Source organism: Eretmochelys imbricata, chromosome 14 (assembly GCF_965152235.1).
Source record: "Eretmochelys imbricata isolate rEreImb1 chromosome 14, rEreImb1.hap1, whole genome shotgun sequence".
Taxonomy (NCBI): domain Eukaryota; kingdom Metazoa; phylum Chordata; order Testudines; family Cheloniidae; genus Eretmochelys; species Eretmochelys imbricata.
This window is the reverse complement of record NC_135585.1, coordinates 42,948,967-43,020,734: the sequence shown is the minus strand read 5'-3', so window position 1 is coordinate 43,020,734 and position 71,768 is coordinate 42,948,967. Positions and strand designations below refer to the sequence as shown.

Here is a 71,768-nt window from a genome sequence, read left to right as displayed (position 1 = left end):
GCTACCAGATAAATGGGCTTTTATAGTAATCACTGATATCCGTGTCGAACACCCTCTTCCCCATCAGAGCAATGTTCTGTCCTCAGACTCAGTTTCCTGGCACTTGGCTCTGAAATCTAAACTTAGCCTTAAAATTTCAGCCTGTAACCAGGAGAGGGAGGGATTTTCTGAATATTTATGGAATTAATTCACGAGATTTGATTAACTTTTAACTCTGTGTCCTTCCAATTCAGTCGCACAGATTTATTGTTCCTAGACACAACCAATGGCAGACTGCAGAAACCAAACAGCCATCACTGAATTCTTCCTCCTGGGATTCGGGGATCTCCCTGACCTGCAAATTCTTCTCTTCCTGATGTTCCTAGTGGTCTACATGGCAACCGTGGTTGGGAACACCCTCATTGTGGTGCTCGTTGTGGCTGACCAGCATCTTCACAGCCCCATGTACTTTTTCCTGGGGAATTTGTCCTGTGTAGAGATTTGCTACACCTCAGCCATCCTGCCCCGGATGCTGGCCAGTCTCCTGACTGGGGACAAAACCATCTCAGTCAGTGGCTGCATAACACAACTGTATTTCTTTGGGTCTCTGGCAGGTACAGAATGCTATCTCCTAGCAGCGATGTCCTATGATCGGTATTTAGCGATATGTAAACCCCTCCACTATTCAACTCTTATGAATATCAGGTTTTCCTTCCAGTTGGCTGCTGGCTCCTGGTTAAATGGTCTTTGGGCTATTACCGTCTTGGTCTTATTCCTATCACAGTTAATATTCTGTGGCCCAAATGAAATTGACCATTTCTATTGTGATGCCATTCCACTGATAGAGCTCTCCTGCAGTGACACCCACCAGGTCATACTGGCGGATTTCATACTAGCCTGTGTATTCACCCTGCCTCCATTCCTACTAACCCTGATATCCTACATGTGCATCATCGCTACCATCCTGAGAATCCCTTCCACCACCGGGAGGCAAAAGGCCTTTTCCACGTGCTCCTCTCACCTCATTGTGGTGACAATTTTCTATGGAACCCTAATGATTGTCTACATGCTACCGAAACGTGATACACTGAGAGACCTAATCAAAGTGGTCTCTCTTTGCTACACGGTCCTGACTCCCCTGGTAAACCCCCTCATCTACAGCCTGAGAAACAGAGAGGTCAAGGAAGCTTTGAGGAAAGCAGTCAGCAAATGTGGCTTTCGCAAAAACGTGCAGAGACTATGAGATAATAACTTAGCTTTGAAAACCTCAGGCTGTCTGGATGATTTCAGCAATCATCCCCCATTAAAATTAAGTTGAAAAGTCCTAGTGAAAATCTCAGCACTCAGTGTTGTCCTTCTCAGTGGAAGGACCAGGGAGGGAGGTGGCCATAACCATGTTTCCATCATGGAGTTATGGGCACTAGGCAAAATGGAGACAAAATTGTAACCAATTGTTTAGATCTTTAGAAAAGCCATTCTTGATCAAAATAAATGTTTGGACAATAAAACTAGTAACTCCTTGTGCAGCAGAGATGGGAACGTAAGCCTGGGAAATCTGCCACCCCTGAAATTGTGCATATTACCGTCATAACCCTCTGCAAACCAACCATCTTCACTGAACTCACAGAGGCCGGAGGCAAACAACCAGGCCCCAGCAGTGACCTCTGGACACTTCACCAGGAACAGCGTTATAGCTTTTATCTGGACTACACCCGGCTGTGACCAGCTCTGGGAAAGCAACAGCTCCAGGCTCACCGGGCCCTTGGAGGCAGGGAGGTTAGGCAAACAAAGAGGTAGACTCACACACGTCAGGTCCACTGGGACTGTCCAGGCCCAGCTGGGGGTTTGCCAGGGCACCCGTAGAATGGAGGCCGTTCCGGGGCTCGGGTCTGTCAAACGGTCACTGACAAGGGACTCTGCTCATGGCCCTGCAGGGCACCAGCTGCTCTGCTTCCACCAGCTGCACAGAGCAGTTCAAAGGGAGGGGACCTGTTACAATGAGCGTCCCCAAAACTAACTGCAACAAGCCCAATGTCCAACAGGGCTAGTTCTGAGGGTACAGTGTCTAGTCAGCCCCAGGTACCCCAGGCAGCTCTGCTCCACACAGGGCCCTTTCCTCAGGGGGTGAGGCAACATATGGTGAGAGAAAGCGGCAACCACCTACCAACGGGCAGAACTCCTGCAATGCCAAACACGGCAGTGCTGGCTCAGTCACTGGGAGCACGTCAGGGCTTGGCCAGAGGCCGGGGAGCTGGGCACCAGTGAGAATTGTAGGGCTCCGACTCTGTGGAAGGGATTTCCCAAGGGACATAACAGAGTTAGTCACCCAAATCCCTTTGAAATGGGAGATGGATGCACATCACCTTACACGCCTCTGAGAATCTCAGCCTGGAGAGCCACTGGGAATCTGTCATGGTAGCTTCAATCTGTGCAGTTCCATTGGACTCAGAGCCCACATCAACAGAAAGGCACTGGATGGATGGGAAACCCCTGCTAAGCCTTTGAGAGCTGCTGCCACTGTATGCGCTCTTGTAGCCACTAATGTTGCAATCATTTTTTGTACGATTTTGTTCCCAGTGGCTTTAGTTTGAAACAGCACCCACCTAGCAGTAGGTAAGAAATGAGGAGAGATGCAGTTATGCTGTCTAGGGCCCCAAGAGGGCAGAGAGGACAGGTGCAGCTGTGCTGTCCGATGAACAGCAGCCAAAGTGGAGGGGCAAGAAAGGAGAAGTTATGTTGCCAAAGGACCAATGGAAAGGGAGGTGAAGCTGTATAACGGTGTGTACGTGCTGAGTAGAGAGCACTGAAGAGAAGAGGACCTCTGTGCTGCATAGTGAAAGGTGGATAATAGCAGATGTTATGGAGTGAGTTATGGGCTGTTATATTAAACAAAGGGCCACCACGTGACATGAGAGTCAAGAACAGGAAAGAGGCAGCTATAGAGAGAAGAATCCACTAGAGGAGAGAAGAGCAACAGGCTGTCATGCTGAGAAATCAACACTAGATGGCAGCAGAGTAGAGGAAATGGGGCTGGTGGGAGTGTCAGAAATACTGACTAGTGACCAGCAGAGTTCAGTAGCCAATACAATAATGGGAAAAAGAACAGGAGGACTTGTGGCACCTTAGAGACTAACGAATTTATTAGAGCATAAGCTTTTGTGGGCTACAGCTCACTTCATCGGATGCATAGAATGGAACATATAGTAAGAGATAGATATACATACAGATAAGTTGGAAGTTACCATACAAACTGTGAGAGGCTAATTAGTTAAGATGAGCTATTACCAGCAGGAGAAAAAAAACTTTTGTGATATTCAAGATGGCCCATTTAGACAGTTGACAAGAAGGTGTGAGGCTACTTAACATGGGGAAATAGATTCAATATGTGTAATGACCCAGCCACTCCCAGTCTCTTTTCAAACCCAAGTTAATGGTATCTAGTTTGCATATGAATTCAAGCTCAGCAGTCTCTCCTTGGAGTCTGTTTTTGAAGCTTTTTTGTTGCAAAATTGCCACCCTTAGATCTTTTACTGAGTGGCCACAGAAGTTGAAGTGTTCTCCTACTGGTTTCTGAATGTTATGATTCCTGATGTCAGGTTTGTGTCCATTTATTCTTTGGCGTAGAGACTGTCCGGTTTGACCAATGTATATGGCAGAGGGGCATTGCTGGAACATGATGGCATATATCACATTTGCAGATGTGCAGGTGAACGAGCCCCTGATGGCGTGGCTGATGGGATTAGGTCCTATGATGGTGTCACTTAAATAAGTATGTGGACAGAGTTGGCATTGGGCTTTGTTGCAAAGACACACATAGTTTGATTCACATCATCTCATATCTCTTCTCATGACAAAGTTTGTCCAAATGTGGGATACCATTACTGAGAAAGTCTTCAGCCAAATCAATCAATCAATAAATCTGATATGATGGCATATATCACATTGGTAGATGTGCAGGTGAACGAGCCCTTGATGGCTCACCACCCGATCCATTATCTACAGCCAAGCTCTAAGATACAACTGCATTTGCTCCAATCCCTCAGACAGAGACAAACACCTACAAGATCTCCATCAAGCATTCTTAAAACTACAATACCCACCTGCTGAAGTGAAAAAACAGATTGACAGAGCCAGAAGAGTACCCAGAAGTCCCCTACTACAGGACAGGCCCAACAAAGAAAATAACAGAACGCCACTAGCCATCACCTTCAGCCCCCAACTAAAACCTCTCCAGCGCATCAGAGATTTACAACCTATCCTGAAAAATGATCCCTCACTCTCACAGATCTTGGGAGACAGACCAGTCCTCGCTTACAGACAGCCCTGCAACCTGAAGCCAACAACCACACACCAAAAACACTAACCCAGGAACCTATCTTTGCAACAAAGCCCGATGCCAACTCTGTCCACATATTTATTCAAGTGACACCATCATAGGACCTAATCCCATTAGCCACACCATCAGGGGCTCGTTCACCTGCACATCTACCAATGTGATATATGCCATCATGTGCCAGCAGCTGAAGCAGAAAATGGGGCTCGGAGTCCAGAATAAGGGTTTCCACATGGGGAGTTTTGCCAGTATTGTGACAGTGGTGTATTTGTACTGACATTATCCCCTGTATAGACGAGCCTGTAGGGTCCCCAGCTGAAGCTGGCTTATGGTGGAAGATCCTTGCTCCGTGCACCTGGTCTTGTCCCAGTAAATCGCTGGTGGACTAGATGACTGGGCTGCCCTAGGAGTGAATGCACCAGGAGGCCCAGGCTGCGATTACCGTTTGGGCTAGAAGACTCTCCCCGAGAGGAGAGAACTTTGGGCCAAGCCGGCTGATTTCACCAGCCCTGGTGTTTGTGCCGTCTGTGTCGCAAACCCAGCGGCAGCTCCCCGCACTCGGTGGCGGGAAATGCCCCTCAAAAGTAGCATCAGGGGAGACACAACCTTCTCCCTCAGAGGATACAAATCTGAGGAGGCGAGCGTGCTCTGTCAATGGAGAGAGGAGACCATTCTCCAAGGGAGATCTCAGCAACTGCTTGTCTCTTCAGGGCCACGTGGGTCTCTTTACTGAGAGAACCCAATTTCTGGAGAGAAGTGAGAGAGAAGAACCTGACTCCTGGTCATCAACACTGAGAGATCCAAGCTCATCTACTGGAGGCTGAACATCCTGGGGTCTCAGGTGAGCGCTATCCCTCATCCTGCTGCTGCTGCCAGGCACCGAGACTGAACCTGTCTGTCAGGGGATACCACTAAAGAGTTAATAGGGATACTGCCTGCCTGCTCAGCTGGGACTGATCAGTGGCCTCCCCACAGCTGCAGAGAGCTGCTCAGCCACTAGGTAAGTTAGCTGCTAGAGAGACTGAAGGACTGCTGAGAGGAGTCCCCTTTGCTTCAGCAACAGATTGGCAAGAAGCTACCTAGGCAATCAGGTTGCTCTTTCTCTCTCTCTGCTAAATGATCACTAGTATTGATTGGAAAATGGAAAACCAGTTTCATTAAAAATGTTGACATTTGAAAGTTACTTCCATTAATCAGGAAGAAGTTAGCATTTTTTTTAAACTTCTGGTGATTTTGTTTTTAAACTGTGGTGTGCTAGAAAATAAATAGTGTCACTTCCCCTTGCTCTTTTCCATCTTTTTTTCCTTTTTGTCACTTGGTAACTTTCTGTCAAGGTTCCTCCCCCACTCTGAACTCTAGGGTACAGATGTGGGGACCTGCATGAAAACCTCCTAAGCTTACTGTTACCAGCTTAGGTTAAAACTTCCCCAAGGTACAAACTATTTTACCCTTGGACTTCCCCGGCCACCACCAAACATTTATCTGGGTTTATTTTACTAGGAAAGCATTGTTTGGAAACATCTTTCCCTCCCAAAAGCCTCCCAACCTTTGCACCCCACTTCCTAGGGAAGGTTTGGTAAAAATCCTCACCAATTTGCATAGGTGACCACAGACCCAAACCCTTGGATCTTAGAACAATGGAAAAAAAAGCATTCAGTTTTTGAAAAGAAGAATTTTAATAGAAGTAACAATAAAAAGAATCACCTCTGTAAAATCAGGATGGTAGATACCTTACAGGGTAATTAGATTCAAAACATAGAGAATCCCTCTAGGCAAAACCTTAAGTTACGAAAAGACACACGGACAGGAATTTCCATTCTATTCAGCACAGCTATTTTCTCAGCCATTTAAAGAAATCATAATCTAACACATCCCTAGCTAGATTACTTACTAAGTTCTAAGACTCCATTCCTGTTCTGTCCCCAGCAAAAACATCATACAGACAGACACAAACCCTTTGTGTTTCTCCCTCCTCCCAGCTTTTGAAAGTATCTTGTCTCCTCATTGGTCATTTTGGTCAGGTGCCAGCGAGGTTACCTTTAGCTTCTTAACCCTTTACAGGTGAAAGGATTTTTCCTCTGGCTGGGAGGGATTTTAAAGTTGTTTACCCTTCCCTTTATATTTATGACACTTTTTGAAACTTCCTCAAACTTTGAAAAATTATCATGTGGCAAAGTAACAGGCTTTCATTTTTCCTTTTCTCTCTGTAAATCTTTCAAAATTATGGGAGGAAGAACAAGGAATTGTGAACAAACTTTAGACATGATAGTTAGCATGTTTTCTAAATCCTGTAAGCTTCTATCCCTTGTAAACGTATAAGTTTGCTAGTGGAGATTTTAATGGATATTTTTATCATGCCATTTCAGAATCTCACTAAGCAGTTTGAATCAACAATATCTATTGGTAGAGAATTTGAAAAGTTAATCCCTGATTGTGGCAACCAGGGTTCAGACACCTCAAGGGGAGAATAGAAAGTTTCAAAACAAGCAGTTAAACCAACTGATTGTATATTGTGGTATTGTACATAAAAATATGTTGAGTAAGGTTGTTGATAAAATCTTGTAATGCTCTAAACTTAATCACTGAGATATGTATACAGACTGTGGTTATGAGTATGCATATAGGTTCTGAGCACAGGTTATTACAATTTCAGCTCCACCTCGCAGTGGCCATTCTGGTAGAGAGGGGCTGCCCGCCCCTCCCCAGATGTGACTAGCTCAAAGCACCTGGCATTGTACAACCCAGAAAAAGACAAATGGTGGACCCTTACACTTAAGGGGAAAACACTGAGACATCCTGGTGATCAAGTACAGGGCATTTCCCCTGCTCTGACTAACCATGAGCCACCCTAGTCTGAGACCAAGCCATGGGGGGAACAATCTGAAAATCTTGTTGAAGGGGTTTCATGTGAAATCTCTCCAGTAACTGAGGGACAGCCGCTTGGTGGGTGCTGTCTGTGACATGCTGAATCCCCCTACAGTTAGGGAATATGCTGGGAAAGGCTTTTATTAGAAAAGGGATTTTTATCTAATTTGAAATTTTAAAGGTTGATGTTGCATCTCTGTTTTTTCTGCATGGCTTGTATGGGTTTGTTTCCCTTGCTATTTCATCTATGTGTAATCAGAGTCAGGATGAGCTCCACCCTGACATCTGGTGGTGAGATGTGGCAAGTTGTGGAGAAGAACTTTAGGGGCTGATCTCCTTTGCATAGGGACACCCACCCCTCCTAGAATGAGGCCATAGCTGCCCAAATGGTCACTTTGGTTGCTGTGGGATCCCCAGTTTCTCTGTTATTGGGGCAGGAAAAATAAATTGTTGTTACCCTGATTATGGGAATCAAGGACAGTGGAACTGTACTTGGCCTTTTGTTATGATGGGGGGACTCACCATCAACTAAGCAGCACTCTCTAGGCAAGGGTCATGGGTTCCAAAACCCAGTGAATAACAAGAGGTTGGGGACAGGTATTAATACTTAGTAGTATGGTCCCCCTGGTGAGGGCCTTAAATGCTAATTGTACTTTCTCCACTGTGGAATATCAGAGCTAATTTTGATTCTATTAGGAGTCTAGTTACAAGCTGATGAGCTGAATTCATTTTGGGCTAATGGTGTACTAGCACTGAGGTTCCCCTACTACAAGCTGAAATCACAAAAGAGCTAAACTGACTAAGAGCTGAAATCACTGAGTGTTGTGTTAAGTAGTGGGGGAGCCTGAAGATGTATTCTAGAGCAGTTTGTAGGATGGGTGGAGTGGCTTGTGGACCGGCTGGTGGAGCAGTTCATGGGATGGCAGGAGTTGCTTGTGGGAAGTGGAGCAGTTCGTGGGGCAGCTGGTGGAGCGGAGGGGAGTGGCTCGTGGAGCGGAGCAGAGTTAAGCCATATGGAGCTGCAGGGTAGTCAGCTTCAGATCACGTAAGGTGCCCCTTACCTCTTCCCCACCCCCAACTCCACCCAGGTTGGGAGGTAAAATTCTGCAGATAAACTTTTGAACTCTGGGGCTGCCCTGACCAGGGACAGAGACTTCTGGGTCGTTGGACTTTTTGGACTTTTGGTGATTTGGGGTTGCTGGACTCAAGAACCAAAGGGAAAGGACATGCCCCAATTTGCTTGGGGTGGGTTTTTTGCTCATGGGTTGTGTTATGAATCCTGTTGGTGGTGTTTCCCCAACATAATGCCACATTGTTTCTCTCTGTTATTAAAAGGCTTTTTGCTACACTCAGACTCTGTGCTTGCAAGAAGGGAAGTATTGCCTCTTGGAGGCGCCCAGTGGGGGTGGTATATATTTGTCCCAGGTCACTGGGTGGGGGCTCGAGCCGGTTTGCATTGTGTTATTGGAATGGAACCCCTAGATACTGAACCCGGCCCTTGTTCCTGCCAACTCTGGCAGGCAGAAGGGTTACATATGAATCCACACTTTTTCTATGAAATAAATCTCCTGTTTATTTTTACCCCAGCAGGGGTCTCTGTTGTGCGAATTGAGGAAAGCTTAGCTGTTAAGAAGGGGGAAAGGTACCCCTTAATCTCTGGGTTTGCGGGTGTCATTTGAGGGGGCTCACCCCACAAGCTGATGGTAGCCAGGGCAAGAGCTTTATTCTTATGGGCTGGCTACTGGGGTCAGGGCTCTACCAGAGCTGGCAAAGCATTAAGGCACCCAAGGTTGCAGGGCAGGCAGGGACAGAACCCCTGACTGGTCTGCGTGATCCGCAGAGTGTCACCATGATGCTCACATAACAGCATAAAAACTGATCTGCATGGTACAGCACAAATGAAATCGAACAAATGCCTGCCTAAAAAGGCTTTGGCGTTCCAGTTTTGGACTGGAAAAAACAGTCAAGGAGGCTGGTTTCTGCTGGGGACGAGTCCAAAACAAACCAATGTTCAGCTGTTTGTCCCTTCTGGCCTTGGAGTCTGACTTCAACTTGGCTCTCCCACATCCTAGAGAGGCTATAGAGTCACATTCATACTCCATTCCCGGCCCAATGACTATCTGTTGCCATTCATAATGGCGATTCATAGTCAGTCATGATGACAATGAATACTCATCGGGCTAGGAAAACTGGGTGAGAATAACTCTACGGCCTCCTACTTCATCATTAGCCTACATTGTATGAATCCCACCACCTCAGCCTGGGTCCTCAATGCAGCATTTGGGCTGTGACCTCAAGGAGAGGAAGCATTTGAATCAATAGATTAAAGTTTAACAAACGTCATTTTCATTGTACTGTAGAGTTTATCGCTTCCCCCAGATACATCCTATGGCAGACACGGAACAGGGAAATCAAACGTCCATCACAGAATTCATCCTCATGGGATTTGGGAATATCCCCAAACTGCAGGTTTTTCTCTTCTTGCTGTTTCTAGCAATCTACTTTGTGATCATGGCCGGGAACATCCTCCTCGTTGTGCTGGTTGTGGCTGATCAGCACCTTCACACCCCCATGTACTTCTTCCTGGGGAATCTGTCCTGCCTGAAGACCTGCTACACCTCCACCATCCTGCCCCGGATGCTGGCCCGTTTCCTGACTGAGGACAGAACCATTTTTGTCAGTGGTTGCCTCACAATATTATTTGTTTGGTTTCTTTGGAGCAACAGAATGTTCTCTCTTATGATTGGTATTTAGTAATATGCAAACCACTGCATTATGCAGCCCTTATGAATGGCAGTTTATGCCTCCAGCTAGCAGCTGGTTCTTGGATGTGTGGATTTTTGACTATTCCCATAATAGTATTTCTTGTGTTAGAATTTACTTTCTGTGGTCCCAATGAAATTGATAACTTTTTCTGTGAATCTGCACAAATAATAAATCCCTGCTGCAATGACACCTACCAGATGGAGCTTGTTGTTACCATCCTGGCAGCTTTATTCACTCTGCCCTCCTTTGCATTAACCCTGACATCCTACATGTGCATCATCTCCACCACCCTGCGAATCCCTTCCACCACTGGGAGGCAAAAGGCATTTTCTACCTGCTCCTCTCACCTCATCATGTTGACCATTCACTGTGTATCTGCTACCAAAAACCAACACACTGAGAGACCTGAACAAAGTGTTCTTTGTCTGCTACACAATTCTGACTCCTATGGCCAATCCCTTCATATACAGCCTGATTAACCATGAGGTCAAGGAAGCCCTGAAAAAACTGTCAGTAAGTGTCTAGATTTTATGAGAATTCAGAAACTTTAATCCCTTAAGGCAAGATGGTGTAATACTCATGCTATGTGGACCTTATTTCTCACTCCATTTTTGGTGATATGCGCTTATAACATTTTGAGGATGTGCAAAGTTTTGAAAGTATAAGAGGAATCAATACCAGGACTGTTGGAATAAAATTGAGCTGTATTTTACTTGCTGAATGTGGGTAGATATCTCGATTAATTCCATACACTAGAATGACTTAGGGCTAGATCTACGAAGGGACTTTGGTGTTGCAATGAGCAAGTTTTAGTGCCATGCCAGCCAGTGGGAACCTCAGCCCTGAGTTCGCAGCCAGGCTCCCTATACGGTGCATGGGGAGAAGTAGGCAGCTAAGAAAGGGATCCCCAGAGATCAGCATGCGGAGCAAGGAGCTGCCTCACCTAGCCAAGAGGAAAAATCAGTTAGAGTGTTGCCTAAGCCCCATCTCTCCCATGGAGTTCGACACTGCCTCTGCTTGGGATTTTCAGCTGGGAACCCCAAGGGGGGAGGGGTGAACTCACCAGGCTGTTGGAGACTCAGGTTCAGTCCCCCCGACTAATACAGAGCAGGGATATGACTGTGGGTTCCCCCACCCCAGGCGAGTGTCCTAGCCACTGGACTGCAGAGTCCTCCTCTGGCCCAATGCATGTTTAATTAGTTTTACACAGTGGAACAATGTCCTCAGGAGACTCTGAGGGAGCCCCAGACCTGATTGCCCTCCATGCCAATGCACGGGGAACTCACCCGAGAAGAAGGAAACCCAAGTTTAAATGGCTCCTCTTTGGGGGGGGTGGGAGGGAATTGGACCTGTCTCCCCCACGTCCTGGCTGAATGCCCTAGCCACGGGGATCAGGGCTATAATGGAGGCTTCATGCTCCCCAGCCACTTTGGTTGGGGATAGGCTTGTTGGGAGCATGCCTACCGGATGGAGCCCTGCGGGTGAGACAGGCAGGGCCACGTCTAGCTTGAGGCTCCTGTGGGGGTGAGGTCTGAGACGAGTGCCTAGACTGAGGGGGCCTTGCGTATGTTCACTGGCAGAGACTGGCTCCTACAGGCCTTTAGTGGCAGAGATTTAGCCACCTATGACATCAGGTGTCAGCTGAGCCGGTGTTTTGAGGCTCTCAGTGGTGCCTAAATGCTGGCCCTAGGCACCTGAGTCCCTTTGTGGACCTAGCTCTGAAAACCCAACTTCCGAAGTGACGGATGCTCTGAGGCCCATGGCCTCTCAATGAGATTTGTGTTCCTGTGTCGCCAAGGTCGCTTGAGGCCAGATGTACTTAAAGGTATTGAGGTGCCTAGAGGGATTTTCGAAAGCATCCAGGTGCAGAACATGCCAAAAATGGGTTTAGGCCCCAAGATGCTGCTGAAAGTCCTATTGGCGTCTAAATACATTTTAAAATGTATCAGAGAAATCCTTGCTGATCCTAAGCACAAAAAAGAATCTTACAAGAAGTGGAAGATTAGACAAATGACCAGGGAAGATTATAAAAATATTGCTTGGGCATGTAGGAGTGAAATCAGGAAGGCGAAATCACACCTGGAGTTGCAGCTAGCAGGAGATGTTAAGAGTAACAAGAAGGGTTTCTTCAGGTATGTTAGCAAGAAGAAGAAAGTCAAGGAAAGTGTGGGCCCCTTACTGAATGAGGGAGGCAACCTAGTGACAGAGGATGTGGAAGAAGCTAATGTACTCAATGCTTTTTTTGCCTCTGTCTTCACGAACAAGGTCAGCTCCCAGACTACTGCACTGGGCAGTACAGCATGGAGAAGAGGTGACCAGCCCTCTGTGAAGAAAGAGGTGGTTCGGGACTATTTAGAAAAGCTGGATGTGCACAAGTCCATGGGGCCGGATGCGTTGCATCCGAGAGTGCTAAAGGAGTTGGCGGATGTGATTGCAGAGCCATGGCGATCAGGGGAAGTCCCGGACGACTGGAAGAAGGCTAATCTATGCCCATCTTTAAAAAAGGGAAGGAGGAGGATCCGGGGTACTACAGGCCAGTCAGCCTCACCTCAGTCCCTGGAAAAATCATGGAGCAGGTCCTCAAGGAATCAATTCTGAAGCACTTAGAGGAGAGGAAAGTGATCAGGAACAGTCAGCATGGATTCACCAAGGGCAAGTCATGCCTGACTAATGTAATTGCCTTCTATGACAAGATAACTGGTTCTGTGGATGAAGGGAAAGCAGTGGATGTGTTCCTTGACTTTAGCAAAGCTTTTGACACTGTCTCCCACAGTATTCTTGCCAGCAAGTTAAAGAAGTATGGGCTGGATGAATGGACTATAAGGTGGGTAGAAAGTTGGCTAGATTGTCGGGCTCAACGGGTAGTGATGAATGGCTCCATGTCTAGTTGGCAGCTGGTATTAAGTGGAGTGCCCCAAGGGTCGGTCCTGGGTCAGGTTTTGTTCAATATCTTCATAAATGATCTCAAGGATGGCATGGATTGCACCCTCTGCAAGTTTGCAGATGACACTAAACTGAGAGGAGAGGTAGATACACTGGAGGGTAAGGCCAGGATACAGAGGGACCTAGACAAATTGGAGCATTGGGCCAAAAGAAATCTGATGAGGTTCAACAGGGACAAGTGCAGAGTCCTGCACTTAGGACGGAAGAATCCCATACACCGCTACAGACTAAGCACCGAATGGGTAGGCAGCAGTTCTGCAGAAAAGGACCTAGGGGTTAGAGTGGACGAGAAGCTGGATATGAGTCAACAGTGTGCGCTTGTTGCCAAGAAGGCCAATGGCATTTTGGGCTGTATAAGTAGGGGCATTGCCAGCAGATTGAGGGACGTGATCGTTCCCCTCTATTCGACATTGGTGAGGCCTCATCTGGAGTAGTGTGTCCAGATTTGGGCCCCACACTACAAGAAGGTTGTGGAAAAACTGGAAAGAGTCCAGCGGAGGGCAACAAAAATGATTAGGGGGCTGGAACACATGACTTATGAGGAGAGGCTGAGGGAACTGGGATTGTTTAGTCTATGGAAAAGAAGAATGAGGGGGGATTTGATAGCTGCTTTCAACTACCTGAAAGGGGGTTCCAAGGAGGATGGACCTAGACTGTTCTCAGTGGTAGCAGATGACAGAACAAGGAGTAATGGTCTCAAGTTGCAGTGGGGAAGGTTTAGGTTGGATATTAGGAAAAACTTTTTCACTAGGAGGGTGGTGAAACACTGGAATGCGTTACCTAGGGAGGTGGTGGAATCTCCTTCCTTAGAAGTTTTTAAGGTCAGGCTTGACAAAGCCCTGGCTGGGATGATTTGATCAGGGATTGGTCCTGCTTTGAGCAGGGGGTTGGACTAGATGATCTGCTAAGGTCTCTTCCAACCCTGATATTCTATGATTCTATGAAAATCTGGCTCTTGGGCACTTCTGAAAATTTTACTCCTGGTCTTTAACCTCTCTGATGAGAGCGGAGGGAATCATTACGTTTACAGCTTGGTGGCCCATATGAGACCGGGACCTCTGCCAACTGGCCAAGGGCACAGAGTGTGCATAGTTTCATAGGGATCCCCTGGGTTGGATATCTGCACAAGAGCTCACCAGAGGGTGGCAAGTGAGCTCTGTACTGAGAGCCAATATCACACGGATTGTCATAACTCCTTAAGAATTACTGAGCCAAACATTTCACAAGGATTATGTATCTATACTGAAAATACCATCTTGGGGTTGAGTCAGGTCACCAGGAGGTGACACACCTCCAGAAATACTTCCTAACTGTAAGAACAGTGGGACAACGGAACAGACGCCTAGGGAGGTTGTGGAAGCTCCTTTACTGGAGGTTTTCAAAAGGAGGCTGGATAGCCAGCTGTCTTGAATAGTTTAGACAAAACAAATCCTGCATCTTGGCAGGGGGTTAGACTAGATGACCCCTGTGGTCCCTTCTAACCCTATAGTTTTATACCTCCTGAGATAACAGGATGCTTTTCTCCCTGTCTGGCCATTTGTATATTGTAGGCCTCACCATGGAGGCCTCTTTACAGAACGAGCCTGGTGCAAGTTAAGAGATTGCAAAATCGGAGAGAAACAAAACAGCAGGGGGTGTTGAGAGTCCTTCACCTAGGAGACAAGTTAACAGTGTTTGTCTTATGAAAGGAGGGTCACCACTAGCCTGGCTATAAAGCACAGCAAGGATTTTAGGGGAGCAATACTCTACAAGACACATGTATCTTTTCAACTAAGTTTGGGATCTAGAATACATGTTATGATTTTATTTTATTATAGGTAACCATTTGTTTCCAGTACTTGCTACTACTGGAATCTCTAAGCTTTGCTAAATAAACTTCTATTTGTTTTCACTAGAAACATATGTAAGTGCTGTGTGTTAAGCAGAGCAGTGATCCGAGATGGAATGGTTAAGCTAAGGTTTTCTGGTTCTTTGGAAGCAGCAGATCTGTGAATATGGCAAGTGTCCAGTGGACCAGAGGCTGGTCATTCCAGAGGGATGCTCTGAGGCCTTGAGCATTGGTATGTGCCTAACGCTAACTGTAAAGTAACAGCAGGGCCTGCAGAGGCCTAGAGAGGAGTGCTTGTGTCGCCCAGGGCTGGTGGAATTGGGGAGCTGACCCCCGGTGAGGGCAGGCGGTGGCGAGGTGCTTCACAGCACTGGGTATTACAGGAAGTGTCACAGCAAAACTGATCAAATTAGTGAGTTTTTTTGTTTTTAACCAAAATGAGTCTCTCACTGACATGAACGGCTGAAAAAAATTTATTCAAGTTGAATGAAATTTTTTCAATGTGAATTTAAAACATTTCAAGACATTCCCAATTTTTTCCCCCCAAAACTCTTCACGAAATTCAACCTGAATTTCTGAATAGTTTCACTGCCCTGAAAAATGCATTTTTTTTTGTGTGGCAAATTTACCATTCACTGAAAAAATGTCTCCATGTTCTACCTGTGGGCCATGAGTGACTCTATCTGGGTGATTGTCTACCTGAACTCTGTGGGAGAGGGGATGCATAGAACATTTGCTCCCCACTCTCGTGGATTGCGTTGGATACAGGCTGAGTGTAGTGCTGCACAGTGGGATATTTGTGGGAACTCCCAGATTGTGAACTTGGGAACCACTTGAGAGACGAGGACCCTGGGTGGAGGAATGCGCAGAGAGGTAAGGATGCTGGTGCTCCTTGTCCCAGGTGCTTTATAGCTCAGGCCCCAGGTTTCAATGGCATGGCACAGGCTGATGGGTGTTGGGAAAGCAATGAAAATGTTGATATGTTGAATAATGACTCCCTGAGAGGGCTCCGGATTGACATCCCTTCGCTAAGTGGCTGCATTGTGTAACAATCACTAGGTAGCAACATTGCAACTTTTATACTATTTATGCTGCTACAGCGTCTAATGGACCTAAGATGGCAAAGCAGTGTCCCAAAGGAGTGGGGCATCTCTGCTACTGGGACGAGGTGAGAGCTGAGAGTAATGCAAGAGAAAAGGGCACCTATCGCTAGGCTTGGCAGAAGTCGGTTTTTATTTGTTTCAATAGATAATATTGATTTAATCCATAAAAATAAAAAATACTTAAATACATTTTTAGTTGCAGAAAATTATGGGGGATCAGACCGTGGGTGGGTCAGTCAATAGTTATTTAATTACAGTACTTGTTGAGATTCAAAAAGTTAAAGCTTTAAACTGTTAAAATACAAATTTTTAACATCCCGTGTCAAAATATACCAAGTAAATATCCTTAAATCAAACTCTAAGTTCTCAAGCAGCATTTTTCGTTCTTTGCCGATCTGTAAATTTCAATGGTCATCAATGGAAATTTTTTTCATCAGTTTGTGTTGGGTGAAATCAACATTTACCAAGAAAAATCTAATTCTTCGAAGCTGAAATATAGTTGATCTTTTCCTCCTGTTTATCCTCTACAGAATCCTCCTGGCTCTCACTGCTGGCTTCTTATGTCTCGCTCGCGATCTATATTTTCCACAATAGACTCCCCCATGTGTATCCCTTACCCTGTGCCGCCACCTAGTGCACAGTATATTGTCTTTATCGTTGGTGCTGCCTGGCTATCTAGCAGCCACAGCACCGCGGCTGAGAACGCTTTTCTGTAGGTGTCCTTTTCTCTTGGCTCTCAGTGGGTGCCAGTAACACAACACGGCGCGGTCCTTTTTCTCTGCTGCCACCCAGTGGCAGCAAATGTAGAGTGCAGCTGCCCCTTTCCATTGTCCTTATCTTCCACTCTCCTCTAGCAGTCATTACACTGTATAACAGCCTGTCCCCTCTTCCTTATCTCCAGTCCTCTAGGGGTATTCCCAGAGTAAAATGGTCCTTTCTCCTTTCATTACCCTCTGCTGCTACCCAGTAGCCCCACTGTATAATACAGTTGTGTCTCTGGCCAGGTCTACACAGAAACGTTTCCCAGTACAGTAATGTTGGTTAGGCTTTTTAATGACACTTCTTCCCCAGCAAAATCCCTAGCGTAGACCTGGGTATACCAACCAAAAAATGTGCTCTTACTAATACAGCTTATTTCTTTCAGGGAACCCATCTGTATAAGCTCTACAAGCAAAATCACTTTTTGGCTGGTAAAAGCCATGTCTGAGGTCGGAAGACTTTCAGGGAGAGCTCTGCCCACCAACCTTCTTCTAGTTTGTCCTAGATTTCATACCAGTATAACTTTGTCTATTAGGGGTGTGATTTTTTTTTTAACCAATATAATTACACTGGCACAAGCCCTTATACCTGGCAGTTACAGCAACGCAAAGATTCCTTATACCAGGAGAGCTCTGGCTACAATTCACCAAAATATCATTATCCAAATTCAGCAGGTAAACTACAGTTCAAGTTGATTCTGACTGTAATGATCCCAGTACGGACTCCTCTTACCTGTTTAAATCTTTGCACATCCGCAAATGTTATGTAACCCTTCTGCCCGTCAGAGTTGGCAGCAACAAGGGCCGGGTTCAATATCTAGGGGATCCATTCCAATAACACAATGCAAACCGGCTCGAGCCCCCACCCAGTGACCTGGGACAAATATATACCACCCCCACTGGGCGCCTCCAAGAGGCAATACTTCCCCTCTCGCAAGCACATAGCCTGAGTGTAGCAAAAGCCTTTTAATAACAGAGAGAAACAATGTGGCATTATGTTGGGGAAACACCACCACCAGGATTCATAACACAACCCATGAGCAAAAAAAACCCACCCCAGGCAAATTGGGGCATGCCCTTTTCCCTTTGGTTCTTGAGTCCAGCAACCCCAAATCACCCAAGGTCCCAAAAGTCCAATGCCCCAAAAGTCTCTGTCCCTGGTCAGGGCAGCCCCAGAGTTCGAAAGTTTATCTGCGGAGCTTTACCTCCCAACCTGGGTGGAAGTGGGACGGGGGTAAGAGGCACCTTACATGATCGGAAGCTGACCGCCCCACAGCTCCATAGCAGCGCTCCGCTCCGCCAGCCGCCCCACAAACTCCTTCGCTCCGCTGCGCTCCGCTCCGCCAGCCGCCCCACGAACTCCTTCGCTCCGCTCCGCTCCGCCAGCCGCCCCACGAACTCCTTCGCTCAGCTGCGCTCCGCTCCGCCAGCTGCCCCACGAACTCCTTCGCTCAGCTCCACGACCCACAAGCAGCTCCTGCCATCCACACACTGCTCCGCGTTGAACTGCTCCACAATATATCTTCAGGCTCCCCCACTACTTAACACAACACTCAGTGATTTCAGCTCTTAGGTGAATTCAGCTTGTAGTAGGGGAGCCCCAGTGCTGGTGCACTGTCAGCCCAAAGTGAGCTCAGCAGCCTATAACTAGACTTCTAATGAAATCAAAATTAGCTCTGATATTCCACAGTGGAGAGAGGAGGAAGTGCAATTAGCATGGAAGGCCCTCACCAAGGGGCCCATGCCACCAAGTATTAATACTTGTCCCCAGCCTCTCTCCATTCACACAGTTTTGGAACCCATGACCCTTGCCTAGCAAGTGCTACTTAGTTGATGATGAATCCCTCCATCATAACAAAAGGCCACGTACAGTTCCAAGCACAGTTCCCATAATCAGGGTAATAACAATTTATTCTTCCTGCCCCAATAACAGAGACGCTGGGGATCCCACAGCAGCCAAAGTGACCATTTGAGCAGCTATGGTCTCATTCTAGGCGTGGTGGGTGTGCCTATGCAAATGACATCGGCCCCTGAAGTTCTTTTCCACAACTTGCCACACCTCACCACCAGATGTCAGGGTGGAGCTCATCCTGACACTGCTTACAGTTATAAGCACACGTGACCAAAGACTGAGCGAGAAGAAAGGGCTACACAGCATCTGAGTATCAAACAGCAAAGCAGCTCCGCTCGTCACCATTTCGTCTTTATTTTTTAAAGTGAGATTTCTGAATTCTCAGACAATCTGGACCAGGGTTTCTCAACCTGTGGGCCGAGACCAGAAATTGTCACCAGAATGTTTCAAAGGTGGCATGGCAGCTCCTGTCCCACAGGGCTGGCTGGGCTCGTCCCCCTGCTCCAGGCACTGCAAGCTCTGGGGCAGAGGTGGTGCCAGCCCATTGGGGGCCCTAAGCAGGAATATTTGGGGGGACCCCCCCACAGCACACATACTAATAACTAATAGGGGGCCCCCTTGAGCTGCTCAGGGCCCTAAGCGATTGCTTAGTCTGCTAACGCCTAGTATCAGCTCTGCTCTGGGGTCCCAGCACCACTCAGGTTTGGCCCAGCCATCATGATGGCAGGAGTCCGGGTAGGCCAAATCCGAGTGAGTGGCACTGCACCCCCATGAGCCAGGTCACACCTCCATACACACAAATTTGGTCCAGTCAGGGGGGCAAACCTGAGCGGCGCTGCAACCCCGGAGGTGGCAATGCCCAGAGCGGAGAGCCCAGCCCAGCCCAGCCAGCCCTGCAGCGCAGGAGCTGTCAGATTGGGCCCTGCCCAGTTCTCGCCCCAACTCCCCTGGGGGGCAGGACCCAGCCAAAACCACCCCAGGGCCTCCCCCGCAGCCTGTTTACTGGGTCGCGACAGGCCATAAATATTTACAAATGGGTCCGGAGCCCGAAAAGGTTGAGAACCACTGATCTGCACGCTTACTGACCATTTTTCTCAGGGTTTCCTTCATCTTTGTTTCTCAGGCTGTACATGAAGGGATTGGCCATGGGAGTCTGAATTGTGTAGCAGACAGAGAACACTTTGCTCAGGTCTCTCAGTGTGTTGGGTTTTGGAAGCCGATACAGTGATTATGGTCTCACGATGAGGTGAGCGGAGCAGGTAGAGCAGCCTTTTGCCTCCCAGTGGTGGAAGGGATTCTCAGGATGGTGGAGATGATTCACACGTAGGATGCCAGGGTTAATGCAAATGGGGGCAGAGTGATTAAAGCAGCCAGGATGGTGGTTACAAGCTCTAGCTGGTAGGTGTCACTGCAGCAGAGATTTATTATTTTTGTAGATTCACAGGAAAAAAATGTTGTTTTTTATTGGGGCCACAAAGATAATTGTGATGTGAAGGACATTGGTGTGGTGCCAGCCAGAAGCCCACTTATCTAAGACCCACTTGCTAGCTGTTGGCATAAACTGCCATTCTTACGGGCTGCATAGTGCACTGGTTTGCATATTGCTAAATACCGATCATAAGACATAGCAGCTAAGAGAACTAAGACATAAGAGATCATAAGACATAGCCTTCTGTAGCCCCAAAGAAACTAACAAAATAAAATTGTCATACAGCCTCTGACAGAAATGGTTCTGTCCCCAGTCAGGAGACTGGCCAGCATCCTCGGCAGGAGGACAGAGGTGTAGCAGGTCTCCAAGCAGGACAAGTTCCCCAGGAAGAAGTACATGGGGGTGTGTGAAGATGCTGATCAGCCACAGCTAGCACAACAATGAAGATGTTCCCAGCCACAGTCACTATGTAGATTGCTAGAAATAGCAGGAAGAGAAGGATCTGCAGCTCTGGGAGATTCCTGAGTCCCAGGAGGATGAATCCTGTGGTGGATGTTTGATTTCCCCCTTCTGTGTCTGCCATGGTCTGTATCTGGGGGAGATAAAACAAACTCTCCAAGATAATGAGAATACAACATTTGTTAAACTTTAATAACTATGAATTTAAAAAGAAAAGGAGTACTTGTGGCACCTTAGAGACTAACCAATTTATTTGAGCATGAGCTGGAAATGGCCCAACTTGATGATCACTTTAGATAAGCTATTACCAGCAGGACAGTGGGGTGGGAGGAGGTATTGTTTCATGATCTCTGTGTGTATATAATGTCTGCTGCACTTTCCACGGTATGCATCCGATGAAGTGAGCTGTAGCTCACGAAAGCTCATGCTCAAATAAATTGGTTAGTCTCTAAGGTGCCACAAGTCCTCCTTTTCTTTTTGCGAAGACAGACTAACACGGCTGTTACTCTGAAACCTATGAATTTAAAAGAATTTATATTCAAATGCCCCCATCGCCTTCTGGCTACCAGCCCAGACACTGGCTCAAGAACACAAACTGGGGCAGTGGCTTTCATCCAGTGGAGGTTGATGCTGAACTACCAGGCTGCAGAATCGTTCTAAGGCCACATCTACACTGGAATTGCTCCGCTGTAGCTGTGCTGCTGTTGTGTAGACACTTACTACAGCGACGGAAGGGGTTCTTCTGTCCCCCCTCCCCACCACTGTTACTCACACCTTCTTGTCAACTGTTCGAAATTGGTCACCCTGATTACCCTTACAAAAGTGATTTTTCCTCCTGCTGATAATAGCCCACTTAATTGAATTGTCCCATTAGAATTTGTAAGGCAACCCCCATCTTTTTATGTACTCTCTATATATTTCTTCCTACTGTATTTTCCACTCCATGCATCTGATGAAGTGGGTTTTAGCCCACAAAAATTTATATCCAAATAAATGTGTTAGTCTCTAAGGTGCCACAAGAACTCCTCATTGATTTTTCTCTTCCTCCTGCTTCTCATCATCTACATTGTGACCATGGCTGGGAACGTCCTCATCGTTCCGCTAGTTGTGGCTGATCAGCAACTTCACGCCCCCATGTACTTCTTCCTGGCGAATTGTCCTGCTTGGAGACCGGCTACACCCTGGGCAGGAGGGTTGAGATGCTGGCCAGTCTCCTGACTGGGGACAGGACCATTTCTGTTAGCGGCTGCCTCACACAATATTATTTCTTTGGTTTCCTGGCAGTTGCAGAGTGTTCTCTCCTAGCAGTGATGTCCTATGATTGGTATTCAGCGATATGCAAACCACAGCATTATGAAGCCCTTATGAATAGCAGGTCCTGCCTCCAGCTAGCAGCTGGCACTTGGATAAGTCATTCTCTGGCTGCTGACATTAACTTTATGCGGCCCTAATGAAATTGACCATTTCTTCTGTGACTTCATCCCAGGAATAAAACTCTCCTGCAGTGACACACGTATGATGGAGCTTGTCACTACCATGCTGGCTGCTATATGCACTCTCTCGCCATTTCTATGAAGGCTGGCAACACACATCTGTATCCTCACCACCATTCTGTGAATGCCTTCCACTACTGGGTGGCAAAAGGCCTTTTCCACCTGCTCCTCTCATCTTATCGTGGTGTCAATTTTCTATGGGACCATAATGATTGTCTACATGCTACCAAAAACTGATACACTGAGAGACCTGAACAAAGTGTTCTCCGTTTTCTACACAGTCCTGACTCCCATGGTCAACCTCCTCATATAGAGCCTGAGGAATAGAGAGGTCAAAGAGATCCTGGGAAAAGTTGTCACTAAATTCTCTTCTGTCAAAAGGGTTCAGATCGTCCTACCGTAGCTTGTTCAGTGCCTGTGAAAGGGAAATAAGCTGGTTTGCTGTAATGAGTCTGAGTCACTTCTCTCATTGGCTATCTGGCTTTTTAGGTGAGGTCAGCGGCTGCTATAGCTTGCACTCAATATTGGGACAGATACTTCTGCTGTTTTGGCTTAGGGATGCAGGTCTTTGTGGTTTGATTAGTCTGATATTTATCACTGCTGTTGTGGGTTGCTCTAAAACACCTCATCAATGAGACACCAAGGTAGAGAGATGCCATTCTCTGTGTCTCCATTACGATACTCTGTAATTACGTGAGCACACGCTGTGTTTTGTACCAGGCCCCTTTACCGTGGATTGCATCAGATACTCAATATTTCTTTTCGTCTAACTCCTTCAATGTGCAATGGTAATGTAAGATGTGAATCAGGTCTCAGGGCCCATTAACTCTGTAAGAACGGGAGCCCTGAGGTGGGACAGTGAAGAAGAAAGGTCAGTACTGTGATAGCGGCACAGAGACACCGGACTTCTATTCCCTGTTTTGTTTCTGGCCGACTTCACCTCTCTGGATCTGTTTCCTCATTTGTACAATGGCGTTTCTTGGGACCGCTGTGTGAATGGCTGCTTTGATCCCTTATTGCTTGGGGTACCCTTGTTTTGCAGATTTCCAAATACCAGCACTCTGAAGTCTGATTTCTCAATTATAGAAAGCAGAGAAAGCATATAGTGTCCACTCCTACAGGGTGCTGGGCGTTTCCTGTGAAATGCTGAGTGCCCATTGGAACAGGTGCTGGACTCTCCATGGAGATGCTCGGAGGGCTCAAGGGTTGGAGTGTGCCTATCGCTAACCAGTAGATTGACAGCAGGGCCTGCATAGGCCTAGAAGGAGTGCTTATATTAACCATGGCCGGCGGAGTTGGGAAGCTGACTCCCAGTAGACAGACGAGACTTCCTCTCAAGGCAGGTGGTGACGGGGGTGCTGCACTGCCCTGGGTACCCCCGGGAAGCATCACTGCTATTGAGGGTTAAGTTAGGAACTCCAGGTCAGTGCAGCAGTAAAGCAGGCCCAAGAGAGTGAAATACGCATGGGCAGCAAGACGAAGGGTCTGTTGACAGCCAGACGTTTGTGGGCAGTCTGCTGTCCCAGGAAGCTGATGGCTGAAGGTGACACATGATGATTGTTGAACCAAAGTTACAGCCACACACTGAGTTTGAGAACTGCCAAGGACAACAGGGCTCAGAGAATGGGCACCTGCATTTTGAAGGGTTCCTTCAGGAAGTTCTGCCCTGAAACCAAAATTTCTGGTTTTACAGGATGATTTCAAAGAGCTCTAGAATCCACATGCAGCCTCTGATTTTACTTTAGCAGCACTGTCAAGTATGTTAGCCTTAATTTAAACAGATGGAAATTGAATAACTTTATTAACCAGTTAGTAATTCAACCGTGCTGAGCATTGGAACCGAGTGTAAACTGACAAACCAGTTGCAGGGTCATTTGGTGAAGGGGTTTCTGACATACTCTGCCTCTAAGGTGAGCTGCTCTTTGCATTTCAAGGTCCTTATTTTGGGTGCAGAGCTAGGAAATATGGGAGGGCAAAGAATGAGGGTGAATATGTGGTGGGAGGGGAAATAGGAGATTGGTTTGGGGCTGTGGCAAGGGGAGGGGGAATGAGGGAGATAATGTTGTGCCAATGGTCTAAAAAGGCAAGCAGAGTGACTGAGTAACTATAGGCCGGTTGTCCTGACATCAATCCCGAACAAAACATTAGAAAAGTTGTTACGGGGTTCAACTGCTAAAGAATGAAAGGATAGGAATATAATTAATGCCAGTCAACCTGGTTTTATGGAAAACAGATCCTGTCAAACTGAGCTGATTTCATTCCTTGAGATTACAAGTTTGGTTGGTAAAGGTAACTGCATAGACGTGATCTACTTAGACTTGTGCAAGGCGTTTGATTTTAGTACCGAGTGACATTCTGATTAAACCAAAAAGAACGCTAGTCAATATCAGTGAAGGCTGCCGAGAATGGCAGAACAAGAACCAATGGCTGGAAGTTGAAGCCAGAGAAATTCAAAGTAGAAATAAGGCCCACATGTTTTTAACAGTGGGGGGTAATTTACCATTAGAACAAAATCCCCAAGACAGTGTGGGATTCTCCATCTCTTGATGTCTTCAGACCCAGCCTGGCTGCCATTCTGAAAGCTGTATTAGCCAGACATGAGTGATTGGGTTCAAAACACAGGTAACTGGGTGAAATGTAAGGGCTATGCAGGAGTCAGACTGGAGGACCTGATGGTCTCCTCTGTCCTTAAACTCTATGAATTGCTGATAAATGGGGATGCGTGGTAGGGGAGAGGATTGAGGGTGGGGAGTGTCAGGCCAAGGGGAGGGGAGAAACACTGAAAGGGGATCATGGGTATGGATGGAAGGGGGAGTGGGGGCTAAGGAGGCAGGGATTGTCAGCTCCACATTCCCCTATCTCGTTTGAAGCCACTACCCCTTTCCCCCCCTCCCCACTACCACGCAGGCTAGACAGGAGTACGGGAGGGGAAGGGAAAGAAAGATGCCTCTTATTCACAGCCCCATTGCTCAGGGCAATGGCTGGGAGACAGAGAGGGGCACACCTCAGACAAAGGTGGGAAGGGGGTGTCAGCAGCCCCAGCCTCAGTCAGGGACCCTGCTCCTCTGGGGGTTTTTCTGCACCCCCATGCATGAGCCTGGTCCGCACACTTCCACTGACGCCACCGACAGGACTCGGTGCTGAAATGCGGTGTCCTTGATCTCTTAAAGTGCGGCTGCACCTATCCTTCTATCACAGCGACAGCTCTGATCAAACTGTTCCAGCTAATCCCCCACCATAAACAGAGGTGGATCAGATTGCGAGTTTAGTACTTTAAAAAAAAAATCTGTAGGGGTATTATTTAAATTAGAAATGGAGAGAAAGCTGGCAGGGAGAGAAGTCAATCAATGACACGTTAGAAAGGGTGAAGATAGCTGATAAGTGGCTGAGCTGCTAACAAAATATATAGTCTATATTGCACTATATGTCTGGAGAGGAGCAAACAGAGACAGCTGCTTGGGAATTTTTCCATCAAAATGTTTTTTTGACAGAAAATGCAGTTTTGTCAGAATCAATTTTTTACAGGAGTTTCAGCCAAACATTTTCAATTTTTTTCCTGATGGAAAATTGGAATGAAATATTTTGTCCTGGATCAGGATGATTTGAAATGAAAATATCAGTTTGTCAAATCCAGTCAAAACATTCAATTTCAGGGCAGTTGGATGCACCCAACTGAGCAGCCATGATACTTCGTGGGAGCTGTGGGCTGGACTACATCTCCCTTGATGCACTGAGGACTCCCTTCTGCTTGAACCATTCAAAAATTCATAGATTTGAAGGCCAGAAGGGACCACTAATCCTCTAGTCTGACCTCCTGTATAACACAGGCCATAAAACTTCCCCAAAATAATTCCTATTTGAATTAGAGCAGATCTTTTAAATAAAAATACCAATCTTGATTTAAAAATGTCAGTGATGGAGAATCCAGCATGATGCTTGATTACTTGTTCCAATGGTTAATTACCCTCACTGTTAAAAATGTATGCCTTATTTCCAGTCTGAATTTGTTCAGCTTCAGTTTTCAGCCATTGGATCTTGTTATACCTTTCTCTGCTAGGTTGAAGAGTCCATTATCAAATATTTGTTCCCAATGTAGGTACTCAGACTGTAATCAAGTCACCCATTAACCTTCGTTGTTACGCTAAATAGATTGAGCTCTTTGAGTCTACCATTATAAGACGTGTTTTCTAATCCTTTGGTCATTCTTGTGTCTCTTCTCTGAGCCCTCTCTAATTTATCAACATCCTTCATGAATTGTGGTCACCAGAACTGGACACAGGATTCCAGCAGCGGATGCACCAGTTCCAAATATAGAGGTAAATAACCCCTCTATGTCTAGTCGATATTCCCCTGTTTATACCTCCATTGCAGTCCATCAGATGAGATGTAATCCAGCCAGGGAGTCCAGCTCAGAGAGGAAAACAGGACCATGAAGCACCCACACTGCAACGCCCATGGATCGCTGAAGCAGCTCAGGGGGAGAGAGTTTGACTAACCTACCCCAAATGAAATGTTTCAGTTTGATACATTTTGGTTTTTGCTTTTAACCAATCTGAGAATGTTTATCATTGGGAAAAACAGGTCGGCACATGCCTGTGGAGGAGAACCTAGATCTTCTGTCTCCCACTCCTTTGCCTTAACACTAAGGCCATCCATCATTCCCATGCATAGAATTTCACATAATGAAATCGCTTTTATTTAACCTCATGCAGGAGAGCTCCTCTTCAAGCAGAGAAATGGACAATGGAATGATGGTGACTGAATTCATACTTACAGGACTTTCCAATTGCCCAGCCATTTGCTTATCCCTTTTTGTTGCCTTTCTGTTGGTCTACTTGATAACCCTCGCTGCCAATGGCCTCATCTTCATAGCCACATGGACTGAGGCTAAGCTGCACAACCCCATGTACTTCTCCCTCAGCAACCTCTCCTTGTTAGACATCTGCTGCCCCACTGCTACAATGCCCAAGATGCTGGAAAACCTCTTGTCAGAGAGCAACACAATTTCCTTCACTGGCTGCATGTTGCAGCTCTACTTCCTGGTGGCTCTAGCAGGGACAGAGGTTTTCCTCTTGGCAATGATAGGCTAGATGGTCATGGCCTAGATGGCCTGGAGGATGGTGTGGATTGCACCCTCAGCAAATTTTCAGATGACACTAAACTGGGAGGAGTGGTAGATAGGATACAGCGGGATCTAGACAAATTAGAGGGTTGAACCTCCTAAAGTTCAGGTTGGATATTGGGAAAAACTTTTTCACTAGGAGGGTGGTGAAGCACTGGACTGGGTTACCTAGGGAGGTGGTGGAATCTCCATCCTCAGGGGTTTTTAAGGCCTGGCTTGACACCTTAGTGGGTGTTGGTCCTGCTTTGAGCAGGGAATTGGACTAGAAGACCTCTTGAGGTCTCTTCCAACCCTAATATTCTATGGATCTGGTCAGAAAATGAGGGTGGGAAATCACTAAAATGTTCATGATTTCCACCCCACCCTGTTTTTAATCCAAACCTCATTTGACCAATATTGTCCAACCATCTCTGTTACACCTTAGTGTAATACACATATGTGACTATGAAGAACATTCTAGACATGGCTGAGTCAGACCAACCAGATTATTAGGGCTGGTCAAAAAATTTTCATCAACTTTTTTTGAGAATTGGGAGTGTGATTAAATGATCTTTATGGAAAGTATATGCTTCCCTTGCAAATTATTGATTTTTCATCAGAAAACTGAACCTGCTGCCAAAAACCCCCAAACTTTTGGAGGGTGGCAGTTTTGTCTGAAAATGTTTGTTTTTAGCAGTTTCGGGCCAAAAATAGTTCAGTTTTCAGCTGAAATTTTTCAAAATTTGGTTGTTTGAAAACAAAATAATGGGTTTGGGAGGGGTATCTATTTTTTTGTCCAAAAAGTCAAAATTTTCCCTGGGGGGAAAAAGAAACATGTTCTGACCAGCTGGATAGATGATTTGTTTGTCAAAACCCGTTGTGATATGGTGAGGAATGCAAGGTTGATAGTGGGTGATTGTTCTGTATTTCCAAAGTTTTATATGATATTCCAAAAAAAATTTCTATCATCTGATCCTTTGTACTCAGAAGGCTGAGATTTTTCAGAGGTCCCTAGAAAATTTGGATGCCTCAATTCCCATCAGTTTTCAGAACTGGGCTTCCAAATTCCTTAGGCAGCTTCAAGAATTTCAGTCATTGGCTTCTCCACATTTATCCCGGTATAACTGAGTCCACAGTTAAAGTGGTACATCTTCACGCATTGCGCTCAGGCATCCAGACACCTAGAATGGAGCAGCAGGGCGCACCCTCAGAGACACAAACATCAGTACATAGGGAACGGTCACTTCCAAAATTTAGGTGCCAACTCCAAGTGACATGTACGGGGTTCGGCGGCAACTGAGCGGGGGGGAGGATTGTGAATTGCAGTGGGGCCTAGAACTGGTTCATGTTACCTCTTCTCTGGGGCAAGGGAAGAGCCAGGGACTCTCGGGGACAAAATCCGTCTCCTGGTCTGCTCCTGGGGCAGTGTCTGCACTGCGCCTTATGGAGGGTTCAGGATAAAGTCCTTCTTGTGAGTTCACTCCCATTTGTGTTTCTTTTTTTGAGTGGCCCAGCAAATGGGCTTGCCACTAGCCGTGTCTGGAAAACAGTGAACTTGAAGCAACTCGCACAGAGTTTCATGGAAAGAGACTCTGAATTCAGAGCATTGGGCATGCCCAGAAGACGTAGGACCTCACTGTCAGAAGAAATGGGGGTAGGGTGAACATAAAGGCTAGGGTGAAAGTTATAAGGTCCAGTGTGTGGGTGTCACTGCAGGAAAGGTTTGTCATGGGGATTTAATCACCAAAAGTAATTTAATTTGTCTACAGAAAACCAATTGTAACATCATACCCATTAATATGGAAGTAATCAGAAATCTGCTCATCCAAGACCAGCTGCTAGCTGGAGGCAGAATCTGCCATTCATAAGGGCTGCATAATGCAAGGGCTTACATATCACTAAATACCAATCATGAGACATTGTAGCTAGGAGATAGAATTCACCACCTGCCAGAGAATCAAAAGTATAAATTGCATGATGCAGCTGCTAACAGAAATGGGTCTGTCCCCAGTCAGGAGACTGGCCGGCATTCTGGTCAAGATGGGCAAAGTGAAGCAGATCTCCAAGCAGAAGGAAGTACCTGGGGGTGTGAAGGTTCTGATCACCCACAAATAGCACAACAACGAGGATGTTCCCAGCCGTGGTCACAATGTAGATCCCTTGAAGCTGCAAGACGAGAAGAACCTTCAGTTTTTGGGTATTCCTGGATCCCAGGAGGATGAATTCTCTGATGGACATTTGATTTCCCTATTCTGCATCTGCCATGGCTTGCATCTAGTGGAACCAAACAAACTCTGCCGTGTAATGAGGAGAACACAGAATTAAATGTTAATACATTGGCACCACTTAATTCTAGACTCGTTCTAAAACCTGCCTCCTCCTTTTGGCCAGCAGTGTAAGGACTAGCTGGAGAATCCAGACCAGGGCTTCAAACGGAAATTGATATTTTGGAAAGAGGATTAGATTCTACTTCAGATAAAATCATAATCATAGAACCATGCACTCCAGCCTAAATCCTAAGAAATATTGAAATCCTAGGCATGAAATAAAACCAGTATAAACCTCTCTTCTCCGCCATCTTTTCATGCACAGTTTGGGACATTACAATCCCAATCCGCATCCCCATCCTTCGCCACCCTAGATTGCCCTGCAAGTTAAGCATGTGCTCAAGTATTGTGGGGAATTGGGGTCTAAATTGCTAGCAGTCTCCTGGGGGCAGCTACCATTTTGTGCTCACTTCTAAAACAAAATTACTGAGGCAATACACACACTGTGCTCTCTGTCATGGATACTTTTTCATTCCTTCTGTTGCTGTTTGCTTTAATATAAAATAAAAAAAAGTCATTGAGGCTGAGATTTTCAAAGCTGTCTAAGGAATTCAGTCATCCAATTCACAATAAAACTAGTGGGAACTGTGTGTTCAAATCCCCTAGAGAGCTTTAAAAGGCTCAGCTGGAAAGTATATGCTTACTCTGTGTATGGGAAACAGAAAAGAAGTAAAAGTCCTAGATAGAACTTCAAGATCACAGGTCAAGGCAGGGGAATTAGGGGCAGGATTGCTGCTGTGGTTAGTGAGCTTTGGGAAATGTTTTAAATTATGATTTTATTTTTGTTTTTTATATTTCTTTACAACAGACAGTAGCTTCATGGAGCAGTGGAACATGTTATGCTTTGTGGACAAGTAGTTGATAAATTGAAGAGGTTCAGAGAAGAGCCAAAAGAATGATTAAAGGATTAGAAAACCTGCCTTAGAGTGATAGACTCAAGGAGCTCAATTGATTTATCTTAACAAAAAGAAGGTGAAGGGGTGACTTCCATACAGTCTGAGTACCTATATGGGGAACCAATATTTAATAATGGGCTCTTCAGTCTGGCAGAGAAAGGTACAACATGGTCCAATGGCTGGAAGTTGAAGCTAGACAAATTCAGACTGGAAATAAGGCATACATTTGTAACAGTGAGGGTGATTACCCATAGAACAATTTACCAAGGGTCATGGTGGATTCTCTCACTGACCATTTATAAATCAAGATTCAATATTTTTTCTAAAAGTTCTGCTCTAGGAATTATTTTGGGGGAAGTTCTCCGGCTTGTGTTATACAGGCAGTCAGACTAGATGATCACCATGGTCCCTTCTGACCTTGGAATCTATGAAACCTGAGAGGTGGCAGATCTCTGTTCAAATCCTTTCTCCCCCTGAGCCAGAAGGGGGACTTGAACCAGTGTTATCCCACACCCCAACTACATAGCCTAACCACTGGGTTAAAAGTTATGAGGGAGGTCCTCCTCTTCCCCCAACTCCAGCCATCCTTGCTTTGCATAGGATCTCCTAAAAGGGCCCAATCTGGTAGGTGAGCTCTGACCATGTTTACCAAATTGGGCCCCACAGACAAATGAGGCAGAGGACTGGTTATCTCCTCCCAGCTCGTACATCGCTCTGGGGCTCATGTGCCTGTCTGGTTGGTGTTGGGCTGCGGAGCCCATGCCCAGAGGCATCTTGGGAAATTTTACTGCAAAAAAGCAGGAGCCCAGGGAGTTTAGGCACAGACAGCGTTTGACGGCAGCTCAGCAGCAGTTTTGTGAATCCCAGAGGGGGCCTGACTCTGGGATCTTCAGGGGCCTAAAGTGATAGTTAGGTACCCAAGTTCCTTTGTGAATCTGGGCCTTTTGGATTTTGGCCCTTCCCTGTTTAGGCGATTCTGAAAATCCCACATGGGGCCTCTCTGCATCTTCAGGCTCTGAAATACCTTTGAAAAGCTGCCCCCTGTCTCTGGGTGTGTCTGCTCCCTGTTTGCAATATGGGGATCACAGTGCTGCCTACATCACAGGGGAGTTGTGAGGCTAAAGAAATTGTGTGAGGCGCTTACTCCAATGTAGGCCATAGAAGTACCTCAGAGAGAGCGAAATAATGAGGTTCCTCATGGGTAATAAGTTCAAAATCAGCGATTTAAGGACTTTAGTCCCCTTTTCAAAAAGTTTTGGGGATTCCTGTCTTCCAAAGCAGACACTTCTGTCTTCCATTGGAAACCCAGTTTTTTAGTGAAAAAAGTTTTGATGGAAAATTTTCCACCATCCCTTGTTCAAAAGAGCTGTCCCTGGAAACTTTGACCCTGACTATCAAGCTGTATATTCTCCACCCCAAAGAGAGAAAAAGAAGAGTCTTTGTCTCATCTATGACTCTCTTACGTTGCAAGGATTCAATGCACCAGGGAACCTGTCTCAATGGAGGCATAAAAGAACTTAAATACTCAGACTCCTCAAGGTGTGGCTTCTTCAGAGTTGCTCAACACGCTGCTCGCAAGTTTTAAAGCGCATGATTATATTAGATTAAAATATTTTTTAAAGTCAATGCTTTTCCTACACGTTATTGCTTTTTAACCAAGCACATCGGTGCATATCTTTAGCTTGGTCCTTTTTCTCCACTGCTTTGTACCTTTGTGTAGTCATTTCTATGTGAGCAATGTGAGTGGTGACTGGGTATGGAAACACTCCTGCCAGTACAAGTGGGTAATTCTGATATGGAGTCATTTTGCACTCACCTTGCATCGGTATAAATGACTACACATGGTACAAGGGAGCAGGGAGTCAGCCGCTGGTGTGTTGTTCCTCTCCCCTTACCATTTTGCTATACTAAGGAATAATTTATAATTTATAGCTGGAATTTCCAGTGGAACCTAAGGGAGTTACCCACCCAACTCCCTTGAACTTCGAGTTCTGTGCCTGAAAAAAATGTAATCAGGATCTTGGCTGCTAAGTACAGTCTTACTGGGTCTCTATGAAAGTGATTCATAGATACCAAGGTCAGAAGGGACCATTATGATCATCTAGTCCGACCTCCTGCACAAGGCAGGCCACAGAATCTCACCCACCCACTCCTGCGAAAAACCTCCCACCTGTGTCTGTGCTATTGAAGTCCTCAAATCATAGATGGATGGATGGATGCAGTGTTTGTCGAAGCCATGTCAGTCCCAGGATATGAGAGAGTCAAGGCGGGTGAGGTAATATTTTTTATTGGACCAACTTCTGTGGCAAGAGAGACAAGCTTCTGAGCGTCCACGGAGCTGCTCTTGTTGGCTGGGAAATGTACGGAGGCTGGGTCTGCGCTACGGACCTCACAACGGCGCAGCCGTGCCGCTAAAGCTGTGCCGCAGCAAGGTCTCCCGCGCAGCTGCTCTTCTGCCGGCAAAATCAAACCACCCGAACAAGCGGCGGCCGCTTCGGCGGCAGGAGAGTGTCTCCCGCCGACACAGCGCTGTTCACACGGGCGCTCCGTAAAACTTTTGTCCGTCAGGCCTGGATATTTCTTTTCACACCCCGACCGACAAAAGTTTTACCAACAAAAGTGCTAATGTAGACAAAGCCAGAGAGTGTCACAGATAAATACAAAGGGGAACAGATTGTTCGGCATAAGTAGTTAACACACATTTCAAGGGACCATTCAAAGTGAAGTGGCTCGTTACTACCCCTCCAGTCATAGGGAGGAAAGGAAGGGGGTGGAAAAAAGCAGCTGGGGGGGTGGTGGTTAGTGGGGGTCACAGATTGTTGTAATAAGCCATAAATCTAGTGTCTCTGTTCAGTCCATGATTTTGAGTGTCTAGTAAAGTTATGAATTTAAGCTCCCAGGATTGTCTTTTGAAAGTGCTGTGCAGGTTTCCTTTGAGGATGAGGACTGATAGCTTAGACACAGAGTGATCACTTTGTGAAAAGTGTTCTCCCACAGGGGATGGGGTGGTTTTGTCTTTGATCATTTTTGTCTTGACTTCATTAAATCACTAAATGCTCCATAGCGATCACTGTGCTCTCAGATGAGCTCTCACAGGAAAATGATAGCAGGTGCGGCTGGAGCTCAGGATATGAAGTCTAGTGAGGTGGGTGGGCTAAGTCTGCTGACCCGGGCTGGGAGACTCACTCCTGCTTGCTCCAAAATGCTGTGTAGACACATCCAATGTGGTCTGGCTGTTATCGGAGCCAGGGATATCAACCTCTGTAACCTGACCTGGGGAACAGGAAATAAAGCCTGGTCTACTTGGTGAGACAGAGCAATCCTCTCCTCGTTTTACAGAGCAGGGAGATTCAGGCTGATGTTCTTAAAACGGGACACTTGCTTTAGATGCCTCCTGTTTTGGATGTCCAAGTTGTGACACATTGAGCCTGGCTTTCCAACTGAAGTCAGTGGGAGCTGTGGGATCTTAGTGCCACTGCACATAAAGTACCAGATGTCCTACACTGGGCATCCACAAATGAAAACACCACTGAAAATTTGTTGTATCAGAGATTATGTATATATGCATATAAATTTCTTATACGATTCACCAATGTCACGGTGCGGGACTCACCCTGTGTCATTTCCTGCTGGTCGTCCTTAGGAATTAGCTCTTCCAGCCTCCGGAGCGCCCTCTGCAGGCCAGGGTCCCTCTTGCCGCTGGCCCCCGTGTCCCTCCCGGACCACGGTGCCCCTTTACCCGGGGTGCTGCCCCCTGCAGTACCCTGCAGATTTGGGTCTCCCCTCCCCAGGGAACCCCCACCGTCTATCCCCACCTCACCTCCCCAGCTCCTCTGGCCTTTCCCCAGCCCTCCTCCACCTCAGGTACTGTGGTATGCTCCCCAGCAGCCAGGCCCGTATCTCTCTACAGCTAGAGGAGACTCTCTGCTCCTGGCCTACTGCCCTCTTATAAGGGCCAGCTGAGCCCTGATTGGGGTGTGGCCACAGCTGAGCCTGCTTCCCCCAATCAGCCTGGGAACTGCTTGCTCCCAGCCACAGTCCTGGGCTGTTTTAAGCCCTTTAAGGCTGGAGCAGGTGACCACCCCGCTACAACCCAACTTAACCAGTTAATGAACCAACCTGATAGCTTTCTTTGACAGGGTAACAAGCCTTGTGGATAGGGGGGAAGCGATAGCTGTGGTATATCTTGGATTTTGTAAGGCTTTTGATACTGTCTCACGTGACCTTCTCATAAACAAACTAGGGAAATACAATCTAGATGGAGCTACTATAAGGTGGGTGCATAACTGGTTGGAAGACCATTCCCAGAGAGTAGTTATCCGTGGTTCACAGTCATGCTGGAGGTGCATAATGAGTGGGGTCCCACAGGGATTGGTTCTGGGTTGGGTTCTGTTCAATATCTTCATCAGTGATTTAGATAATGGTATAGAGAGTACTCTTATAAAGTTTGCGGACCACACCAAGATGAGAGTGGTTGCAAGTGCTTTGGAGGATAGGATTAAAATTCAAAATGATCTGGACAAACTGGAGAAATGATCTGAAGTAAATAGAATGAAATTCAATAATGACAAATGCAAAGTACTCCACTTAGGAAGGAACAATCAGTTGCACACATACAAAATGGGAAATGACTGCCTAGGAAGGAGCACTACGGAAAGGGATCTGGGGGCTCATAGTGGATCACAAACTAGATATGAGTCAACAGTGTAACACTGTTCCAAAAAAAAGCAAACCTCATTCTAGGATGTCTTAGCAGAAGTGTTGTAAGCAAGACATGAGAAGTAATTCTTCCACTCTACTCCCGACTGATTAGACCTCAACTGGAGTATTCTGTTCAGTTCTGGGCGCCACATTTCAGGAAAGAAGTGGACAAATTGGAGAAAGTCCAGAGAAGAGCAAGAAAAATGATCAACGGTCTAGAAAACATGACCTATGAGGGAAGATTAAAAAAAATTGGGTTTGTTTAGTCTGGAGAAGAGAAGACTGAGAGGGGACATAAAAGGTTGTTACAAGGAGGAGGGAGGAAAACTGTTCTCCTTAACCTCTGAGGATAGGACAAGAAGCAATGAGCTTAAATTGCAGCAAGGGTGGTTTAGGCTGGACATTAGGAAAAACTTCCTAACTGTCAGGGTGGTTAAGCATGGAATAAATTGCCTAGGGAGTTGTGGAATCTCCATCATTGGAGATTTTTAAGAGCAGGTTAGACAAACACCTGTCAGGGATGGTCTAGATAATATTTAGTCCTGCCATGAGTGCAGGGGACTGGACTAGATGACCTCTCGAGGTCCCTTCCAGTCCTATGCCTCTGTGATTTTATTATCTCCACAGATAGAAAACAACTGTAGGACATGGCTAGCAGGAACCACACAGTTGTGATACAGTTCTTCTTTGTGGCTTTTTCCAATATCCTGGAGCTCCAAGTTTCACTTTTTTTTTCTGGTGCTGCTGTTGTACCTCATCACCATGGTGGGCAACATCCTCCTCATCACGATCACGGTGGTGGACCCTGCCCTTCAGTCCCCCATGTATTTCTTCCTTTGGAATTTGTCCTTTCTGGAAATGGGTTATACTTCGTCCACTACCCCCAAGATGCTGGTGAACTTATTCTCCGAGGACAAGAGTATTTCCTTCCTGGGCTGTGCCACACAGATGTATTTCTTCTCCTTCCTGGGGATCACTGAGTGTTGCCTGCTGGCTGCCATGGCACATGACTGTTACACGGCCATATGTCACCCACTGCGCTACACGACCATGATGATCAGAGGTGTGTGTCTCCAGCTCTCAAGTGTGTCCTGGCTCATCAGGGTGCTGGTGGGAGTCGGGCAGACAACTTTCATATTCCCTCTGCCCTACTGTGGGCCTATTAGCATCAACCACTTCTTCTGCAACCTGCCCCCGCTGCTGAAGTTGGCCTGCACGGATACCTACAGGAATGAAATAGCTGTTTACACCATCTCTGCCACCTTCATCATGGTCCCCTTTCTGCTCATCCTTGTATCCTACATCCGTATCCTCCACGCTATCCTCACTATTCCGTCAGCTGCGGGCAGGAGCAAAACTTTCTCCACCTGCTCCTCCCACCTCATCGTGGTGACCTTGTTTTTCGGGTCTGGCATTGTGAATATCTGAAGCCCAAATCCAGCTACTCACTCGGCAGCGACAAACTGCTTTCCCTGTTCTACTCAGTGGTGTCTCCAATGCTGAACCCTTTGATCTACAGCCTGAGGAACAAGGAGGTAAAGGAAGCCCTGAGAAGGGTGATGGCCAGAAAAATATTTATTTGAAAAGTGGGGGGAAAAATATTATTTTAATAGTCTTGTGATGGATTTGGAGTTGCCTGTTGTAGCCTGATCTATGAATCGTATATTAATTATATTGATTACTTAAGAATTCCCAGTTTTCACTCTGAGGTATTGAAAGTTCTTGTCCCAGTATCAGGCCCAGTGTTATTAAAGTTACTGTTCAGTTGGGAACCCCGATGTCCACGGTTGCAACACTCACACTTTAGGAACCCTTCTGTCTTTGTAATTGTTTATTAATACATTCAGCAAAGTCACAAACACTCTAACCCAGCAAGGTAGACTGAAATAATATATACTGTACATCTGAACATCCATATACTCCCACCATCCCTTGCAGAACAACCAGAAATGTTAGCCATTATCTTCCTCATCACCATCACCTTTCTCATTAGCACCAGTGGCCATCATCCTGGCACCTCCCAAGGGCTACATCTCTCTCTCCCCCTGCACACAGTCTGGGATACAACTTTTATAATATGTTATGTCAGGGGTAGTCAATAGGTGGACTGCGGGCCAAATCTGGACTGCCAGATGTTTTTGAATGGACTTCAAAATCTTTTAAATTACTTGTTGTTGTTATTATTGTTACTGTGGTGTGAAAAATGTTTCTCTGAAGTCTGGACCTTGACTATACCTTGACTAAGAAATTTGGACCTTGACAAAAAATAATTAACAACCCCAGTCTTACAGGATACAGGCCTGTAGGTTCCTTGCATTACTGCTGAATAAAATAAATGCTAAAGCGAGCTCTATGGGCTACACTGTAGAAGTCTGTGAATACTGTATGATGCTTGTCTGAATATTGTACAGATGTTTTTGTATGCACCTATTGGGTTAATTCAACAGCCGGGTGTTCAGGAAACGACCTAGGAAGATGGACAATAGCTCAGAGAAGAGCTCCTCTGCAAACACCAAGGACAATTAACTGTGACATGCTACCTCTGCCCACCCATGGTGGGCCTGCTAGCCCAGCTTTCCCAGGACTGCATCCCTCCTGAATAGAGGAGAGCCTGGTTTGTTGAGATGGTTTAGAGGGTGCAATTGCCTCCTGACCTCCAGAGGCTGGGGGGTTCTTCAAGGAAGCATAGCCTGCCTTGTCTCTTGCTGTGCTGTGTTCCTACTGTTAAGATTAAACAACACTGTTTTAAGAAGGCTGTTTTGGGTCACTGTTATCACCGCAGGTCACGGGTCCCCAAGTGGACATGCACTTGTACCGAGTCCAGTCAGACCTGCTGAGTAATGCTGGATGATTTTAAATTTGGTTTAGAAAGAGCTCAGCAGACCCTGGCTTGCCAGACCTCACCCACTGATTGTCAAATTTCTCAGATTTACTGTAAAAGAAAAATAATAATGCAGCCAGCTCTTGGGGGGCGGGGGGCGGGGGGAGTGGGGAGAGCAGCTTTGGGGGATGCCACAAAATGAAAGAATGATTTTGCAAGGTTTTGAGAAAGACGTGGCTGAACAGAGATCAGCTTTCAGAAGAGCAAGGGAACCTGCCAAGCAGTGAGGGCTCAAATATTTGATAAAGTTTCCAGCTCAGTTTCATGACAGGGCTCGTGAGGAAGTGCATCAGTTCCAAAAGCCACAAGGCTCGGAACATTTTGTAACTAGCCTAAAATGAATCAAGTCCCTGTTCTGTTCTAAACCACGTTTACTTGGCCTCCGTTGATGATATTGCAATCTTCAGAAATGCATGGGCAGGGCATAAGGCTCACAGAGAAATTGTGCTGAAGAGACTCAAAGGGTTTGTCCACTGCAAAGAAAAACCCACGGCTGGCCCATGCCAGCTGACTCAGACTCGCAGGGCTCAGCTTGTGGGGCTGTTTCATTGCAGTGTAGACTTCTGGGCTCGGGCTGGAGTCCAAGCTCTGGGACCCTCCAATCTTGCCGGGTCCTAGAGCCTGTGTTCTAGCCTGAGCCTGGAAGTTTACACTGCAATGAAACAGCCTCACAAGCCCGAGTCGGCTGGCATGGGCCAGCTGCGGGTGTCTAATTGCTGTATAGACATACCCAAAGGTGCCGGTCTCACAGTAAAAGTGTCAAAATGCAAGATGGGGCGAAAGTCCCTTATCCAGGCCATTGGCAGGACAGGGCCAGATTTGCCAGAAACCCTTACAAGTGGACTCCATTGTTAACTGGCCTGTACCCTGAACCAAAAAGCAAATTCAGTCTTTTAGAGGCTTGCCGAATTATTACCAAAGACTCGTGGAAGGTTTCAGCAACATTGCGACTATGATGACAGACGTCTGCAAAAAGACACAGCCTGCCAAGGTGGTTTTGACTACAGCTTGTCAGGAGGGCTTTGCTCAAGTGAAAAGACTTCTGTCAGTGACACTGGCTCTAGCCGGTCCAAATTTCGATAAAATGTTTGAACTCTGCACAGATTCATCAAGTACAGGCCTGGGAGCCGCACTGATGCAAGCAGGCAAGGGCAATAAGAAGCGTCCTATTGCTTTTTTTAAGTAAACAACTGACCCATCACTGAACAAAATTACTCAGTCATCAAAAGGAAATATGCAGTTGTGGGGCAACTAAGGCTATAGCTACTGCCCAGGAAGTTCAGAGTCCTAACAGACCATTCTCCACTGGCAGGGCTTCACGGAAGAGAAGGTACCAGCTCCAGACTGCAACGCTGGAGTCCAGACATTCATGAGTACGGTATGGAAACTGCACATGTGAAGGGCAAGGAAAATGTGTGACAGAAGCACTGTCCAGGCACGAGGGTTCTGAGCCAACGCATGTGGATTAGCCAGTGGCTAACCCTACTGCCTCAGTGAGAGTGGGGGAGGTGTGAGCCAGGAATCCCATGGTGCCAAGCGGCAGAAGCGTTGCCTAGGGTTTTACGGGAAGCCCCTGAGTTGGATATCTGCATAACTCTTCACTCAATGGTGGCATGTGAGGTCTCTACCAAGAGCCGGCAGCCCACTAGGCATCCTAATCGGTGTGAAATGTAGGTGTGGATAATATTGAAGGAGTCGTGTGTCCATACTCAAAACAAAGTCTTTAAGGTCTTGGCCTTAAGGCAGGTCATGTGGGTCAGAGGTGTTCCTACCAGGCAGGGGGTAACTGTGACCTTAAGAGCCCCTGAGTTAGCAAAGGGCCCTCTAGACTGTAACTTGCAACAGGCCTGACACACTCACTACACCCAACACACTGTTGTCGTCATGTGTATCTAAGCGGTGTCACGTTAGGTATCGTATGCAAAATGGTGACGCTGCTCCCGAAAATCCTTGTGTTCTGTGTGTACGGGTTGTGTACAGCAAGTTATGTGTACGTGCGGGAAATATGTTCTTAAAATGGCATTTGGAGGCCGTACAGAATCCAGGTCTGCCCTAGACAAAGGAATATGCATGTACCTGTCTGATTGGCTTAATTACAGGGAGAGGACAATAAAAGGACATTTCCATATAAGGTAAACAAAGCAATCAAGCTAATAAGTGATGGAGGAAACAATGTAGTGAGCACGCTGGGGGTCCGAGTCTGCACCTCAAGGAAATCTTTCTAACTTGTGAGACAGACAATGGACTTTGCAAAATACAAGCAGGAGCAAAAAGCCATTCTAGTTATCCCTCAATTTGGGGACAAAGATAACAACACCCTCTGATTCTGTGGAAGTTGGATCCCTGGCCTGGAGGGCTAAAGATGCTGGTAATTTGATGTGAGTGAGAAAACTGCTTAGGCAAAGATTGTAACTTATTAAGATTTAAGTTTTAGTCACTAGAAAGCATGGTTTGGTTTGGTTTGTTTGTAACCAGACCTGTATCTTTTTCTCTTGCTTAGTATCATTTACATTTCTGTTCTTTGTTAATAAACTTATCCTTAGTTTTACTATAAACCAATTCAGTGCTGTGATCTTGAAGTGAAGTGTGAGTCTTCAGCTAAACTAACAGTAAACTCTTTGGAATCAGTGAACTCAATAATTTCTGAGTGTGCAGTGACAGGGACTAGACACTGCAGAGATATGTCTTTGGGGAACGCAGGAACTGGAGGTCAGTGATGGCTACCTGCAAGGCAAAGTTAAGATTGGCAGAATCTTGAGGCGTTTACTATGAAGCAGGCAGATGGATGTGGGAGGGAGCAATACACAGTCTAACCTCCATCAAAGCTCACTCTTGCTAAAGCGGAGGGGTGACACAGTGGCTTATGGTTCTGGGTTCCCTGAGCAGACCCTTATCTCCCTGTCTGGACAGGCAGGCAATGTGTATTGTACGCCTCTCGGTGTAGGCCTATTTGCATACTGAGCAAGATGCAAATTGAGAGAGTGCAGAATCGATAAAGTAAATCTGCAGGGTGAAACAAAGAGTGGAGGGGGTGTCCTGTTTGTGAATAAGATCAAAGGATTGGTCTGGTGTATCAGGGAGTGCAAAGAAACTCACTGAGTCCTTCCCCTGGGAGAAAAAGTGACCGCGCATTTGTTTCATGAAAGCAGGGTCCCAGCCAGCCTGACTGTAAAGCGCTGCAAGGATTCAGGGTGAGAAATACTCTACAAGACACAAGAGTATCTTGGGAATTAAGTCTAGGCTCTAGAATGTATGTTATGTATATAACCCTTTGTTTCCAATACTTCTATTTTCTGCTATTTGGATCTCTGTGCTTTGTTCAATTAACATCTACTTGTTTAAACTATAAACGTATCTAAGTGCTGTGTGTTAAACGGAGCGGTGCTCTAAGGTAGAGCTGATAACCTGGGCTTCACTGATCCTTTGGGAGCAGCCAATCTGTGACTACTGCAAGTGTCCAGTGGACAAGGGGCTGGATGCTCCAGGGAGATGCTCGGGGGTTGGAGAGTGTCTATCACTAACCTGCAGAGTGACAGTGGGGCCTGCATAGGCCTAGGGGGAGTGCATGTGTTGCCCTTGGTCGGTGGAGATGGGGCGTTGACCCCCGGCAGGCACAGTCAGGGTCAAGAGGTTGTGTCAGTTTTATTACGGTAGCACCTTGAAACTGTATTCACCCAAAATGACTTGCCCAAATTGTGGGAGTTGTGAAAAGAACTCAGCGCTCTACAGCGCAAGGTACCATCAGCAAGGATACTGGACGGTAGCACACTTTTTTCTCCCCAACATTCTCCTCAAGGCCGCCTGCACCTCTTTGTTCCTCAGGCTGTAGATAACGGGGTTCAGCATGGGCGTGAGGACAATGTACAGCAGGCCGAATGGCTTGTCTCTGCCCCCTCCATAACTTGACTTGGGTCAGAAATTGATAACACTTATGGATCCATAGAATACAGTCACCACCGTGAGGTGTGAGGAGCAGGTGGAGAAGGCTTTGCGCCTTCCCTCAGCAGAAGACATCTTGAGGATGATGTGGGCATAAGACACAAGGATCAGCAGGCCAGGGGCCATGACCACCAACACGACCACCACAAATATCTCCACCTTGTTCAGGTAGATGTCGGCGCAGGCCAGCTTCAGAATTGGGGGGGATGCACCACAAGAAGTGGTGAATCTCAGATCACTAACATCTGGGTCAGAGGAGCAATAGGTCAGAGGAGACTTAAGTGTATAAAATAATTAATGGTCTAGAGGCAGTAGAGTAGGCCCTTCTGTTCTCCCTGTCTCATAACACAAGAACAAGGGGACTGTGACACAGGAACCCCTTTGGTGCCAAGTGGCAGAGAGCAAAGGGTCAGGGGGATAGGTTTTTACAGGGATCCATTGGGTTGGATATCTGCATAATACCAAAGGGTGACATGTGAGATTACGAAGAGCCAGCTGCCCACTGGTCATCATAATCACTGCAAAATGTATGTACGGATAATATTTAAGGAGTTATGTATCTATACTAGGCAAAGAAAAACACTAAATCCTTCACTTGGGAGGCAACTGACAGTGTATTTGCTTCAGGAAACCTGGGTCATGGCCAAGGCTAGCTGTAATGCTCTGCAAGCATTTTGGGGTGAGCAATATTCTGCAAGACGTGAGAGTCTCCTGTTAATCAAGTCTGGGCTCCAGAACTCAGGGTATGATTTTGTTTTATATGTAACCATTTGTTCCCAATACTTTTACTTGCTGCTACTTGACTCTCTGTGGTTCGGTAAATAACGTCAGACTTCTTTTGACTGTAACCATATCTTAGTGCTGTGTGTCAATCAGAGCCATGATCTGAGGTGGACCTGGCTCGGGTGTTGGAGTGAGCCTGTCGCTAACCTGTACAGTAACAGCGGGGCCTGCAGAGGACTAGAAGGGAGTGCTTGTGTCACCCATGACCAGTGGATTTGGGGAGCTGACCCCCGGCAGGCATAGACTTGGCTTCCCCACGCTAAGGGCAGGTGGCAGTGGGTACCGCACAACCCCAGGCACCCACAAGAAACGTCAAAGGGACATACAATAAAATTAAAAGATGGCAAATTCTGAACCAATAAATACCTTTTCCTACGATGTGTGATTAGACTTAATCATGAAAGCGGGACTGGACGTTTGTATGGCTAACAAGAATAGCCAGAGTAATCATATGTAATGACGATAATTCCTATTACTCTAAGCAGCAGGTTGTTTTTCTCTAGGGACCAGACAGAGACTCTCAGCTCTTCTGCTGCAAAAACAAGACAACCCTGAGTAGAGGCTGAGGACATTAGCGTTGAAACCGCCCCACACACAATGTGTATCCCCATTCCGGTTAAAGACTGTGTATCATTACCCCTTTTTGACCAGAGTGGCAAGGCAAAGTTTGGAGCCATGGGGATGTCCCCATTGGAAATAGAAATTGATGGAGTCTGGTATTTTCTTTGATCTCATTTATTGACAAGGAATGTACAAAGTCCAACTTCTCTGAATGCATGAGGAACCAAGAACAAAAGGAGAAGCTTCTTTGCTTACTGCCCCAAGTCTCGTTAGCCACCTCATTAGATCCAAACACCCACTTTTTCCAGGCTCGCACTGGGCTATTGCTTGGCTTTTTTCCCCCTCTGGCTCTCTCTCTCTCTCTCTCTCTCAGCAAAGCCCTTCTGCCCACTCAGTCCGAATTCCTGGGCAGGTTCACACACCTCTTTATCTTAGGTGGGGGAGGGGGCTTCTGATTAACTCATCCTGACCGGTATGTGACTAGAAGGGTGTGTTCACACATCAGTTAGAATACGTTTTTTAACTCAACCATAACGAGGTTTCGTCCAGCTCATTAGAACATCCCACACCTCAGCGGAGGCTCAGGCTAGTCATCCAGGCTTGGCCCCACCCTACAATGTTCACCCAGCTATTTTTAGCACGCTAGCACAAGCCCTGCTAGGACGAGTCTGCCTGCCTAGGCTGGGAGGCTCACCTTCAGCTGCCGTGTAGACGTACCCTCAATGGTTCAACTACTGTCATGCCTTCAATTAGTTCCTGTGTATTAATTTGAATCGGAGTCCTAAGAATTCAAGTACTACTCAATGGGTAGAATTTTCAAAAGCGCCCAAGTGACCTCAGAGCCTGCATTCCCCTTTCAGAAGGCCCTAAGGACTGGGGAATCTGTGTCTCATTGAAAGTCAATGTGATTATGCTTCTAAGTCAGCTAGGCACTTTTGGAAATTTTACCCCATGTGCTTCAGGATGAAAGATGCTGGCACTTGTCAAATATATCATGACTAGCATTTCCTCCATGCCTAACTGCTGTTTTTTTTACTTGACATTGGTTTTGTTGTTTGTTGCTGCTGCTGTAGCAAAGAGGTTGTGTCAAGAAAAATCATTCACATCATTTATTTTACTTTGTTAGCCATTAATCTGTTTAGGGTCTGATGCACTGGGTCTTAGGGAATGTCTACACTGCAAAGTAAGCCCAAACTCAGACTCAGGCTCGAGGATTTCAGTCTGACAAACGCACATTCAACTGCCATTCTACACCTACTGAAAATGTAATTAAACCTTCTTTACCAGGGCCTCTGTGATCAGGATCCTGTTTCATAAGTCCAGGCAAAAGGGGGTACATGGGATCCCCTAGAATAACCGTGGGAACAATGACTCCATTTATGACATTGTCATTTGGAATAGTGTTTCGGCCTGTCCATGAAGGTAGACGCCTGGCTGGCGGAAAACCCTGGCATCATGAACTTTTCCCGTGCAGCCCACGTTGACGTCCATAAATTGGCCTCTGTGGTCCCCAGGGGCCTGCATGCCCATGGAGTAGTACCCTTTGCAGTGTAGGTACTCCTGCTCCTTGAGGAGGGTAAGCAATGGGCTCATGAGTCCCATCAGTGGCCCAGTGCAGTGGGGAAACCCCATTCTCTCCAAGCCTGCAGTTTATGCCCCCACCTTTGGATAAACCACACACCTGATCGCCTCAGAAACCTCGGCCACCACTTTACCGTCCAGTCAACTTTCCAACCCCAAACTGGTTAGCAACGGACCTGTAGGACTCTGGGGTGTAGAAACCCACTTTTGAACAGGAATGGCTTCCTTCGCATATATGTCATGGTGCTGAAGGGTCTGGGCAAGCTGCTCACAAGGCTCCAGAAATCTAGCTTTCTTCATGAGCAAATTCTAGTCATCCCAGATCCTCACGACTATGGGGTCCCACTGGTCTGTGCTCGTGGCCCTGCTCCAGAAGCGCCAGTCTACACAGGGGGCATCAGCAGCTCTCCCGAGAGCCGTGAGCACCATCAGCCAGTTTGAGTCTGACAGGTCTGTTTCACCCCCCCTCCTCCTCCGACAGGTGCCTTCTTCAGCAGGTCAGAAAATGCCCCCGAAACGTCCACCAGCACTTCATGGACTCTCTGCCCGTTACCTGAAACAGGAGTGAAAGCACAAGCAAGACAAGTGCTTCAAACGCTGACTCCTCCCTGTTGCTGGCTCCAGCCGTCGGGCACGTGTAGACTCAAAAGACAACTCGGCCGGATGCCTTGGCAGGATGCAACAGCTTCCGACAAAGTGCCACGGGATGGACAGTCAAGTTTTCCCACAGGGCATCACAAAGGGCTAGAACGGCTACCGCTGGGGAGGATGCTAGGAAACCTGGCACAGGCTGGTTTGACTTAGGTTTGCGTAGTGCAGCACAGATGCCTGAGCACTGGCGTGAGGCCCGGGTCCAGAAATTCTGAACCTTAGCTTAATATGCAGTGTGGACGCTCAAGCCCAGGTTTACACCCACCGAGCCAACGGGTTGAAGTCCCGCAGACCCTAGGCTTACATTGCAGTATAGGCACATCCTTACGCCCCTTCTATCCATGGCAAGATGGCATATAGTACAAGAATGGGAAGTCCAGTACAATCTTCCCAGATATAAACTTATGGAGCTTTTGGGAATCCAGGACATCAAGGAGAGAGAAAATATTTGAACCAGCTAATTCCACCCACAGGGATCTGAGGCCAGTGCCAAGTAAAACGTGGCATTTTCCCAACTCAGAGAGAGCAGAGAAATAGATGAAACACTTATCTGAAATCTCAAATGTCACCATGTGGAGTGTAGAGCGCAAGACAGTAAGGTTTCCAATTAAGGCAGTAGCAAGTATCAGCTTTAGCCATGAATGGGAATGTCATCATCCCAAAACTTAGTATGTCCTCACATTCCCCAAAGCAGTTCCCATTAGCATGAGCTAGGGCCCTGTCAAGGTTCCTTCCCCACTCTGAACTCTAGGGTACAGGTGTGGGGACCTGCATGAAAACCTCCTAAGCTTACTTTTACCAGCTTAGGTTAAAACTTCCCCAAGGTACAGACTATTTTACCCTTTGCCCTTGGACTTCTACTGCCACCACCAAACGTTTATCCGGGTGTATTTTATTAGGAAAGCGTTGTTTGGAAACATCTTCCCCCCCGCCCAAATCCTCCAAACCCTTGCACCCCACTTCCTGGGGAAGGTTTGGTAAAAATCCTCACCAATTTGCATAGGTGACCACAGACTCAAACCCTTGGATCTTAAGAACAATGAAAAAAGCAATCAGTTCTTGAAAAGAAGAATTTTAATAGAAGAAGCAGTAAAAAAGAATCACCTCTGTAAAATCACCTCTGGTAAATACCTTACAGGTAATTAGATTCAAAACATAGAGAATCCCTCTAGACAAAACCTTAAGTTACAAAAAGACACACAGACAGGAATATCCATTCTATTCAGCACAGCTTAATTTCTCAGCCATTTAAAGAAATCATAATCTAATGCATATCTAGCTAGATTACTTACTAATTCTAAGACTCCATTCCTGTTCTGTCCCTGGCAAAAGCATCACACAGACAGACTCTTTGTCTCTCCCTCCCTCCAGCTTTTTAAAGTATCTTGTCTCCTCATTGGTCATTTTGGTCAGGTGCCAGCGAGGTTATCCTAGCTTCTTAACCCTTTACAGGTGAAAGGACTTTTCCTCTGGCCAGGAGGGATTTTAAAGGTGTTTACCCTTCCCTTTATATTTATGACAGGCCCTACTAGATGTAAACTTTTCTTGCTCATTGAGCCAGATAGATTCCTTCACAGATCAGTGACTCCATCTGAATTCATTTGAGCAACATATATTAACTGATGACTTTTCTCAGGGCCTCCTTCATCTCTTTGTTTCGCAGGCTGTAGATGAGGGGGTTGACGAGGGGAATCAGGACTGTGTAGAAGACAGAGAACACTTTGTTCAGGGCTATCTGTTTGTTGGTTTTTGGTAGCAGATACACAGTCATTAGGGTCCCATAGAAAACTGTAACCACAATGAGGTGAGAGGAGCAGGTGGAAAAGGCCTTTTGCCTCCCGGTGGTGGAAGGGATTCTCAGGATAGTAGCAATGATACAAACATAGGATGTCACAGTTAATAGAAATGGGCAAGGCGAGTCTAGGGAGGTGAGTATGAAACTAACCAGTGTGATCGTGCTGGTGTCACAGCAGGAGAGTTTTAGCATTGGAGAAAAATCACAAAAGAAATGGTCAATTTCATTGGGGCCACAGAATATTAATTGTGACATAAACCACATCATTATTACACAAGTTAGGAATCCGCTTATCCAAGACCCCCCTGCTAGCTGGAGGCACAGCCTGCTGTTCATCAGGGCCGCATAATGCAGGGTTTGCATATCGCTAAATATCGTTCATAAGACATTGCTGCTAGGAGATAGCATTCTGTAGCCGCCAGAGAACCAAAGAAATACAGTTGTGTGATGCAGCCACTGACTGAGATGGTTCTGTCCCCAGTCAGGAGACTGGCCAGCATCCTAGGCAGGATGGTGGAGGTGTAGCAGGTCTCCAGGCAGGACAAGTTCCCCAGGAAGAAGTACATGGGGGTGTGAAGGTGCTGATCAGCCACAACTAGCGCAATGATTAGGCTGTTCCCAGACGTGGTCACAATGTAGATCACTAGGAAAACCTCCCATTGAAGCCAAAGGGAGTTAGATGCCTAACCTGCTTAGATGCTTTTCAGCATTCCACCTGGTGCCCATCTACATTGTTTGGTGCCTCAACACCTTTAAACATCTGGCCTTAAGCAATTCCCCCAAAGGCCCCCCAGGGAGCCTGCAGAAGAGCAGAGAATTGACCCCAGGTGTCCAACATCCCAGGTTAGCCCCCTATCCAAATCTATAGCTCACCACATTATTCAGTTTCCTGAATTACAAAATGATCTCTTATGAGAGTGAGTTCCAGGAGACAAATGCACATTGTGTAAAAAAGAAAATGGTTTCGTGTCTGAGTGTTGAAGGTGTTGTCTGTTGAGTTGATTGGGTGACTCTTGATTTGGAGGTGCACCTGATGGAGTTTCTCTGTCCCATTCATTAGTCCTTAACGTCCCGCATGTCCCACCTTGTTCATCTCCTCTTTAAATTAAACTCTCTGAGCCTTTTCTGAGGCTGGGATATTCAAAGGGACCTAAAGAAATTAGGCACAGTTGAAAATCAAGGGGATTTGGTCACCTGACTCCCTTGAAATTCCCAGTCCCATTAAACTCTGCCCATCCATGCATCTGCTTCTCTTCTCACCCTCTGCTCCGTTCCCAGCCTCGTGCAGTAAATGGGAAAAGAAGAGACACTCTCCTCCCCCAGCTCTGAGACAGCAGGTGCAGCTCAGGAGCCTGCATGCCAGAGCCAGCAGAGTGGGGCGTGAGCACGCGCGCCTCATGCGAGTGCCTGAGACACTGAGAGCACGACACTGACCAGCAGCGCAGCTGGGAAACTGCCTCTGCCCAGCGCCCTGCCCCGTGCACAAAGGGAATGCCCCGAACAGCCACACACAGACCCCTCTCCCTTTCCTTCCCTCCTCGGCGCTCTGAGACACACACTACCCCCGCTGCACTCTGCAGCCCAGCTGAAGAGTGAGGGTGTCTGGGCCTGGATTTCGTGCAGCACCCCTGGTGCAACAGAACAGCTGGAACTCAGTGCTCCCACCCACGCTCTGCAGTGTCGCAGCTCGGTTAGGGGCAGGGCTGAGGCATATCAGGGGCAGAGTAGGAAGTGAGAGGGAGCAGAATATGCACAGCTGCGGTGTGCGCCTGAGAGAGCACCCCGGCTGTGCTCCTTCCCACTACGGCACCGTTTCCTCCCTACGTGAGATCCCCAGGATCTTGTCTAAATGGAGAGTCAGATCGTGGCAAACTGGGGGGTGAATCTACAGCGCACTAGCCTGCCACGTACTGACATGCTGTGTGGACCCTGCTCCAGTGCACGAAACATTCCCTAGTGCTCATTGACCTACCCCCATTTCAAACAGCGCTCGGGCAAAGGCCACTAGGGGACTTTTGGTGCTTGACAGCGGGGTCCGCGGGGTCCCTTACTGCACAGCAACCTACAGCACAGTAGATTTCCACCCCAGCTTGCCACGCACTAACTCCCCGTGTGGACAAACCCCAGGAAGTTCAGATGTACCTTTAATCCTCAGCAAGAAGTGGCGAGCTCTCTGTCGACGCCAAGTGGGTATGGGGATCAGGATCTGGTTTCCACTTCGATGCTGCTCCCTTCTGTGTCTCCTGCTCTCAGACCTTGTCTACAGGGTGGGGTAGTGCACTCAAGAGCAATGGGATTTCTAAAGGGCACCAACGTGTGGCTCGTGAACGGGCTCATGTAGACTCTTGCTGGCGCCCACTGAACGGTCCTTTGTTCATGACACATTGGGACACTTTAGAATTAACACCCCGCTGTTGTGCACAAGCGCCCCATATGGACAAGCCCTCATTTGCTCTGCAAAGACATCTACCTTCTACTGCTGCACTGGGCTGGCTCTTGATTTCTTTCTTGATGCACACACCTGTGTATATTACAAGGGACCTCCATGCCTCCTGCTCTGGAGCCTTCCAGGGTTTATAGGGGAAAGCAGCCTCACGCTGGCTCAGGCAGCTGTTGGGATCTCCGCTGAGGCTGCTGCTAATGATCCCTTTGAAAGTGCCCTCAGGAGGGAATTCAATGCTATGGTGCTTGTTAAGACAGTGTAAACACCAAGGCCATTGACGACTGAGGCCTCGTCTACACTACAGAGTTCGGTCGATGCAAGGCATTTTACGTTGACCTAACTATTGAAGCGTTTACACTTAAATTTAACTCCCGCCGACGTAACTGCCCCGCTACGCCGACTTAATAACCCCACCTCCACAAGCGGCATAGAGTCAAGGTCGATGTGGTTAGTGTCAATGTAAACACTGCATTGCTTATGTCGACTGTTACTGGCTTTCAGGAGCCTTTCCGCAATGCCCCACACTGACGGTGCAATCCATGCACATGCTGCTGGTGAGATCATGCACCGCCGACACAAGGAGCAAAGTGCAGACACGCACAAGTGATGTAATTACTGCGGCGGCTGCATGCCGCTGTCAGTTAGGTCGACTTAATTTTGTAGTGTAGACATGTCCTGAGTTAGAGAAAAATGAGTTCCTTAGGATTTGGCCCGTAGAAGTTATTCTTTGCTGACCGTCTGGGCTAGATTGCCTATTCCGGGATGAATTAACAGGAGTGTTGTATGTAAGACCTGGGAGGTAATTTTTCTGCTCTACTCGGCACTGGTGAGGCCTCAGCTGGAGTAATGTGTCCAGTTCTGGGCGCTGCACTTTAAGAGGGATGTGGAAAAATAGACACAGTCCAGAGGAGAGCAACAAAAATGATAAAGAGCTTTAGAAAACCTGACCTGTGAGGAAAGGTAGAAAAAATTGGGCCTGTTTAGTCTAGAGAAGAGAAGGGTAGGGGGGGGCTGTGATAATAGGCTTCAGAGCTGTACCAGGTTGTTAGAAAGAGGGTGATGATCCATTGTTCTCCATGTGCACCAAGGGTAGGACAAGAAGGAAACTATAACAAAACATGCCAAGGAGTGGGGAGGAGCACTGTGGAATCACAGAGCAACTGTGTGGCCCAGTGGAGAAACCACTGGATTGAGACTATTCCCAGCTCTGCGACTGGCCTGTTGGATGGCCGTGGGCAACTCACCTCACCTCTCTGTGCCTCAGTTTCCCATCTGTAAAATGGGGATAATGATGTCAAGCTCTTGGCGATCTGCTGATGAAAAGCACAATATAAAAACTAGGTCTTTTGATTATTACCGAGTCACAGTAGCACATCAACTGCAAACCTAGGTGAGAACGACAACTGTCTAAACAGCCAGTAACTCCCACCAACAAACATTGCTCCTTCTGTTTAAAAACTAGGAAATAAAATGTCACAAAAAACCTTTGTTAATGCAGAGTTAAGGTGCCCGGTGATAGCTAGGGCCCTTCCCAAAGGCTGAATTCAGCAAAACTCTGACTTCTGAGAACCAGGAAATACAAAGAGAAGATAAATGCCCACACAACCTTAACACTGCCCTATTTGTGCAAAACCCCAAAATACCCACTCCACACACTCCCACTCTACCGTGTCACTGCAGTGGGCAGGTGCTCCCTGCCCTGGCCCTATGTTCAAACACTGATCCCACTCCCCCAACCAAATACCACACTTGTAAAGTGTAATGACCACTTCACACCCTTTTCCACCCCTGAGTTGCTGAAGATGGGGAGAGTATTGTCACACTTTTCCAGACCACCTGGCTCACTCATGCCATCCCTGATGACGGGGGAAGAAGAGCTGTCAGGCTGTCTGGAGTGGCTGAAGAGCATGGGTACCAAGCTCAGGGCAGACTGTTCAGAAGCAGGGCACAACCCCCACATTGGCTGTGAGTTCTAGACTTAGATTTCACCAACCAAGTATCAAGTGGGAACTCCTTAAGAACTACAACAACCTTAACATGGAGTCACAGACAGTCCCCTTGGGCACTCCAGTCTGTCTTGCCACCCAGGTGAGCCTGCCTTTGCAATAGATGGCCCCTTACACCAAAAATCACAATATTCAGGTTATTCCTAGTCCCAAAAGACCAGTCACTTACCCAGGTCAATTGCACTTTAGATATTACACCAAAGATGATTCTTGTAGCTAATCCTATAGTAAACTACCTAAGGATTTATTAGCTAAGAAAAACAAACATATCTATTCAGGGGACGCCATCATAGGGCCTAATCACATCAGCCACACTATCAGCGGCTCGTTCACCTGCACATCCACCAATGTGATATATGCCATCATGTGCCAGCAATGCCCCTCTGCCATGTACATTGGTCAAACTGGACAGTCTCTACGTAAAAGAATAAATGGACAATAATCAGATGTCAAGAATTATAACATTCAAAAACCAGTCGGAGAACACTTCAATCTCGCTGGTCACTCGATTACAGATCTAAAAGTGGCAATGCTTCAACAAAAAAACTTCAAAAACAGACTCCAACGAGAGAGTGCTGAATTGGAATTAATTTGCAAACTGGATACAATTAACTGAGGCTGAATAAAGACTGGGAGTGGATGGGTCATTACACAAAGTAAAATTATTTCCCCATGTTTATTCCCCCCACCTCCCTCAGCACGGTTCCTCACACGTTCTTGTCAACTGCTGGAAATGGCCCACCTTGATTATCACTACAAAAGGTTCCCCTGCCTCCCCGCTCTCCTGCTGGTAATAGCTCACCTTACCTGATCACTCTTTGTTACAGTGTGTATGGTAACACCCATTGTTTCATGTTCTCTGTGTATATAAAATCTGACCACTGTATTTTCCACTGCATGTATCCAGTGAAGTGAGCTGTAGCTCACAAAAGCTTATGCTCAGATAAATTTGTTCGTCTCTAAGGTGTCACAAGTACTCCTTTTCTTTCTACAAGGGAAGAGGCAATTCTTGATTTAGTCCCAAGTGGAGCACAAGATCTGGTCCAGGTGGGTAAATATAGATGAACTGCTCAGAAACAGTGACCATAATGTAATTAAATATAAACATCCTTGTAGGGGAAAACCCCCACAGTAGCATTTAACCTCAAAAAAGGAGAACTGCACATAAATGAGGAGGCTAGTTAAATGAAATTAAAAGGAACAGTCACAAGGGTGAAATGCTTGCCGACTGCATGGAGAGTATTTAAAAACACCATAATAGAGGCTCAAACTAAATTTACCCCCCCTCAAAAAAAAAGTAAAGAACACTAGAAAAATGGCTAACAGCAAAGTAAAAAAGGCGGTTAGAGACAAAAAGATATCTTTTTACAAATTGGAAGTCAACTGCTACTAGGAAAATAGAAAAGAGCATAAACTCTGGCAAGTCAAGCATAGAAGTATAAGTAAGTGAGGCTAAGAAAGAATCTGAAGAACAACTAGCTAAGGACACAAAAACTAAAAGCAATTTTTTTAAGTACATCAGAAGCAGGAAGCCTGACAAACAGTCGTTGGGGCCACTGGACAATCAAGGTGAGAAAGGAGCACTCAAGGAAAACAAGGCCATTGCGGAGAAGCTAAACAAATTCTTTGCATCAGTCTTTACTGCAGAGGGTGAGAGGGAGCTTCCCACACCTATGCTATTCGTTTTAGGTGACAAATCTGAGGAACTGTCCCAGATTGAGATGTCAATAGAGGAGGTTTTGGACCAAATTGATAAATTAAACAGTAATAAGTCATCAGCACCAGATGGTATTCACCCAGGAATTCTGAAGAAACTTATATGAAATTGCAGAACTACTAACTGTGGTATGTAACCTAGCACTCAAATCAATCTCTGTACCAGATGAATGGAGGGTAACTAATGTAACACCGATTTTTAAAAAAGGCTTCAGAGGCAATCCTGGCAATTACAGGCTGGGAAGCCTAACTTCAGTACCAGGCAAATTGGTTGAAACTATAGTCAAGAACAGAATGATCAGACACACAGATGAACACAACGTGTTGGGGGAAGAACCAACACAGCTTTTGTAAAGGGAAATCATGCCCCCCCAATCTATTAGAGTTCTTCGCGGGTGTCAACAAACATGTGGAAAAGGGTGATCCAGTGGATACAGTGTACTTGGACTGTCAGAAAGGCTTTGACAAGATCCCTCACCAAAGGCTCTCAAACAAAGCAAGCAGAGAGGGGATAAGAGGGAAGGTCCTCCCATGGATCAGTAACTGGTTAAAAAGATAGGAAACAATGGGTAGGAATAAAAGTCAATTTTCACAATGGGGAGACGTAAATTATGGCATCTCCCAAAGATCTGTACTGGGACCAGTGTTGCTCAACATATTCATAAATGATCCGGAAAAAGGGGTAAATAGTGAAGTGGCAACATTTGCAGATGAGAGAAAATTACTCAAGAAAGTTAAGTCCAAAGCTAGGAAGGTGCATCTGCCCCCAGAAAAGTCTGGAGAAGCAGCTGGTAAGTAGTTGAGAAACTGAAGGGCAAGGTCCCTGAAAAAACAATGAGTTCTCAGAGAGAGAGAGAGAAAGAGAGAGAAAGACAGGAAGTGAGAAGGTGAGGGACAGACAGAGAGAGGATGAGTAACAAAGGAGATCTCACAAAACTGTGTGACTGGACAACAAAATGGCAGATGAAATTAATATTGATAAGTGCAAAGCAGTGCACACTGGAAAACATAATCCCAATGATGCATACAAAGTGATGGGGTCTAAATTAGCTGGCACCGCTGAAGAAAGATCTTGGAGTCATTGTGTATAGTGCCCTGAAAACATCTGCTCCACGTGCAGTGGCAGTCAAAAAAGCGAACAACGTTAGGAACCTTTAGGAAAATGGTAGATAATAAGCCAGTAAATATCTTACTGCCTCTCTATAAATCCATGGTACGCCCACACCTTGAATACTGCGTGCAGATGTGGTCGCCCCCTCTCAAAAAAGATATATTGGAATTGGAAAAGGTGTAGAGAAGGGCAACAAAAATGATGAGGGGCGTGGAACAGCTTCCGTATGAGGAGAGATTAAAAAGACTGGGACTGTTCAGCTTGGAAAAGAGATGACTAAGGGGGGATAGGAGAGAGGTCTATAAAACTATGACTGGTGTGGAGGAAATGAGTAAGGAAGTGTTATTTATCCCTTCACATAAAACAAGAACCCGGGGTCACCCAATGAAATTAATAGGCAGCAGGTTTAACACACACATACGGAAGTTCTTCTTCACACAACACACAGTCAAGCTGCAGAACTCATTGCCAGGGGATGCTATGAAGGCCAAAAGTATAACTGGGTTCAAAAAAGAATTAGATCAGTTTATGGAGGACAGGTCTATCCATAGCTGTTAGCCAAGATGGTCAGGGACACAACCCTCATGCTTCTGGTGTTCCTAAACCTCTGACTGTCAGAAGCAGGGACTGGATGACAGGGGATGGATCAGTCAATAATTTCCCTGTTCTGTTCATTCCTTCTGAAGCATCTGACACCGGCCACTGCCAGAGACAAGACACTGGGCTAGATGGACCATTAGCCTGACCCAGAGTGGCCATTCTTGTGAGGTTACACTGTTTTAACAAGTAACACAGCACCAATTCTCCTATGGAGGGAACCCAGAGGATCACCGGCAGCAGTCCCAAGGGAGATCCCAACAGCAGCGGCAAGGGCCAGGGGCTGGCTGCTTTCCCTGATAAATACTGCAAGAATCCAGAGCAGGAGATATTAAGGGTTTGTGTGATGCCAACAATCAACCCTGGTAGCGAGGGATGCCGATCCCAGCAGCCACAGGCAGGTGTCTGCCCACACACTGGGACAAGAAGGCTGACTAACTCCAGACCCAGTCACTGGCGATAGGGAGCTCGCTGCTTCATGCGAAGGTTTAAAGGTAAGTGTCACTAGCCTCGGGGCAAATCCTCAGGTCCTTGTTCATATGCAGCCCTTGCTCTGAGACACCCCCCTTGGACAGTGTCCTCACATGCTAGGAGCTCTGCCAGAGTAAGGACTTCAGAGTCGGTTTCTTTGTGGTTCACAGCTAGAAAAACTGATGAATCAGAACAGAGACCCAGCTATCATCTCTGCCCTTACACATCCCTCTGTCTGTCCTCCCCTCACCCTCTTGCTCGCTGGCTGGCTGTCCCCATCTCTCTCTCCCTGACAAATCATTGTTTTCTCAGGGACCTTGGCCTTCAGATTCTCAGCTACTTATCAGCTGCCTCTCCAGACTTTTCTGGGAGGCAGATACCTGGGCACCATCCCAGCCCAATCCTCAGATGCTTTATGTCTCATGCTGAGTATTTCCTCCCCGCATTTCTGTGGGACTTGAGGGCCCTCAGCATTTCTTGGGCAGTATTGAGCACCCCACAGAAAAAGGGTGTACATTAGAAATGAACTGAATGGAGACTGGATTCCTTACAGATTAGGAAACTTTGCCCAAGCATTTACTGCTCTACCTTAATTTTTTTCCAGAGGATGGGTACTACAGTGGTTAGGGCACCAGCCTGTGACTTAGAAGACCTGGGGTCTCTTCTCTGATCAGCTGTAGCCTCTTTGTATGACCTTGGATAGTCACTCAGTCAATAATTAATATTTAACATTAATCAATAATAGCTGGCAATTCATTATAAGCAGTTTCAGTGTTTCTGGACTAGTCACTAATGGGATATGAATGAGAGGAATCTGAGTATGCATCTACTCCAAGGGGTGGTTTCATCTGTGCCTTGGGCACTTCCATTGGCTGAGTCACTTTTGCATCTGTGCTGTTGGTCATTGTCACTCCCTCATCGCAGGCACTGACATGGTACAATCTCATTTCTGCCCTTCTCTGGGGAAGCTCATGTGTCTGACCCTCGCCCCCATCACATTGTTAAGCTGGAGCTCAGACTACAGTGGACAAGTAACTCATCTTCAGCTCCCAGCATGATGCTGCAGGGCAAGGGCTGATGCGATCCATGGCTGTATAAACAGGGGAGCAGGGAGGGCATTTCACCTCTGTAAAGAGCACTGGTGACACCGATTCTGGAATACCATGGGCAGCGCTGGGTGCACGTTTTAAAACGGATGTTGAAAGATTGGTGAGGGAACAGAAAAGAGCCATAAAAACGATTTTCTCCAGCTCTCAAATATCTTCCAGTGAGAGAGAGACTTATAAAGCTCGATGTGTTCAGTTTATCAAAGACGAGACAGAGGTGATTTGATCACAGCGTATCAGCACCTTCCTGGGGAGAAAACACTGGTTATCAAAGGGCTCTTTCGTCGAACAGGGAAAGGCCCAGCTAGAACCAAAGGCTGGAAACTAAAGCCAGACACATTTCAATGAGAAATAAGGCACAGTTTGTTGGCAATGGGTGTGATTATCCATTGGAACAAACTACCAAGGGAAATGATGGATTCTCATCTCCTGATATGTTCAAATCAAGACTGGCTGCCTTGCTGGAAGGAACATCTTAGCCAAACAAGTTATTGAGCTCAGTGCAGGGGTAACGGGGGAAATTCTGTGGTTATTGTTAAGCAGGAGCTCAGACTGGATGATCTAATGACTCATAGACTTTAAGGCCCATCATGATCATCTAGTCTGACCGCCTGCACATCACAGAACACAGAACCTCATCCACCCACTCCTGTAATAGACCCCAAGCCTCTGGCTGAGTTACTGAAGTCCTCAAATAATAGTTTAAAGACTTCAAGTGACAGAGAATCCACCATTTACACTAGTTTAAACTGGCAAGTGACCTGTGCCCCATGCTGCAGAGGAAGGCAAAAACCCCCCAGGGTCTCTGCCAATCTGACCTGAGGAAAAATTCCTTCCCGACCCCAAATATAGCAATCAGTTAGACCCTGAGCATGTGGGCTAAACTCACCAAGCGGATACCTGTGAAAGAATTCTCTGTAGTAACTCAGAGCCCTCCACATCTTGTGCCCCATCACCAGCCACTGGAGATATTTGCTGCTATCAGTTGCAGATCGGCTACATGCTACTGTAGTCAATCTCATCATACCATTCCCCCCATAAACTTGTCAAGCTCAGTCTTGAAGCCAGTTAGGATTTTTGCCACCACTGCTCCCCTTGGAAGGCTGTTCCAGAACTTCACTCTTGTGATGGTTAGAAACCTTAATCTAATTTCAAGCACAATCTTGTTGATGGCCAGTTTGTATCCATTTGTTCTTGTGTCCACATTGGCACTTAATTTAAATAACTCCTCTCCCTCCTTGGTGTTTATCCCTCTAATGTATTTGTAGAGAGCAATCATATCTCCCCTCAGCGTTCTTTTGGTTAGGCTAAACAAGCTAAGCTCTTTGAGTCTCCTCTCATAAGATAGGTTCTCTATTCCTTGGATCATCCTAGTAGCCCATCTCTGTACCTGTTCCAGTTTGAATTCATCTTTCTTAAACATGGGAGACCAGAACTGCACACAGTATTCCTGATGAGGTCTCACCAGTGCCTTGTATGATGGTACTACCACTTCCCTCTCTCTACTGGAAATACCTCGCCTGATGCATCCTAGGACTGCATTAGTCTTTTTCACGGCCACATCACATTAGCAGCTCATGGTCATCCTGTGATCAACCAGTGCATCCAGGCCTTTCTCCTCCTCTGTTGCTTCCAACTGATACTTCCCCAGTTTACAGCAAAAATTCTTGTTGTTACTTCCTAAATGCATGACCCTGCACTTTGCACTATTAAATTTCATCCCATTTCTAGTACTCCAGTTTTCAAGGTCATCCAGATCTTCTTGTTTGATATTCTGGTCTTCCTCTGCATTGGCAATACCTCCCAACTTTGTGTCATCCACAAATTTTATTAGCACACTCCCACTTTTTGTGCCAAGGTCAGTAATAAAATGTTAAATAAGATTGGTCCCAAGACCGATCCTGGATGAACTCCACTAGTAACCTCCCTCCAGCCTGATAGTTCACCTTTCAGTATGACCCATTGTAGTTTCCCCTTTAACCAGTTCCTTCTTCACCTTTCAATTCTCATATTAATCCCGATCTTCTCCAATTTAACTAATAATTTCCCATGTGGAACTGTATCAAATTCTTTACTGAAATCCAGGTAGGTTAAATCGACTGCAATTCCTTTGTCTAGAAAATCAGTTATCTTCTCAAAGAAAGAGATCAGGTTGGTCTGGCACAATTTACCTTTTGTAAAACCACGCTTATTTTATCCCAATTACTGTTTACCTCTATGTCCTTAAGTACTTTCTCTTTCAAAATTTGTTCTAAGATCTTGCATACAATTGGGGTCAAATTAACAAATATGTAGTTTCCTGGCTCACTTTTTTCCCCTTTTTTAAATATAGGCAGTATATTTGCAATTCTCCAATCCTAGGATATGATCCCCAAGTTTACAGATTCATTAAATCCTTGCTATTGGGCTTGCAATTTCATGTGCCAATTCCTTTAATATTCTTGGATGAAGATTATCCAGGGACCCCGACTTAGACCCCCATTAAACTGTTTGAGTTTAGCTTCCACCTTGGACGTGGTAATTTCGACTTCCATGTCCTCGTTCCCATTAGCCACCCTGCCACTACCCCAAAGCTCTTCATTAGCCTCATTAAAAACTGAGGCAAAGTATTTGTTTAGGTGTTAGGCCATGCCTAGATTACCATTTATCTCCACCCTCAGTGCTTAGTGATCCCATCTCTTCTTTCCTTCTTTTCTTATTTATATGGCTATAGAACCTTTTACTATTGGTTTTAATTTCCTTTGCAAGGTCCAACTCCGCTTGCCTTTTGGAATGTTCAGTTTATCCCAACACTTTCTGACCTCCATGAGGTAGCTTTCTTTGCTGAACCATCCCGTCTTCCATTCCTTGCAGGCTTTCTGCTTTCTCTTAATCACCTGTTTGAGAAGCTTGCTCGTCTGGGCTGGTCTGCAACCCTTCTTTATGAATTTTTTCCCCTTGCTTCAGTTGCCGGCTTCAGATAGCTTCTGCAACTTCTACAAAGTAATTCCAAGCCTCTTCCACATTAAGATCCTGAAGTTCTTCGCTCCAGTCCACTTCCCAAATAATTCCCTTAATTTTTTTAAGTTAGCCCTTTTGAAATCAAACACCCTAGTTGCAGATCGAGTTTTGTTTATCCTTCCATTTAGTTGAAACTCAATTCGCTCATGATCACTCGAACCAAGGTTGTCCCCTACAACCAGTTCTTCTATGAGGTCCTCATTGCCCACCCATACCAAATCTCAAATGGCATCACCTCTTGTTGGTTCAGCAACTATTTGGGGAAGAAATCTGTCAGCAATCACATCCAGGAAAATCTGGGCCCTACTATTATTAGTTTCAGAGTGGTAGCCATGTTACTCTGTATCAGCAAAAACAATTAGGAGTCCCTGTGGCACCTTAGAGACTAACACATTTATTTGGGCATAAGCTTTCACGGGCTAAAACCCACTTCATCAGATGCATGGAGTGAAAAATACAGTAAGCAGAATATATATTCTAGCACATGAAAAGATAGGAGTTGCCTTACCAAGTCGGGGGTCAGTGCTTACAAGCCAATTCAATTAAGGTGGAAGTGGCCTATTCTCAATAGTTGACAAGAAGGGGTGAATACCAAGGGAAGGAAAATTACTGTTGCCGTGCCAACAAGGCCAATACAATCAAGGTGGCCCATTTCCAACAGTTGACAAGAAGGTGTGAGTATCAGCGGAGGGAAAATTACTTTTTGTAGCACTTGTCCTCCAATCTATATGTGGGAAATCAAAGTCTCCCTTAATCACACAATTCACGGTAGTATTTGTTTCATTACAAACATTAACAAGAGGTCTCTATCCATATCAGATCCTGATGGTCTGTAGCAGACTCCAAGATTCTCCTGGGAGAACCTCCAGAAGCTTTCTTCCCCAAAGTGATTTTAGCCGAAACAGACTCTGTCTTATCGATTCCATCACTTCTAATTTCTTTACAGTCTACCTCATCATTAATATACAATGCTGCTCCACCACCTTTGCCTTTATTTCTGTCTTTCCTGAACAGCACATACCCATCAATACCTGTACTGAAGTCATGATTATTACTCTACCATGTTTCTGTTATCCCTATAATACCTGGTTTCACTTCCAGCACCAGCAGTTCTAGTTAACCCATTTTGTCACCCAGGCTCCTTGCATTGGTGTACAAACATCTTATCTGTTGCTGCTTGGCTTCGCCCACATTCCTTGCCTGATTAGGTACAGTTACTCTTCTTCCAGTGTCACCTATCTGACTGGTATCAGCACTATCCTTCCTCTGAATGTCCATTCTCCAACCCACTGTGGCTCCTTTCTCCATTGCTGTATCCTTTCTGACTTGATTTTCCGCCCTCTTAATCTTAGAATCAGGCGTGGAGATTACATGAGCATCTCCCCCAAGTTTCTAGTTTAAAGCTCTTTTAATCAGTTGTGCCAACCTCCATCCCCAAATGGTCCCTTTTGGTCTTAAATCTAAGAATCAATTAATGAAAAAAATTGGGGTATGGGGCAGAAGAGGGGCAAGTTAACTGGGTGACAGCTCTTTGGGGTGTGGGGGAATCTCTCTGAAGTGAAGACGTTTCTCTGTTGTGAGAGAATATAAACCCAGCTGTCAGTTTGCAGTGGGAACTCTTATGGGATCAAAAGATAGAAATCTATCTGATTTCATGGTCCAGCCAAATCTTTCGATGTTCATTACTTTTCACAATCACAGGATGCAGCTCATGGAGAAAGGAGATGCGGAAAATGAAACAGATGTGACAGAATTCATCCTCCTGGGGTTTGGGGATCTCCCTGAACTGCAGATCCTTCTCTTTCCGGTTTTCCTAGTGATCTATATTGTGACCATGGCAGGGAACTTCCTCATCATTGCTCTAGTTGTGACTGATCAGCAGCTTCACACCCCCATGTACTTCTTCCTGGGGAACTTGTCCTGCCTGGAGACCTGCTACACTTCTGCCCTCCTGCCCAGGATGCTGGCCAGTCTCCTGACTGGGGACAGAACCATTTCTGTGGGGGGCTGCATGACACAGTTTTTTTTCTTTTGTTTTCTAACAGCTACAGAGTGTTCTCTCCTGGCAGCGATGTCTTATGATCGGTATTTAGCCATATGCAAACCACTGCACTATGGAACCTGTATGAATGGCAAGTTATGCCTCCAGCTAGCAGCTGGGTGTTGGATAAGTGGATTTCTACCTTGTACGATAATGATGCGTTTTATGTCACAATTAATTTTCTGTGGCCCCAAGGTAATGGACCATTTCTTTTGTGATCTCACCCCAATGCTAAAGCTCTCCTGCAGTGACATCAGCCAGATTATGCTGGTTCTTTACATATTTTCCTTCCCAGATGCAGTTTTCCCATTTCTATTAATCTTGACATCCTATGTTTGTATTGTAAGCACCATCCTGAGAATCCCTTCCACCACCGGGAGGCAAAAGGCCTTTTCCACCTGCATCTCTCACCTGATCGTGGTAACACTTTTCTATGGGACCATAATGATTGTCTACATGCTACCGAAATCCAGCAACCTGAGAGCCCTGAACAAAGTGTTCTCTGTCTGCTACACAGTCCTGACTCCCCTGGCCAATCCCCTCATCTACAGCCTGAGAAACAGAGAGGTCAAGGAGGCCCTGAGAAAAGCTGTCAGGAAATGTCTGGCCCTCACAAAGAGGTCAGACTAGTTGAATGAAATGAGGATCAATCAATCTGGTTTCTATTGTGAAAGAAGGAGGGTCTACGTGGGCCCTGATACAGAGGGGAGAGAAGATTTTGACTTTTCATCAAAATAACTGAAACCTGAAAAATGATTTTTTTTTTTTTGCTTTTTTTGCAACTGACATCTGAAAACCTGCAGATGGAAACTGTAAAAAAATAAAAATAAAAAAAAAAAGTCATGCACTGTTGTTGTGGCTGTGTTGGTCCCAGAATATTACAAAGACAAGCTGTGACCCTCTGTACCTCAAAATAGCACCTTGGACCCCCCTATTCACCACTGGGATAGGAGGATGCTGTGTTTGATACAAAGTGTGCCTTGGGAGGGATCATTTGAGAAGTCTGGATGTGCTGAACATTAGTATCCTGTTGAATTGTGGGTACTATCATTGTATGTGATGTTATGAAGAATTGCTAAATGTGTTACTGAAGTATAGTGAGGTTGGGTGATGGGCACAGCTGGCCTTTCAGTAACAACAAAGGGGCATCCATCACTGGCCAGACAGGCGTTGATGGCCCATCAAGAAGAATCCACTCTCCCAGAGACTCCTCAGAGGGCAGGGACACAATGGGTACTGCCCGACCCCACCTCACAGCAAGGATCTTTCTAGCACCTGGAGAGAAAGTATAAGGAGGGTCAACGACATCACCACTTGGCCTCTCTCCTCCACCATCTCAACACCTGGAAGATCGTCTGGAAGGCAAAGACTTTGAACTGGGGAAGACTGGTCCCAAGCTGGGAAAGGATTCCAGCCTGTGTATAGAGAACTGTGAGCTGCCTGTAACATCTATTAGGGTGAGAAACTGTTTGATTCAAATCTTGCTTCATTTGTAGAATTTAGACTGCAAATTTATTTGTATTTCTTATGTAACCAACTCTGATCTCTATGTCTGCTTCTTATAATCACTTAAAATCTATCTTTCTGTAGTTAATAAATCTGGTTTATATTTTACCTAAAACAGTGTGTTTTTGGTTGAAGTGCTTGGGGAATCTCAGCTCAGCTTCACAAGGGCTGTTGCACGTCTACTTTCATTTGTTGGCGTGGCCAACTAATTAATGAGCTTGTACTGTCCAAGGGAGTCTTGAGTAGTGTAAGACAGTATGTTTCTAGGGTGCAAGGCTGGGGTGATTGACTGGTGCCTCTCTCTGCATAATTCATGACTGGCTTGGAGAACATCCATGCAATTTAACTGGGTGTGGGTCTCCACAAGCTGATGGCTGAGTGATCACAGCACCTGGAGGGGTTTGCTGCTTATCACTGGCATAGTATTGTGAGAGACAGCCCAGGCTGGAGAGTTAAGGGGACACAGCAGTCTCACAGCTCCAGGTTGATCCCATCACACAAGGTGGGTGAGGTAATATCTTTTATTGGACCATCTTCTGCTGGTGAGAGACTCAGGCTTAGACAGAAGAGCTCTTCTTCGGGACTGGGAAATGTACTCAGTGTGTCAGCTAAATACAAGGTGGAACAGATTGTTTAACATAAGTAGTTAACATAGTTCAAAGGACTGCTATAGAGTGATCTCTTGGTGAAAAGTGTTCACCCAAAGGTGATACAGTGTTTGTCTTTTATCATTTTTCTGTGTCAGTTCATTTGAGAGCATAGTGATTGTCTGGTTTCATCCACATAGCTGTTGTCTGGGCATTTGATTCATTGGATGAGGTACACCACATGTCATGATAGGCACAGATAGGACCCATGGATCTTGAAAGGTGTATTGGGGGAAGTATTGCTCATTGTAGCAGAGGAGACATGTCTGCTGCTTTTGCATCTATTGTTCTAGCAGGGTCTGATGCGACTTTGAGTTGGTGTGTCCTGATCTGTGGGGAACTTGCTTCTGATGGTGAGGTTGGAAAGGACGGGGGGTTGTTTGAAAGCCAGAAGTGGGGGTTCAGGAAAGATTTCTTTCAGAATGTGATCCCCATCGAGTGTGGATTGTAATTGTTTAATGATACTTTTCACAAAGCCTTCACTCTACATCTGACCTCTTGGTCCTCATTCTCAAAAGAAATCTGCACAACCCTGTCAAAAGATGAGCCTGGGAACTTAAATGCATAACTTTGCAAGACACTAAAAATCATTAACTGAATAGAGACACTAGATTTATGGCTTATTACAACAAACTGTAACCAACTAACCCCCCCCCCCCTCCACACACACACACAGTTGCATTTCCCACCCTCCCTCCCATGACTGGGGGTGTGTGTGTCATAACCATAAGGGTAGCCTAAAATTCCTCCTTACCTGTAAGGAGGAACCTGGTTGGCACTTGACCAAAGGAACCAATGGGGACAAAAGATACTTTCAAATCTGGGCGGGGGGGGAGGCTTTGTTTTCAGTTCTTTGTTTCTGTGTTCCTTCGCTCTTAGGACTAAGAGGGACCGGACTTCAATCCATGTCCTCCAAACCATTCCGAACCAGTCTCTCAACTTGTGAATTTTCCCTTTGCTGGAGGGAAGTTTATCCCTGTTTTGTAACTTTGAAACTAAGGCTCGAGGGGGTTCCTCTGTGTTTTGTTCATCTTTTGTTACCCTGTAAAGTTATCTTCCAACCTGATTTTACAGAGGGGATTTTTACCCTTTTTTTTAAAAAAAATCTTCTTTTAAGAACTGATTGATTTTTTTTTCAGTGTCCAAAGATCCAGGGATTTGGGTCTGTGTTCACTTTGTACCAATTGGTTAGGATATTGTTCTCAAGCCTCCTTAGGAAAGGGGGTGTAAGGGCTTGGGGGGGATATTTTGGGGGAACAGGAACTCCAAGTGGTCCTTTCCCTGATTCTTTGTCTAAATCACTTGGTGGTGGCAGCATACTGTTCAAGGACAAGGTGGAATTTGTGCCTTGGGAAAGTTTTTAACCTAAGCTAGTAAAAATAAGCTTAGGGGGTCTTGCATGTGGGTTCCCACATCTGTACCCCAGCGTTGAGAGTGGGGAAGGGACCCTGACAGGTGTTAATCATAGAATAATAGACTCTCAGGGTTGGAAGGGACCTCAGGAGGTCATCTAGTCCAACCCCCTGCTCAAAGCAGTACCAATCCCTGACTAAATGGGACATTTCAACTTGAATGGTCCCCTGAAATGTGTGTGAACTATTTATGATAAATTATCTGTTCCACCTTGTACTTAGCTGTGACACCGAGTACATTTCCCAGACTGAAGAAGAGTTCTGTGTAAGCATGAAAGCTTTTCTCTCCCACCAACAGAAGTTGGACCAATCAAAGATAACACCTCACCCACCTTTTTTTTCCTCTCTCTCTCTCTCTCTCAAAAAAAAATGTTCTGTTGTTTTCAGTTTTCTTTCAAAACCTTTGGAGGTGGTTTGCACTGTGCTCCTTTCTACTCAGCTGAGGAAAGAGAGAGGGGCCCAGACTCACAATCCCCGCCCCGCCCATGCGCACACACCTCCTCTCCACCCTGCAAGACTCTCACTTCCCCATTAACCCGCTGTTCCTGGGGGGAGAGGAGCTCCTAGATACATAGATTTTAAGGTTAAAAAAATCCATTCTGATCATTTTAGTCACATCTCCCGCATAGCAGAGGCTGGAGCTTTCCAGCCAGCAACTCCCCCCTCAGGCCCATCGCCCTAGGGGGCTGGTGAAGATACCCTTTGGGGGAGCTCAGGGAAATGGTCAGGCCCCACTCTCCGGTGTTGGGGTCGCTGTCTCTATCCCAGGCTGGTGCGGAGATGAGGCCCCAGCAAGGAGGGGAGGGAGGTTGGAGAGCCAGCCTGCCCCACGCTCACCCTACAGCAGCGTGCTGTGGGGCTGGGCCCGGCGCCCTGCTCTGGCCTGTTGGCTCTCCCCACTCTCAGATTTGCTGGGTGGCTCATTCCAATGAGTGGGGCTCAGACCTCCGACCACCCCAAGGAGACAAGGAAGGGGAGGGCTAAGGAGGGGGAAAAAGGTCCCCAGCCCCACATACGGGTGAAGGTAGGATGCTGGATGTCAGGGTAAAGGGGTGAGGGGCCCTGTGGGGGGTTCCGGGGTGAGCCCCAGGGGACCGGAGCGACTGAAGAAGGGAGAGGGGAGTTGGTGTAGCCAGGTGCTGGGGGCGTTCGGGCTGATGGGTAGGGTAGATGGACCTGGGTGTTGGGGGCCACAAAAGGGCCCTGGGGGGAGTCGGGGTGCTGGAGCAGTGGCAGGAGGGGTTGGGGTGAAGACAGAGGGAGGTGTGGGGAGGGAAGTGGTTTGAGGATGGTGGGGGATGGGGGCGTAGGGACGGTTTTCAGAGGCGGGTTTATTAGGCAATGGGGCTGGGGGGATGACGAGCAGCGGCGGGGGGAGGTCTGGGTGGGGTGAGGGGGTGCTGTCAGGGTGATGTTTTCTGGGGGTGTTTAGTTGGAGGGGTATGCCATGAGGTGGATATATGTGGGGAGAAGGGGGTTGGTGTAGTGTGGTGGGTGGGGGATGTGGCAGAAGGAGGTTTTGTGGGGTTTGGGTTTCTCCGGGGGTGGGTGGATGTGTTTATTTGGGGATGGGGTAAAAGGGGGTTGGATGGTTTTAAACAGGAGCTGTGGGGAGGGTTGGGGGTTATATGGGGGTCTGTGGTGGGGGTGTTGGCTGGGAACTGCAGGAGGGTATTGGGGGGTCTATGGCAGAGGGTCGGTTGGGGGGCTATGGGAGAGGGTTGAGGGACACTGTGGGAAGGGATTAATTGGGGGGTCTATGATGGGGGTTTGGAGGGGAAAGGGAAGGGCGGTGGGGGGCTGGGAGCACAGGCAGCCGTGTGGCAGTGCTGATGGCAGCAGCTGGCTGTGTCTGTCTCCCTCCCTCCCCTGCAGCCCCTTCCCCCTCCCCTCCCCTCCCTCCATCTTACTCCCCACACCGGGGACAGGCCTGGCACGCTGGGCACGCTCAGGATGGACTCTGCCCGCGGCACCACACCGGGCCATGGGGACTCTCCCTGCACGTCCTCCTGCTGGGCAGCCAGCGGGCTCTCACCAAGCAGGAGGCTCGCTCAGATCTGGCAGGGGGTGAACCCCCTCTAGCCCGAGCCCACCCCTGGCAACACCCCTGGCTTGTCCCGGAGCTAGAGAGGATCTTTTAGAAGGAGGCATCCAGCCCTGATTTAAAGACCCAAAATCCACCACAGCCCTGGACAAACTGTTCCAATGGCCAATTGACCTCACTGTCAAAAATGTGCCCCTTCTTTCTCGCCCAAATTTGTCTCCCTTCTGTTGCCAGCCATTGGCTCTCATTTCGCCTTTGTGTAGGAGACTGAAGAGTCCCTGGCAACCATCAATACCCTCCCTGTAGGTACTTCTAGTCAACTCTTTGTGGAAGCTTTGCTCACCGTCTCCCTGTTAAGTTACATAGTTTGAGGTTCTTGAGTCTTTCACTGTAAGGTTGGTTTTCCAGATCCCCAAATCGTTCTTGGAGCACAGGTCAGCACCGCCATGTTCTGCGACGGACACCTGACAAAATTACTGGACTTGGTGACAGACATTGCAGGAAGGGTTATGTCTTTCAGTCATTCAACCCAGATTCCAGTTGCCACGGACATCACAATTTTTACTACGGACACGTTGCCTACCCCTGTCTTGGAGCAACTCTGAACCATTTACCAAGGGATGTGGTGGAGTTGCCATCATCTGGAGACTTTACAGGAAGGCTGGAGTCTCCTTCTAAAAGCTACACTCCAAGTAGGGTCATAATTGATTGACTGTAAATAATGAACACGCCTTTAGAGCAGGTGGACTGAATCCAGGGTCTCCGATGTCCTTGGGGAGTGCTGTACCCCCTGAGGCTCAGAGTTATGGGGCAGCTGTGTCTGATTCAAAGAGAGGGGCTGAGAGCCCCAGTCAGAAGGATGCACCTCCCTCCAGCCAGGATTTAGGTGCTGAACTTTGTGAGGGGGCGGGTTTGGGACACACTCCTGTGCTTAGCATCTCCCAGGGGCTACCTTAGGCGCCTGCCTGCAGAGCATGCTGGCTTTTGTGACTCCCAGTTTTAGCTCTGTAGCTCCCCGTTCATTGTCCAGGGAGCCTGAGTACCTATCTCAGGCATTGTGAACCCCAAGGATGTCCTTGCCGCTGACAAGCTAGGAGTTGCTCCACTCTAAGTTCCTATGTGAATCACAGAAATGCAGGGTGGGAAGGAACCTTGAGACGTCCTCACTGCCCGGGGCAAGATGACCCCAGTGCCCTGCTATTGACACAACCTAAATCAGTGGTTTTCAACCTGGGATCTGCACACTATGTCTAAGGTTTCCAAAGGGGTTTGCATCTCCACTCAAAATTTTTAGAGGTCTGCAAATGAAAAAAAGCTTGAAAACCACTGACCTAAATGATTCTGTATTGGAATGGGTACTGACAGCAGTGAGACAGGATGTGAGAGTGGTCTGCAGCTTTAATGATGGGTAGGGAAAGTATAGGTTAGTTGGTATCATGCATGCAACAGCGAAGGGATTGTTGCGACACAGGGGCCTCTTGGTGCCAACTGGCAAAGAGTTTGCTGTTTACAAGCAACTCCTGTCTCAGAACTGACAAACTCACTACAACTAATACATCTTTTTCAACGTGTTTATCCATAAAGGGTAGCATCCAAGGTGTCTACTGAAAGCTTGTAATGTACTGCTACTCAATTATTGCGAGGTGTACATATAGGGAATAATGTAGCTGTAGTAAAAGTTTTGCCCTTATGGTCTTGGAGTAAGAGTTAGTCAGCAGGGAATCGTGTCTCGGTGATGGCCCATTTAACTGGGAGGGAGTTGTCATCCCTCCCTGGCTCATCTATTATGTAATGTATCGCTCAATTGTCTACCAATCCAGAACAATCAATGGAAAGACAAAGACACTATAAATATCAAAGCCCCGTGGAAGCAAAAAAGACAAAATGACAGTGAGGGGATGGCTCTGTCTGGGAATAAAGACAAAAGACTGATTCCGTACATGACAGGAGAAAGAGACTGCACTCGTTCACTGAGGAGGTACCTGGCCGAGCAGGGGTGCTTTATGAAAGACCAGGTCCTAGCTCCGTGGGGCTTGCAATCCCTGTGACAGACTGAACTTTGGGGTGAGAATCTACTTTATTAGATAGGAAAGGTGACCATGAGTAAGCTTAGGCCCTAGTTTGTGCTTTATGATTTTGTTTTCTATGTAGCCATTTGCTTCTGTCACACATACTTGTTTCTGTGTGAATCTCTGTTCTTTCTTAAATAAATTCCCTTTTGTTTTACTGTGACTGAACTCAAGTGCTGTGTGACAGAGGACCGGGGGCGGACGAGGTAAGGTGAAACTAAGGAACCCAGCGATCGGGGTGGATACAAGAAGGGGACACTTTGAAGGGACTCAGGAGCTGGGGTGCATCGATTGTGAGGCTGCAGGGCTGGTGGAGACCAAAGGAGAGCGTCTGAGCGGCCAGTTGTGTCCGGAGCTCTCACTCAGCCAGGAGAGGAAGGACTCCCTCGTGCTGGAGGCAGGGGGTAACAAGGTGACTCCCAGCTCTGGGCTCCCCGAGAAGCATCATAGTTGTAAAAGTCTGGTTAAATTTTACAGGGCCTGGCTCAGCACTGAGGGCCAGGCAGCTGTAGATATACCTGTCCATTGCTGTGACAAGGCAGAGAGGCAGCGTGTGTATTATGGTCATGGGGGAGGGGCAGCACGCACTGAGGGCAGAGTTAAGGTGACATGGGCTTTTACCTTACCCAAAGTTTGAGTTTTGCTGAACGCAATGGTATGGAAGGGCACGAGCTTTCCCCTCAGCCACACGGTTGCTCTGTGATTCCGCAGTGATCCTCCCCATACTTTGGTTATAGTGAAGTGACTTTCAAACTTTATTCATTGCAGACTCCTAAAAAATTTCCAAGGAAGGTATGCACCCCTCTGGAAATCTTACACAGACTACGGACCCCAAAGGGGTCTGTGGACCACAGGTTGAAAACCACTGGTTTAGTGCAATAGCAGTGCCTCGCAATGTTTGCAGTTGCTACCAGGACTGCCATGGCAAGTTTTAACACAATCTGCATAAGCATGTGAATTTTAGAGCACTTGGAGTCATCCACTTAACAAGAAGGGCTTCCCAACCTTGGCTAGGGCAGAGCTACCCTGGCACTCCATTACTGTATGAAGCAGGGGGAGAATGAGTGGGAGGGGATCCACCCATCTATCTGCAGCAGATTGGGTTCAGAGAGGTGGGAAGTGGCCCACTCATCTCCCTGAGAGGTTCTCAGCTGAAAGAGAACACCCAGGAGGGCTCAATACAGCCTGAAAGCACAGCTCTGAGGCATGTGAACTGCCCCCATTCACTTCAGAGGGGGTTCCTCTCCCCCCACCCCAGGGCTGGAGGGTTTCTGGTGTGTAAAGCACCCCCCTTCTCAGCAGTGTGTCCTCGGTGCATGCCCCAGGCCTGCCTGTTCTCAGCTCCCCCATCCAGAGGGGCAAGGGCTCCCCAGATCCTGGCCCACAGAAAGGCAAGCTCCACTTGAACCTGATTCAGGTAGGAGGAGACTAGAAGAAGGGGTCAGTCCCCCATAGGCAGGCAGGCAGGCAGGGCCCAAAAAATACTGCAGAGCTGTGTGGGGACCATAAATTGGAGTGACCAGGACATCTCTGTAAATGCGCATGAGCTAGCCCTGACCTTAGTACAGACACAGACTTTCACTGCCATTCAGCTGGTTGTGGACATCCAAATCCCCTCGGCACTTTTGAAATCTCAGCCTGATCTCCCTGGGAAGGGAGTGACTCAATGCAGGGACACCTCCTCCTGGCTCGGTCTGGGAATCAATTCTCTCCCCATCTGGTGCCCTCTTCCGTTAGTTGCTTACATTACTACCCTTCCCTATAACTCAGGGTGCTCCCTTCTTGTGACTCAGCCCTCCGGCCAGGTCACGATGTGGTACCCCAGGGTAACGCAGTCCCAGCCGACAAGCTGTCCATCTGCCTTCTCAGGCAGCTTCTGTCCCAACGCCAGGTCCTAGGCCACTTTGCCGGTGGGGGGACCCAGGTACCCTCTGACTAGCACGCTAGGCCTGCTCAGTCTCAGACCCGGTTGCTGCAACCCAGCGCTCTATCTCCTTGCCTTCCCCTGGGTTCACCCCTGGAGCTTCCTCCACACCCCTTTGCTACTTCACTCCTCTAGATCTCTTGTCAGACTCCCTGGCTCAGGGCACAACTCCAGGGCTTCTTTATCCCCCTGGATCTCCTTCTTGTCCCAGGCCAACTCTCTTTCTCTCCAAGGAACAACTGCAGACATTCTGCCTCCCAGCAGCTCATTCCTGCATGGGCTTCCTGGCTTGATAATGCTCACCCAGCTCCTCCCACAGCTGGGCTTCACTGCCATTAGGCCCTATCAAGCCCTGGTTTCCCTCCAGGTGCAGCATCGAAGGTTAATTGGCCCTTCCCAGCCCACATTAACCCACTCAGTGCTTGTGTGGGGTGGACACCCCATCACACCCACATACCCAGTGCAATTTTCTTGAGTTCAAAGTCCTTACAAAGAAAGAGAAGCTTGGCTAAACCCCTTTTGCAGATGGGGAAACCGAGGCACAGAGGAGTCATGTGATTTGCTCATGGTCACCCAGCTGGTCAGTAGTAGGCATGGAAATAGACAGCAGGCTCCCAGCTCCCCAGCCACTGTCTCCCAGGATATAAACAC

General features: G+C 46.9%; 2 protein-coding genes and 2 pseudogenes across 2 annotated transcripts; 3 read left to right on the top strand and 1 right to left on the bottom strand.

Annotated features, from left to right (window-relative positions):
* The first annotated feature begins 265 nt into the window (after nucleotides 1–265).
* LOC144275152 (olfactory receptor 6N1-like) lies at nucleotides 266–1,222 on the top strand. The gene has a single exon (XM_077834299.1). It carries the CDS (start codon nucleotides 266–268, stop codon nucleotides 1,220–1,222), a length of 957 nt encoding a protein of 318 aa, XP_077690425.1.
* Nucleotides 1,223–35,480: 34,258 nt separating this feature from the next.
* LOC144274875 (olfactory receptor 10A4-like) lies at nucleotides 35,481–36,416 on the top strand (annotated as a pseudogene).
* Nucleotides 36,417–41,626: 5,210 nt separating this feature from the next.
* On the bottom strand, nucleotides 41,627–48,117 carry LOC144274874 (olfactory receptor 10A2-like; annotated as a pseudogene).
* Nucleotides 48,118–61,095: 12,978 nt separating this feature from the next.
* On the top strand, nucleotides 61,096–62,145 carry LOC144275044 (olfactory receptor 10A7-like). The gene has a single exon (XM_077834144.1). It carries the CDS (start codon nucleotides 61,096–61,098, stop codon nucleotides 62,143–62,145), a length of 1,050 nt encoding a protein of 349 aa, XP_077690270.1.
* The last annotated feature ends 9,623 nt before the right edge of the window (nucleotides 62,146–71,768 follow it).

Coding starts and splice junctions, on each gene's coding strand:
- LOC144275152 (XM_077834299.1), top strand. CDS start 266: ATGGCAGACTGCAGAAACCAAACAGCCATCACTGAATTCTTCCTCCTG.
- LOC144275044 (XM_077834144.1), top strand. CDS start 61,096: ATGGGATCAAAAGATAGAAATCTATCTGATTTCATGGTCCAGCCAAAT.